Below are 72089 nucleotides of genomic sequence, written 5' to 3' on the forward strand. Positions count from 1 at the left end.
TTAAACGGTTCCTAACCACAGACAATATTCATAGACAAGATAACCATAGATAAAGCGTTTACCTCTTTCGTGAGTCGGAGCTCACGACATATGTGACCAAAGATGTAGCTCATTGGTAACGATTTGACGACATATTGCTGGATAATTATGTCTGAATTCTCTAGATATACTTAAAATTGGCATGACGCCAGTTCCCGCTCTTTCATAATTATAAGTCAGGAACTTCCTACGAGTAGTCAAGTACTTATATATATACCACGTAACAGATTTGAAATCTTTTTTTTTATTCTTTACGTTTGTTTTACACAGTTTGAAGGAATAATTTTCAAGATATTTCTTATCAAACAAAGTGTACATAATGAGGGCTATCGCGAATGAATTCGCCGCTAGAGGCGCTAGTGTAGCGTGAGGTCTCCGAAATGTCAAATTTCATAGTTTTTGTAGCTACGCGGGTTTATTTATAATTAGAATAATTTTGTGAATATTTTGCAATATCTGAAATTAATTATGGCAAATATGCGTTCCGGGGCAATGAATGTCTGTGTTTTGAGACAGTTTTGTCTTTCGGAAACCTTTGTCCTCCCTTTTTTCCGAACAAAACGGGGACTTTGCAACACTGTGGCATGCTCGATATTTTTATGCTTTTTTAAGGTGTATTAAATATGATTTTAATCTAAACTTTGTGTTCACGCCCGTAATAACAGACTTTGAAAGCCATACTTAAAAACCTCACGCAACAGTGCGCCATCTAGTGAGACAAAAAACGATAGCCCTCATTATGATCATTTCATCAATTATGTCATTGATTGGTACCTATTTTTTTAACTTTTTTTTTCATGCATAAACAAATAATATTTGATTAATATCTTCGTTTCCAGTCCAGAGTCAACAGTGACACTGTCAGAGTCATTGTATTCCAAATAATAACATGTTGACAAGCTAGCTCATCGTACTTTTAAAATTTCCAGTTCAATGGCCGTCTTTGCAACCTTTTTATGACGCGAAGGTCGTTAAAAATCTCCTACCTACTCGTAAATACAAACAAGAAGCCTTTTCAGAAGATGAAATTATTGAAGCTTATACTTACACATTCAAATTACCTATGTGTACGTGATTCTCATGATTTATAAAATGTTTTTTTTTTAAGTTAAGTATTCTATTCTTAGATCGTATAAATAACTGATTTAATTATGATTACGTATCTTATCAAGTGGGTGGTTTCCTACAATGATCACACAGTACAGAGAACTAAAGTCCTGAAATCAAAACACCTCGTAGCTATAATGTGGCTTAATCCTTTTGTTTTTTTTTTTCAAATTAGTGGCGTACTTTTTGCTCTTGGTCTTTGTCTTAAGAAAATAGGCGGAAATCGACTATCATCCACTCCAATCACTAATATCTGAAACTACGGGGCATAAAACATGGTAAAAAAGACAAAAAATAATTCTGTACTTATAGATAACAAGAAAATCTATAAAAGTCTGTGGTATTTTGAAATATTGTTACGTCTATCTACGTTAGAAGGAAATAATGTAAAATGACTGGGCACATTTTGTTTGGTTTTGGACCAGGGCTCTGCTAATACTGGATAATCATAGATACCTACCTACAACGGAACCCTCGGTGTAGTACGATTCCTTGCTATTAACTGATTTTTCAAAATTGACCCTGTTTTTCATACTTCAATAATATGGTAATTTTGCGGCATCTTTTCCTTTCTTAAGAAGGTTTTATACATTGAAAAACAAAGCATTGTATTTGAGAAACAAACAGACTGCAGCCTCCATTTTTGCTCGTAACGTATTCGTAACAAAAAAATACAAGAAGAACCCTAGGTGTTATCTATCTGAAAATATAGACGATGAGAACCAATTTTGATTACTTTAGCAGTTCGCATTTCTAGTAAATTTCCGTATACCGTGTTGTACTTTGTTTATATGTAATCACTCACTATTAGTTGGTTTCCAAAGTAATTTAAAAAAAAAATACTTTAGTCCCTAGAGACTAATAAGGAGCTTTAGTCCCGATATGCACAGACTTAAGTAATTTAAGCGCATGAGAAGTGAAAATGTTTTTTATGCTTTAGTGTTTAAACTGTAATCCGGATAACATAAACGCTTCTGAAATTATGTAGTTGTCTAATGTTTTGTCCCATTTGATAAACATTTTAAAATAATCAATATGGTATAAATAATCATCCTATATGTATGAGACAAATCACTAAGCCACGTCACTAAATAAATATTTAACTAGTTTAATTTCAGTGGAAATAAAGATAAGCTAAAATCCAGACCTTCGTATCTTTATTAACTACTAGCCTGTTACCCACGACTCCGTCCGCGTAGAATTCGGTTTTCACTATCCAGCTGGACCTATGAAAATTTTCGGGATAAAAACTATTCTATGACCTTCCCCGGGACCCAAACTATCTGTAAACCGAATTTCATCTAAATCGGTTCAGCAGTTTAGACGTGATGAAGTAACAAACAAACAAATAAACACACTAACAAACAGACTTACAAACTTCCGCATTTATTATATTAGTGGGATTAGTGGGATTGGTGGGACGTTTTAGCTACTGAAATGGTTTCTGTTGTAAGTGTAAGTGTGTGTATTTGTGGCCTCTGTGACCCTAAACCAGTGTTCTGCAAACTGCGTATTGTGTACTGTGGTCAATAGTTGGTGTGCCTCGGAAAAAGAAGGTTACTCCATAAAGCTAAATAGCTAAATAGATGAACGGAAGAAAAATACTTAGACAGATGTACCTAAATCATTTATGGTGTACCTCCAAAAAAGTTTGCAAAACACTGCCCTAAGCTACGACAGGCAGGTACATGCCTAGTTAGTTAATTAACTAATTGGTCTTAACTCTGTGGTCTTAACGCCAAACTAACCTTTCGATATTAACGCCATCTAGCGATATATCGTTTGTCAAGAAACCCTCTTTTATTTATTTTTAAATTATTTTTAATATAATAATGTTAGAATGTCACATTAACGCCCATTAAGGGCCAAATTAACTAAATTATAATTTTCTTGCTATATTAGTTACATCTTTGTCACATCATCCAACCTGAACAGTATCAATTTATTTTGAAGAAAAATAAGGTGATATAAATTCTAACAACCATAATTATTATCGACCGTTATTGAGCAAACTTTAAAATTTACGATTGCAACACATCACTACGCCGCGCTTGAAACTGACGTGACAGTTATTCAAACCACAGACTAAACGGTTACAATTCCATTGACGCTGTCAAACAAAGTTTGAAAAAGTGGTATTGTGAACGGCAATAAAATGTTTTTACTATTTTACATTGTGAAAATAGCTAACGTTTAGTGATAAATATTTAATGTTTGTGCTGATAATAGTAATTCGTTTTGCTTTTGAAGCCTAGTAGTGTAGTGACTGTTATGATTTGTAGTTGAATAACGACACCGCTGTGCGATGGTTATGTTAAATCGTTTTGTTTGCCAGAAATGCAGTTTTCATTCTTAAATATAATTAGACATATTAAATCTTCTTAATCATCTGCTCTTAACACAGTAAGTGAAGTGATGTTTGTTTCTATATCTTAGTTATAAACGTTTACATTTATGCTTTAGTGTCGCTCATATTCCTTTTAAATCTAAAGAGTTGTGTCAGTGTGATGAACTTTTCTAGTAATCAATGATTAAGACCCCCGCCACATACCTGCCCACCAAATCTGTTCTGTTCTACCTAGAATAGAACAGAAAATGATTGTAATCGGAAGGCTAGAATGCAACACAAAATCTACCACTCACATCACATCTACTGACCTGGGTCAGAAAGAATACCCAGTCATCAAGCAATCTACAGCATCACAAATCAGAATGTTCTGGCTGGCCGCTTGTGTGTGATAATGAATCCAGTTTGTATTCTGTTCTTACAGAACAGGAAAGAATTTGGCAGAATCAGTAGGTCTGTGGCTGGCTTCAATCACACTTACTTAGTGTAATTTATACAACTTAAGGGCTGTTTCACCATCCATTGATTAATTTTAATTGACAGATAAATTTGTTTGTTATTAGACAGAGATGGCATCACATTTATCCGTCAGTTAAAATTAATCAATGGGTGGTGAAACAGCCCCTTAGTGTTAACAACCATACAGTTTGAAACTTGGAGTCCCCAAGCTTAAGTTCTAGTAGAACTGGGGTTGGAGATCATTGGAATAAACATATTACTTACTGCTAAAATCAGTATCAAATATATGTGCTACACTTATTATTTCAACAAATCGAAATCTTGCAGTTATCAAAATATTTTGTTTATTTACAGACAAAAAACAATGTCGCAGTCCAAATCTAAGATACCATCACCATCAAGGTCCCAGGATGGTCCCATTACTCCCCGTCGACATAGAACACGTCGCACCTTAAGTGTGGCCTCTCCAGCAAGATCTGATGCCTCTGGCAGGCTGACTGCTGTTGTGGAGCAATATCTCAAGGATGACAAATTTACTATGTCTCCAATGAGGAGGATGTCGGTGCTGCCTGATGATACAGATATTGAGATGCCAAGACGTAAGTATACACTGTGCTATATTATTATTTTCATCGATAATTGGACAAGTTCGACTGGACATCTACAACCCTCTCAATATTTTTCTGGATTTTTTAACTGGGTTTTACAAATACATTGCTTGATGGTTGAAGTGTACCCAGTCAAAGGTCAAAGTTAATAATCTTGAAAAATTTAACTGATATCTAATGCAGCAAAGCATACATTAATATTAGTATCTGATACACCATATTTTGCATGCTCTGCTGTGACAGATATTAAATAAGTGATATACTTGACACCAATTGACCTAGTTCCAAACTAAGCAAAGCTTAACTAGGGAACAGATAAACATACTTATATAGATACATAATTAGATACATATTAAACATCCAAGACCCGAGAACAAACATTCATATTATTCATACAAATATCTGCCCCAGCCGGGAATCGAATCCAGGACCTCAAGCTTCATAGTCAGGTTCTCTAACCAGTTGGCCATCCGGTTGTCAATAATTAATATAGGTAACTGTACTGTATCTAATCTAATCTAAATCTAATCTAGAAACACCAAGGCTGTGCTGGTGCACTGCCTTATGTAGTGGTCTACAACAGAAAGGGCTGTGTCACAAAATTAAAAACTGAAAGGACTGGCCATCATTCAAATAATATTTATTTGTTTGCTTAAATTTTTTGTACTTATTGTATTGTATTGTATTGTAAAACTCTTTATTGTATATAAAAACACATTATCATCATCATCATCATCAGCAATTCCAGTCATCCAATTTTCGAATTTATTGACAGAATGCATATTTGTTACTAAATTTTGAATTGAATGACTGTCGAAATTGATTTAGGAGAAATATTACCAGCAAACAATGTAAGAATTATTTTTTCTTAACTATTAAAGAATCACTTATACAATCAACGAAAATCTAATAAACACTAACTATTATTTTGAATTAACAGAGTTAGTGTACTTTAAAAACTATGCTATCCATAACCAACTTGATATTATTAATGACAGTGTGTGTATAAATAAGTTATATAATTCAGGTGCAAGTTGGTGGAAAAGGCTGGAAGGTAGCTCTAGGGATGTCCTGGAAGCCCTAGATACCAACCAGATGCAGGGGGATTTGCTTGAGGAATATGAGTTTGAAGTACCTCAGTAAGTTATTCTAAAGTTTTTTAGTAGTATTTATAAATTACAACATTTTGTTTTTGTTGATGACCACTTCAGATGCAGATATTTTCGCCTAATAGCAGTGCTGTGTCATAAAAGAAATTAAAAACATATTTTTAATTATTTCAGAGAAAAACAGACAATTCAAACATTACCAGAAAATAGTGACAATGATTCCGTCGCCAGTATAGTAGTACCCCATCGAAGGCTTTTTAACCAAAATAAGCAACCTCAAGAAAAGTTTGCTGAAATTGCTGGATCAAGAAAATCACTAGGGAGGACTCTCTTAGATGATCAAGATCAAACTATCAAAGAATTACCAAAAAACCTTTTTAGTAAAGGGCAAACTAGGAATCGGCCAGTTTTTCCTGCTGCCCTACTTAATTCTACAAACAAAACAATCAACAAAACTGTAGAACCTGAACCTACTAAACAAAGTCGCAATCTCTTTAGTCAAGCGGGAACAAAACGAAAAAATATGTTTACTGATTTTGTTCTATCAGATAGTGAGGATGATTCTTTAGTTCAGCATAAAGTATTTGCTTTTAAAAAGGATAAAAAAAGAATTAGTTTAGTTTCTCGTAATAGGCGAATGCCTTCCTTGACGCCTAGTGTGACTACAGATATAGACATTGATGACTGGAACCTTTTACCGTCATCTACTATGATCGGCAATGGTTCTGGCGCTATGGAAGAATCTAGAATTATAGCTGATGAAGACATAGAACAAGCTCAGGCTGAGAATCAAGATGTGACACTCACAGAAGCCAATGATTCGTTAGAACCAGAACCAAGCAGACTTAATACTAGTAATAAGAGCAGGAAAAATAAATCGCTTAATAGAACAAGAATCAGCAAAAGCAGGAAGCTAGATGATGATTTTGATAGAACACTCACTAATGCAAATATTGAAGCACAACCAACTGAAAATAAGCAAATTGAAAATAATGCAGAGTTTAAAAAGATATACAAAAGTGGTCATCATAACAAGACCGTGGTATCAGAAACTCCTAATAATAACACAATGGAGATAGAAACTTCAAAACAAGAGAGTGGTTGTAAAGGTGAAACCTTACAACAAGATGAAAATAACATTAATATCAATGAACAAACTACTGAGAATGAACCTTCAATTGAAGACAAAATGGCCGAGCTGCATAAAGAAAGTGAAGACAAAAGTGAACAAGAAATAGAACCCAGTATAGAGCAAGAAAGTGAGAAAGAAATTAGTCATGATAATCAGGACAAGGATATAGAAAAACCAGAAAGTAGTGGAGAGATTAGCAATAATCAAGAGGAGGATACGAATGAACCAGAAAGTAGTAAAGAGATTACCAATGAAAATCAAGATAACACAAAAGAGGAGGAGAGTAGTAAAGAAATTAATAATGATAATGAAGATGAAGAAATTGACCAAGATGGCACAAAGGAAGGGGAACGTAGTAAAGAGATCAGTAATGATAATCAAGATGAAGAGATGGAGCCGATGGTATGGAGTGATAATGATGCTGAAAAAGCTAGCGTAAGCAATGAAAATGATGCACCTGGTGAGGAAAAAACTTGTGAAAATGATAACAAGGAAGAGAATGATGAAAACGATAGTAATATAGATAAAATATCAAACCGTGCAACGCCGGTCAAGGAAATACCAAACAAAAGCCAGAAAACAGTAGAATCATCAGCAGAAGAAGATGAGGGCGAAGAACAAGAACAAATGGAGGAAGAAAATGATGTCGTAGACGAAACGCCTAACACATCTTACGATACAACCGGCCGTAATAGAAAAAAGCGCGAAACGGAAGTCAACTCCCCAGAAACCGTACTTAAGAATACAAGTAAAGACGATATGTCATTTAAACCAATAGGCCGGAGCACTAGTTTCAGAAAAAGTAAAAGTGCTATTGAAGACATCAATATTAGACCTACATTGATTCCTATTCAAGAGAGTACTATTGGCAGCGAGGGGTCGAGAAATTCAAGCACAGAGGGTTCTGGATGGGACTCTCATCGCACTACACGTCAAACCTTACGACAGACTTTCGGCAAAGATTTTACACCGCGTAAATCTTTGCGAGCTTTAGTTATGGAACAATCAGCTAAACGCAAAATGGGAGACATAAATACCTCAAAAGCTAGCAAAACCAAGAATAAGACAGTAGAAGATGTCGCCGATCATAACATACGCGATCGACGTGTGTCAACTCGTAATTTATCCAGCGATCAGTTGCCCGGTCCAAAGTCCCCAGTCCCTGACATCTCAACCCATCATGAGTCAGATCCACTAATTTCTAAACCACAAGTATCTTACCATAAGTCGCTTCACGATATTAATGAGCCTCACATTTCTCGCCAAACATTATCTAATGAAAAATCAGTTAATAGTAATCAAGCTACAATTGATTCAGGTCCAGAAATATCTATTGACGCGTCTTACGGTCAAGGAATGTCTAGAGAAGCATATGAACATGAAAACGAACAAACAATGGATAAAACAAAACACATTGAAAAATCTCGTCACAACATCACTGCCATAAAAGATACTGTACCAATAGAAACCGACCAAGATATGCAAGAAGAATTAGACTATGACCCATCCATTCAGGATTCAATGCATGATGCCTCTGTGGCTGAATTGTCGGAGCATAAGAAATCTGAAGCACTTTCAGAAAAAGAAGATTCTGATCAAGATGAACATTCTATTAAAGAATTATCAGACCACGATAAAGAAGAGTCAAGCCACGATGAAGATGAGACAGAAGAAAAGGAGGATTCCGAGCAAGAAGTAGAAGCAGAAGAAGAAGATGAAGAATCTCAACAGGATATAGAACCAGAATCTGAAGAGGAATTGGAACACGAAGAATCCCAACAAATCGAAGTCGAATCTGAGCAAGACGAAGAGCTTGAAATGTCTCAACAAGAACTTCAATCTGAAGACGAAGAACGACAAGAAACTGAACATGAAGTAGAACTCGACTCTGAAAGGGAATCGGAAAATGACCAGTCTAAACGAAATGAGTCCCAAGAATCAGTCAATGGAATTTCGCATCAGGAATCAGACCAGGAAAGTGATCGTAATATTTCCGATGTACCCGAAATCGAACTGGATTCTGACAACGAACAAAATGATCAATCATCCGAAAAGCTCACTGAACGCGTTGTATTTGACAATGAAATGTCCGACCAAGAAATCGATTACGAATTATCCGATAGGATTTCCAGACAAATCACAGAAGATGATGTTACTGAGCATGTTTCCGACATGGAAACTGATGGGGAAATGTCCGCGTCTAGATTTTCGGAACCAGCTAAAGAACTCGACGAGTCTGTAGGCACCAAAAAATCTTTGCTGCTAATGCAAATGCAGAGAATTGCGCAGCAGAATATGGAGATTAAAATGAAAATTGTAAGTATAATATTTTTTTATTTAAATTTTCATTTTTATGCGAGCTTTTGTTTTTGATTACTTGCATTGTCATCCAAATTACATTATGTAGGTAAACCAAATTTCAAATCAATCCAACCGCTGGAAGTGAATCAAAATTAACTGGATTCAAGCAAAATAAAAATACCAACTACAAGAAACAGGCAAGTTAAATAAAAGCTTGCTAAATTACTTGAGAAAAACTGTGTAAGATTTTGGTATTAATGCTTTTGTGCAATCAAAATACACGAATTTCGATCTATGAATAAAACTGTTTTTAAAGTAACCAAACGGTGAAACTACAAGCTTATATTTAACTATTTTTTATTTATTGCGGTATTAAAAATATAAATAGTAATTAATAATAATAGAAAATATAATAAATAGGTGTTATGAAAGCCCTTTATAATGTGCCATCGCAAACTATTTCAGAGAGAACAAGTGAAGAACTCACTGAAGCCGACAAGCAACGCCAACAAATTCATGCCACTGCAATCCAAGTTCCCAGTCAGACGCGTATCTAAGCCGGAACCCAAAAAACTGAAAAACCAGCCTAGGCAAACGACTTTAGCATTTGGAGCCTTGCCTAAAGAGTTTGTAGAAGATTTGAAGTACAAACCGCCTAAGAGATATCAGCCTGCCACAGCTCCTTGGATAACTAAAAGGCTGTACAAGTTTTTGGAAACGAAGTTGGAACCTAAGTAAGTATTTTTAAGTCTTCCAAAATATCAAACATTTAAAGCTCAGTTCAGATAAAAACTCATCAAGATCAAGGTAGAGCGAGATTGTCTACACCGCTTCCACGCCTCTGAAAAGGCGCATCATAATTTTATGGACGACCGGATGGCCAAGTGGTTAGAGAACCTGACTACGCAGCTAGAGGTCCTGGGTTCGATTCCCGGCCTGGACAGACATTTGTATGTATAATACGAATGTTTGTTCTCGGGTCTTGGATGTTTAATATGTATTTACTCGTATCCATATAAGTATGTTTATCCATTGCCATAGCACAAGCACAAGCTACATATAACAAGCCTTGCTTAGTTTGGGACTAGGTCAATTGGTGTCAAGTGTTCCATAATATTTATTTATTTACTAGCTTTTACCCGCGGCTTTGCCCGTGTGGAATTCAGTTATCGCGCGCTGTTCTCTCGGGAACTGTTCATTTTTCCGGGATAAGAAGTAGCCTATGTCACTCTGGCCCATAAACTATCTGTATGCCAAAAAATCACGTCGATCCGTCTCTCCGTTTCGACGTGAAAGACGGACAAATACAAACATAGAAACATACAAACACACACTTTTGCATTTATAATATTAGTATGGATTTTACACTGGAAGCTGGAATATGACGCACCTTGCCATCTGGCGCTTGCGACCGCTCCCTTTGCTCTATTCCAGGGCTGGCGCTGGTTACGTTGCATGAATTTTATGTATCTCAATTACCCTTATTTATATTTCATCATTTAAAAAGATCATTCAATTTGATACCAACCCATTAATAGTAGATTATTGTCGTGGCCTGGAAGTAGGCAATTGCTGGCTGAGTATGAGTATTAAACGGACGAGCTTGCGAGTCCGTTTAACTAATACGAAGCCAGCAATTGCTATAGCCGAGACTAATATAAAGCTTTTCTCAAAAATGGTGAATAATTCTGAAATAGAATAAACTTTTTCTCAAAATATATTGTAAAATTTAATTTTATTCCAATATTTTTCTTATGCTAATGTGCTCGCAATCAGAATCGTTTTACAGTAGCTCCTACCTACAGTACCTCCTGAACAAATCTACCTAATTAGCGCAGTAAATTTCGATCTTACAAAGTAGAATTGTAGGCGCGCTAAAATTTGACACTATTATTAGCCATTGTACTGTTTCACTGGGAAGTGGTGATTGTGACTGCATTACTAAAACTATGGACCTATATTCTCATCGGTACATTTTTCTCATACATGTAGGTATACACAATGGCGTAGCTACCAAGGGGCTAGGCGGGGCAGTGCCCCGGGGCTCTCAAGCTCAGGGGGCCCTCGAAATTCTGCTTTATAGCCGATGATAAAGTTGCTTAGCATTTTTAAAGTATTTGTATATATAATGATTTTACTTCAAAAAACCTTACCAGTTTTGATAGCAGTGGGCCCCATTTTTTTATTTGCCCCAGGGCCCTAGGTTACCTAGCTACGCCACTGGGTATACATTCGGTCGGCCGTCTCTGTATTACAAGTACTCAGGTTAACAATTGTCACCACTATCGCTTTATGTTGCCAAACATACGACAGACTGCTTAAGGCTAACTCAACTACAAAATAACTAAATTAACGTATTATGTGTTTGACTACAATAATACATTGTGTCTTAAGGGCGGTAAATAAGGAATTGCGAACGAGAGTCTATTAGATGCCCGAAGTCGAAGACTGAGGGCTTTAATGAGTCGATGTTCGTAATTCTAGTACCGCCCGTGCGACATACAATGTTTTTCATCACATTTGCGAGTAAAATTGTATATTTGTAAAAGAAAAACGATTATTTTTTCAAAAATTGCTGATACTGCTGACTGCGCTCTTGGCAGTGCCAGCTCAGCATGTGATTGGCGTGCGTGTGCAGCGCGCGCACGGAGCAGCAGCACACCATGCAGTAACAAACTCATTTACCGATCTTGGGCTTCATGACATGAAAATTTGTACGGGCAATGACTCATTTACCGACCACGGGTTTCATGACACGCACATTAAGGTCGAGGGTTTTATTTTGGGGGTTGCAACCAAGGTAGCCCGCATGTTACGACACTGTTTACGAGCAAGTGTGATGAAAAATAACTAAATTAATATCTACGTGTTTATGACAGCGACTGGCGTCGAAAGAATACCTTTGTATTGTCTTAACACCCTTGGAATCATAACCGTTTTCACCACTTCTTTCTGTCACACGGTGTTAGACGATGGTAGAAAGAGATGGGGAATGCGATCGCGAGCAGCCAGCCGTTAGACAAGACCAGAGGGCCTACTCCGAAATTCAAAGTTCGTATCGTACCGTCCCACTCTTGTATTTAAACAGTGTAAGCGTCACAGGGACGGAATGACACGAACTTCGAATTTCGTAGTAGCCCCGCTGTAATCGTACATGTCTAAAATAAATCGTAATTTCAGGTATGATTACCGAGCGCGGGTGCGAGCCGAGGAGTTAGTCCAGACGATCCACAGCTTCGCTAAGCTAGTGCGGCGCCGCGACCTCGCCCCGCAAAATGCGGTCGATGAGCTGAAGAAGGAGATGGCGCGGCTAAACGTCGTCAAAACACACTTCGAGTTCTACGAATTCTTCCACGATTTCATGCCGCGGGAGGTCAGAGTTAAGGTTTGTGGTACCTTTTTTTAAGGGGCAGATTATTTTTTGAATTAGAAAAAAAGAAAAATAAAACATACTAAGTGCGCGTCGGACTCGCACACTGAATGCTCTTTTCAAATAAGCGAGCGGAGTGCGGTGGTGGTGGTGGAGTACTTCGCAACACATGCCTCGCACACATCCTTCCCATGTTTTCATCATCATCATCATCCCAGCCTATATACGTCCCACTGCTGGGCCCAGTGCGGATTGGGAACTTCACACGCACCATTGAATTGCTTCGCAGGTTTGTGCAGGTTTCCTCACGATGTTTTCCTTCACCGCAAAGCTCGTGGTAAATTTCAAATGTAATTCCGCACATGAATTTCGAAAAACTCAGAGGTGCGAGCCGGGGTTTGAACCCACGACCCTCTGTTTGAGAGGCGATAGGTCAAAAATTACCATGTTTCGTTCCCATGTTTTGTATTACAATAATAGCTAAATTAAGGGTTTCTATTGGTTCATGATAAACACATTCTTCGCAAATCTCAGGTGGAAACCCAGCTTTAACTTCCTCCAATGTTTCCAGGTTAATCCAGACGTTGTGAACAGAATACCGATGCCAAGGAACGGTATCTTCGGAGACATTCTGCAATCACGCACAGACACCGTTTGAGCGTTAGAAGCATCGCTCACACTGTTATTAGATATATGAAATCTTGTTTGTATTTTGTTAAGACTGTTTCATTGCTATTTAGTTATTTAGCTGTCTAATATTATGGCACTTGTGCCACCGCCGACGATGAGCGAGAAGCGAGTAACTAGAAACGAGTGTCGTTCGGCTGTAAGCGAGTGTTCGAGTGCGACGGGCGATTACTCGCTACACTCGCTCGTGCGGTTCGGCCGCCATGCTAACATCGCTGAGCGGAGCGAGTATCGCTGAGCTAGTTTTATAGCTATAATCGCTGCGACGAAACATGTAAGAGCGAGTTCTCGCCGGCAGTGTAAATACCCAGCGATCAACTATTAATATATCTCTTTTACTCACACAGGATCTTATATCTTTTGTTCGTTTCTTGAGCGAAAAAAAGTCGATAGCCAATCGTTTCTTCGCCGGCGGTGAGACAACTGCCTGACTGTTTTTGTTTGAGTGTAGATTTACGGAATCATGCGAAACCCAATGTACGCTTGCTTTATGTGTCTTGAAACTACACTGTGGCGCATGCAACATGATGCCATTTCCTACATTTTTTGTCTCTATTCCTGTCTAGGTATAGTTATATTGGAAACAGCACCTTTTTCCGTTGTTACTAACATACCTACCTACTACATCATCTATATACTAGATTGGCCAAAACATTCAAGCTCCCCACCGACAAACAATATTTTTAGTTTGTTATAAAGGTTTTTTCTCTTGTAGATTAACTGTTTAGGACTATACTTAAATGTTGATTTTGGCTTTGTTTATTTGCGCAAATTATCTAAAATTATATTTTTATAGCTTGCATGAACTTGGAAGTGTTAATTGGTTTTGTCCTTCGGTAATTAAACTATAAAATGAAAACATTTAAATCACGTATCAGTCAGTCAGTCACCGTAGTATTGTAACAGGTACCTTATTTTAAGCCTTTTGTATTTTTATAAGTTTGAATGTACAAGAACGTTTAAATAAAAAAAAACATCAAACTGTAGGACTTGTTTATTCCGAAAATCGTAGGATACAAATGTAAACCTATGTTACATACAATGGAGCACCATACACATAAAATAATATTGCAATACATATTAGGTACATTCGCCATCAGATATTTCAGAGCGGCCAAGGTGGTCAAAAATATCGAAAAATGAACTCAAATACTTTAATTTTTGACCACATTGGCCACTCAGTAATATCTGAGGCGACCGTACAATTATACGGAGAACATACACGCTACCAACTTAATACGAAAAATACATCTCACTTACAACTATTTGTATAGAAGGATTATAAAGGCAAAGCTTAGTCTTCGGGTTTTAACGTAATTGGGGCATATTCAGATTGAATACTAAAATAATACTAAGTGACTAAATGTAAAAAAAGAACAGCTAATTCAAAGATCACGTAACACATCGGAAATAGATGTGTATAAGAACTTTCCGATGTGCAACGACCGCTTCAAATTAACCCTAAAACTAAATAGCTAGTAAAACGTGTATTATGATTCTTAGTTTTAGAGAAAATAATACAAATGTGGCAGTGCTTTCGTGGTTGTATCAGGATATATTAAATGCTGTACAATGTCTAGTTCTATTCATAAATGTTAGAAAAATAATCTCATATTTTCGTGCTATATTGTGACCTATTGTGAGATGAGATAGAAACTCAATCGTAAGCTTAATCGCTCTTGTAACACCAAATTACAGCAATTTATTATCGTGTCCAATAATTGGGCAATAAGAACAAATTAGTTTTGTCTACTGTTCTTAATCTTCGGCGTTACCATCTCTTCGGCATCTCGATTAAGATGTAAAATTAATATCAGTTATCTATCAGATTAAGGTGAAGCTGCTTTTGGCACTATTAATTTACCAGAAGAGTACGAAAGTACAAGGTAATTTCATAACTAATATTGTACGGAGTATGTTGCTATATATCTGGTATTTTGACCGAAGATAAGTTGATTAAGATTTTATTTATCGATTTGTGTAATTGTAATTTTGTAATCTATAATTATGAGAAAGAGAGGTATATATTATATTAAATCAATTCAGATATGCGTACTAGATTTACAAAAATAAATTTCTCTAACTCCATCCATGCGTTATTTGGAATTGTGTACAAACAAATAATGGATATTTGCAGAGTATTTGGCACTACGTTAAGACACGATTCTGAGGCTACTCCGATATACTAAAGGCAAAATTCTATGTTTTTGTGTATTTACAAAGACTGAAAAATTGTGTAGTTTCTTTGTGACAAGATGAGAAAAAATGTCAACCCATAAATAAAATATTCCTGGATGTCTGATAATAATTAAAGATATAAACATAGGGTCTAATAATTAATAAAATATTCTAAATATTAATTCTAAAAACAGTCGAAATAAAGTTAAAATACAACCATTATGGCCGCGTATGCGGTAGATATAATATGCACTGATTTTCCAATACAAGTCTCAAAACACCTCATAGATAGATTAGAAAATTATGCCTGGAAATTGTAAGCAACACTTATTTTCTTCGTATGAATAGTCGTCTAATCATAAAAATATTAGTAAGGAATATGCATGAAGGACAAATTATTTTCTCCGAAATAATTTAATGTGATAGAAAAGTGGAAAATAAATTGAATGACGTAATAAAAACCATCAATATCGGTTCATATCATCAATAGCTGTTTTAAAGTTGTCCTCTTATATGACATGTCGGACCTGTTTTGTCTATACATTATGCCTATCTCATTTATTAAAAGTGTAAACAAACCGATTTCATCAAAATTCTTGTATAAACACTGACTGGATTAAATAAAATAAATAAATAAATATCACGGGACAATTCACACCAATTGACCTAGTCCCAAAGTAAGTTTAGCAAAAGCTTGTGTTATGGGTACTAAGCAACGGATAAATATAATTATATAGATAGATACATAAACAAACACGCACAACAACGCGGATTGAAACAATAACGCATTTATCTATAATTCGTGTCTTTTAACTAGATGTCTAATCACATTTTTCATCAAAATTCACTTGATTTCAATATTTATTTTTCATTTGAAAAATCTTCGTCAAAATCTGACGTTATTTCTTGATTGAAACGTGTATAATCTGTAGTAGCATTGACTAGCGTAGAGATGGTGGAAAATTTCACATTTTAAAAATCGATTAATGCGCGTATGAATAAGTGATTTTTATTTACTTTCCTTAAAATTAAAAAATAGTTAGTGCTTTTATAATAAAATAAACAGTCTTTGGAATGAAATCAAGTATTGTAAATAATAAAATAGACAAAAATACTTTGATCTATTCAAATCAATTGATTTACTGAACAGATTAATCATCATTGAATGTCTGTGTTCGGATAAATGACGTCTTTGTTTACACTTTTCATAAATTGGATTGAAATACAATATAATTCACATTTCATTTAAAAAAAAACATCCACAACTCGTTTTGTCAAACACTAAGTTTGTTAAAAAAGTCAGGACTCAGGAGGTTAAACAAATTAAAAAAAAATGCTTGCATATTCCCTATTGTTACATTCAATATTTTTATGCATAAAATTGTAACTGGTACGTACTAAAATTATCGAAAATAAAAAGGTTATGCCGATTAATACAATATATATTTTATGACTTAGTTTAGCAAAATCGTTAAATAAATATCTTAATAAATTAACAAATTCTATACCACTAACTAACACGTATTTAACCAAAAACATTAAAAATTTCAGTCAACTTATAGCAGTAAGATTGTTATTATTACTTCTGTATTATTCTCAAATACATGATTATAATGATTATTATGGCGATTGTTCGGTTTGATTAAAATTGGGCCCCGTTACCGAACTGAAGTAATTCAGCAACATAACATTTCTTTTCTCAGCCAACAATATGTATCTAAATTTTTAATTTCAAAGTCCATTTACACTGTCTTCGCCATATTTTAGGTATGTTATACTTATAAATCGGCTTGACATCTCAATATAACTAAACTGAGATCACATTTCGAGCAGTCAGAGTCAGTTATACTATCAATGTAAATATCAATGTTATCTTGGAAGAATATGTCATCAATTTCGCGATTTATATGTAAAATAATAATAAACTAAATAAATAACGTCTTTATGTTTGATAGATAATAGAAGCGGATTTTACAAAATTCATTATTGATTGTATTATTTGAACAATTATTTTCTTTGCACATTAAAAAAAAAAGTACGTTAAATTGGGTTAAAAAATAAAAACGGGCATGGAAAATATTACTAAAAACAGTGTATATACTTAAATTTAACTTAATCCAGCCCATAAAATGTCCTACTTGATGGGCACAAGCCTTCTCTCATACTTAATTCATTGAATTAAGGTCAACCCTTAACAAGGAAGAACGGATATTTTAACCACTTTTTCTCATCTTGGACCTCCACTTTAACTTTTAAACATTTCACTTTTTTCTGTGGAAGTAGATCCACTAAGAATATAAATTAGGAAGTAAAATATCCTATCTCCCTTATTAAGGGTTAAATTACGAATTATAATCGAACCACGCCACGTTATTAACTATCCCACCCAGCCCTGACGGCATAGTTCTTTAGAAGGAACTTCTATTTGGAGTTCCTCAATGTTCGAATTTACATTAAATATACACCGGTGTTCGCTGTTTAATGCTGATGACCTTTCGAGCGAACGTTTAAGCAGACACAGTATCTCGACGCATAAACCCGGTAAGGAAAATGCCTTCATTTAGATACAAATAACGCGTCAAATTTTCATTTTCACAAGCGGAATTTCTTTACTGAGTTGCAACATAAATTATGGGTGAGTGTTACCCAGCGCTAGCAAAGCATTTTTACATTATCCGATCCGATATCGGTGTTTCACGCTGTTATAAGTGAAATTTATGAATCCGATACGTTTCGCATTAGTTGCACCGATATCGGATCGGATAGTGTGAAAACTCTGTAAGAGCAGGTGGTCACGCTTGGCAGAGTGCAAAAGATATCACACGAAATATTTTAAAAAAATATGAATGCATAAAAGTACTCGATAAAATAAAATCGGTATTATTCTTAAATACGCAAACGCAATTTCACCGTTGTCTTTCCATACATTCCGTGCAGCGTCCAATAAGCTCGCAGATTGCTTATGTTTAACAACCGTTTGTTACCGGTGTCTAGCGCGGATGGTCCGGGTGGCAAGGCAGCAGTTCGACGTAGTTGGCAGGGAACAGGCCGAAGGAGCCCCGCGGCCCCACGCCCTGCCACCAGCCCGCGTCGATCTGCTCGATGTGAGTTATTATGTCGCCGGGGTCGAACGTTATCTCTGACTCGTCCGCTGTGGAACATAAATTTAAGGTACACCTTTTTTTTTAATTACATAAATAGCTTAATGTGACCCCGGTTCACAGGCGACGAGCGGCTGACGCCTCTTAGCCGTCGGACGATGAACCTGGGGGCTACTACAAAATTCGAAAATCAAAGTTCGTATCGCACCATTCCTCACTCGTATTATATAATACTAGTGTTTACCCGCGGATTTGCACACGTAAATCATTAGATCCAGCAGCTGAATTGAAATTTAGGGAATATTTTAAATTCCCGTGGGAGTGCCCGAAGATTAAATCGTGGTTTTGATTGTTTTTAATGTAACGAAAAACAATCACGTCAAATTTCATGACCAAGCCCAACGGTTGTTATTTCGAGATTTTATCCCTATCCCGTGGGAATATCGAAATAAAAAGTAGCCTATGTTTTATTCCAGATGTGCAGCTATCTACATACCAAATTTCATCCAAATCCGTCCAGCCGTTTCAGTGTGAAGGAGTAACAAACATACTCGCTCACTAAGTTCGAAGTTTGCACTTCGTATATAGCCACTCGAAACGCGAAACGATATTTGCGTTTACCAATAAAGGTTCGCCATCTCTGCGATAAAATATAGTACTTTTAAGCAACACTGACCTGCTTGGTAATCGTACAACGCTCGTGCAGTAAGTCCCGGGTCGTCGTCCAAGTCTTCGTATATCGTGCCCTCATCCATACCCTCTGGCGACACGTCTGTGGACGTATTAATAAATATCGAGCACTAGTCGTTACCCGCGACTACGTCTGCGCGGAATTCGGCTATCGCTATCCCGCAGGAAATATGATAATTCCGGAATAAAAACTATCCCATGTCCTTCTCTGGGACTTAAACTATGTGTATACGAATTCCATCTAAATCGGTTCAGTGGTTTATTTAGACCTGATGAAGTAACAAACAAATAAATGAACTAAAATAATTTCCTTGCTCACCCGCGACCTTATGATAGCTAAGCTTATGCAAAATATGCGTGTTCATGCAGTTCCTCCACCTCCACACTGTAAGAACACACACAAATCACACAAACCCATCCATCACCACCACCACACTACACTGACGCGTTTCGAACTCAACCAGAGCTCATCTTCAGAGTGACACAACCGTACACCATGCTACCAGTTGTTAGACAACCGACAAACAGACTTACAAACTTTCGCAACGCTTCGCCCGCGTGGAATTCGGTTAGCGCGCGCTGTTACCTCGTTAACTGTGCATTTTTCCGGGATAAAAAGTAGCCTAAGTCACTCTCGGGCCCTTAAACTATCCCTATGCCAAAAATCACGTCGATCCGTCGCTCCGTTTCGACGTGAAAGACGGACAAACACTCGCATTTATAATATTAGTATGGATAGTAGGATTATTTAAAGAAAAGCAAGCGAAATTATTATTATTATTAACACGCAACGATCCACTAAGCTCTTACGCTATGCTTACGCATATCCCACAGCAGTCACCTCTATACCGGTGACACGTATACGTGTCACAGACGTAATACATTCCGGTGCCAGTGACACGTCCGTGACTTTATAGTTCTTAATCCTATGCCAGTGACACGTAGCATGTCGTGTCAAAATAATTCGTACCTCCTAAAGGCTGGCATAGCGTAAGGGCTTAGCGGAACGTTACCGGAGCCGAATTCGATCCACTAAGCTCTTACGCTAGGCATAGCGCATATTCCACAGCAGTCACAAATACGTGTCACTGGCATAGGAGTAAGAACTAAAAAGTCACAGACGTTGTGGTGTCACTGGGGCCGAAAGTGTTAATGACCTAGTTTAACTTACATCGACCAACTACATAGAGGTCCGGCGTAAGTACTTTCATGCAGCCGAGCGTTGTATGTTAAGAGCGTTTATACCTGCTGAGCTGGCAACGTTCCATTTTTGTTAGTTTTTGTCGATTAACTTATATATTAAAAAAAGTTCAATCAGACCACATTTTTAATTTTCATTAAATTCTTATGGAATAATCGACGAAAACTAACAAAAATGCAACGTTGCCAGCTCAGCAGGTATAAACGCTCTTGAACTAAGTCATTAAGGAGTCGGCTCCAGTCGCAGTGGAAACCGGGCTTAACAGTATTGATGAATAAGCTATAAACAAGTACTTTGCTCACCCGAGCCCTACTATAGCTACCTCTATGCAACAAAAATGTAAAACACGCCTCAGTAAATCAATAAAAATTCAAGGTAGTTTTATATGACGATTAAAAATTAATATGTTGTGGGTAGTTTTGTTTGAGAAAAAAGTGGATACTTAGGGAAAATAAAAAGATTGGTTTTTGGAGTCTTTTTGTATTTTTTTATTCCAACTACAAGTTTTGTTACTTTTACGGTCATCCCGTAAACCCCATATCGAAAATACAAACTGAAACTTAGATGCACAGTAAAACCAGAAAAGTAGACCAGTGCTGGGAATCTAACCCAGGTCCTCGGCATTCCGTGCCACGTGCTATACCGCTACACCAGCACTGGACAAGGATACAGACACGAAAATACAAAAATACAAAAAGACTCAAAAAACCAATCTTAATTTGATTGCTTAATAACGACATCTCTTGTCTTGAATGGAATGCTGAAAGTTTCTCGATGAGGGCTACAGCATAGATGTCGCTAGTGTCGTAGTGTCCCTGCTTAAGTGACGAGGTGCATAGGAGAAATTCATGTATGTACCCCTATTCATGTATTTTCGATATGGGTACTTAGGGAGTTACAGTGACAAATTAAAACGTTTGTTGTGGTTAGTTAGGCCCAGCACACACGGTCAAACGCAACTGCAACGAACTGCAGCTTCCTGTTACTTTGAGTTTCATTTGAGTTTATGCCATGACTCCTTATGAGAGACCGCACATGACGCAACCATTTTGAAACCGGTTTGAAACTAGAAGTTGCAGTTTCGTTGCAGTTGCGTTTCAACGTGTGTTTTGGGCCTTAGTCTAGTAGCATAGTGTACGGTTATGTTGCTCTGAAAATGAGCTCTGGTTGACTTCGAAACGCGTCAGTGTAGTGTGGTGGGGTGGTGGTAGATGGGTTTGTGTGATTTATTTGTGTTCTTACAGTGGAGGTGGAGGAACTGCTGAACACGCATATCTTGCATAAGCGTAGCTATCATAAGGTCGCGGGTGAGCAATGTAATTGTTTTAGTTCATTGATATGGACCTCCGCAATGTAACGCCTGATTCAACAACGATAAAGTATTAATAAAAACTTACCATCACTGGTATTAGTACCGTTAGGCTCCTTCTTGTAGTTAACATTCTCTATAACAGTGTTCTGTCTACTCAACTCAGCCTTCCCATTCTCCTCGGCAATATTGTTCTTGCTATACGGCGATCGCTTGATCGTGCTAAACTTGTTGTCACTATCGTCGTCGTCATTCTCATTCGAACTAGAATAAGAAGCATCAAACATGTCATTCTCTAGAATGTTCTGTTTGATCATCGGCTCGCTCTGCTTGAGAGAGTCAACCGCTATGTCTCGGTAGACCTCGTTTTCTTTAATTTCTGAGTAGTTAATGGCACTGAAGGATGTAGGATCGTTTTCTGTACTAGGACTTAAATCCACTGTGGGATCTATGATCGGTTCGTATTGGATCTGCGATGGGCTTTCTAAGCTCATTTTGATTTTGTCTATGTTCTTCAACGGGCTTGTTTTTGGTTCCTGGGGTTCTTCGGGGAGGGTAATCTTTTTGGGGGATCGGTTGGAGGGGGAGAGAGGGGGGAGCGAGGTCGGCTGTTGCGTGAACGTGTTGATCCGCTGCGCTATCACTGAACTGCGGACTGGCTTCTCTGGTATTGAGTTTGATCTGCGGCAAAATATAAAAAAAATGTTGAAAAAATTGTGTTCATTGTTGATAAAAGACCAGCCAGGGGTTCCCAATCTTTTTAATGCTGCTGTGACTCCCTTTACAGGTTGCAATTGTTTTGCAACACCATCATAAAAAAATATTTGTTAAAAAAAATAGTAGATTGTACAACAGCATAAAAGGAGCCATTTTACCCGAGGCGTTCATACAGCCACCCGAGCCGGTACGGCGAGGGTGGATAGACACGTCGAGGGGAAAATGGGTTTAATGCTCGACTTTTACACTCTGCTTTTCACTTCGATAGCGAGAAAATGAAATAGCAACAGTGGAAACAATTAGTCACTTACTAATAAGTACCTTTTATTTTTCATGCATTGCTTGCTACATAATTATAAAATTATTGATTTGATTGATTTTTATTTTTACATAGAATAAAAATTCATAAAAAATATATACACTTTTTTGTTTGTGGCTTTTGACACCTGATTAGCTGGGTCATACATGAAGATTTTACTTTATGCACTAGAGCATAAAAAGTAATTTTATGTCGCCTAGATCCAGCATAAACACTAACTTTACGAGCATGAGCGAGCAGTGAAAAAACATTTTTAACACAAGCTTTTTTTCCTTTTTTTTTTTTAGTTGACTTCTTGTTACTTTGTTTAACAGTGGACGTCTCCGGATAAGATTGGAGATGATGATGGAGTCGGCCAGTGTTGCCAGACATCCCGATTTTGAAATCAAAAATTAAATGTCCCGCGCGAGACAGGCTCATTCCTGCTTTACAGGTATCAATCATTCACACAGTTATTGTATAAATAAAGTAACGTATTTTCATTGAAAATATTTTTCTATGCCTATTTCGCTATCTATTGTCATTGTCATGTAAATATAATTTAAAGTGAAATAAAAATATCAGTATTTAAAAACTACAGATTACTCTTATATACGTTTTTTTTATTTTTTTAATTTTTTTTTTATTTATTAAGGCAACAACAGTCACATATTTAAACATTGCATTTAAGACATGATAAGGTATAGACCTGGAGTGCCATAACAGTAATAAAGCATACATCGGTAAACAGGAATGGTAGATGCGATAAAATGGCAATTGCAATTGAAGTAAAACAGGTACGATAATAATCCTTATATACTGAAAAACAAAAACAGTTAACCATTCTTATGGAGTTAAACAAGAAAATTGGAAAATTGGAACTACGTGCGATTACTTAACATTTAGATGGCAATAACACGGTTCTTGAAGTTATACAGTTTCTTTGGGCAAGAATATCAATGTGAGACAAATCTTTGTTATAATAACTGAGACAACGGTTGAAGTAAGAGTTAGTACAATATTTAGTGCGGGAGAACGGAATTGAGAACAATTTTTCATGTCGTGCATTGCATCGAGGAACTTTGAATGAAATATTACCAAGCAGTGAGGGGAGTCCACATAACTATGAATTATTTTAAAGAGGAACATCAAATCGAATTGAGTGCGCCGCTTTTCTAAGGACAACAAATTATGGTGAGCTAAAGCATTGAGGTACGAATTGTAACCCCTGCCCATTCTGTAGTCCAGAGCATTTAGGAATTTTCTTTGAACTCGTTCAATTCTACTAATGTGACATTTAAAGAAAGGACTCCAGATTATACATCCAAAGTCCAAAATTGACCGAACTAGGCTAAAGTATAAAATTTTATAGGTAATCTCTTGCCGAAAAGGCCTACAGACCCGTAGGATAAACCAAGCTGTCTGTAGGCCCTTTGGACAATACCATCAATGTGGACATTAAAAGTAAGTTTGCTATCTATAACCACTCCCAGATCCCGAACTTTCTCAACCCTATTTAATTTTGCACCGTTTAATGTATAATCATGAATTATATGATTAATTTTACGGGAGTAAGTGATAACGAAACATTATCAGGGTTTAGAAATAGCTGATTAGCGTTGCAAAAATCAAAAAGCGAATTATATCGGCTTGTAACTTAAGGCAATCGTCAGAATTAGTAATAATTTTATAAATTTTCTACTATGTCCCATTTTCGATGAAAGAATTCCGCTTTTTTCACTCAAATTCAAAATCCACCTTTGCCAAAAAAAAGTCTGGCAACACTGTGTTGGACTTACTTGGGGCTGGCGATCTGTCCCTGCGCCAGATTTTGCTGGAACAGCGCGCGCGCCGCCGCCGTGGAGGCTCCGATCAGCTGGCGCGCCTCCGCCGAGCGTTGGCGGCGCACCGCCTCGCTCGCCGACACGCCGGTAGGGCTGAGGGGCTCCGGGCTAGGCGCCCTGCCGGAAATAAACCAACATAAGTCTATTGCACATCATTATTGTGTTATTGTAAATCAATTATGGCCGTGTAATAACGCTTATTAGTGCGCATTTCCGTTTGTATTTGGCAGTTCCGCTTCGGGTTGTATTGACGTGCACTGTACTTGTTCGTAGAATTAAAAAACATTTTGCTAAAATTATCATTTTGTGACACTTTTGACTCAAAAGTCGTCGTGGACGTCGATTACACGTAATTTACCCAATACAATGCTGGTATTAACCTAATCTAACCTTGTATAAAGTGCAAATGTAAGATCATTGATATGAAGGTATAGGTATATTAACTAACGATGTAGCCATATTTTTCAATGAAAATAATATAAATAAAGTACAAACTTTTGCTGTTCCGCCTTTGCTCTCTTTTGCGCCGCGAGCTCGTCTTTCCTTCTGGCATCTTCTTCCGCCTTCTTTTTTTCCTAAAAACGAAAACTAAAAGTCAATAAAACTGATTTACACATAGTACTAACTTATAACGTCACAGCACTTTATCAATGACATACAAAAGGTGAAGGATATTTTTCGTAAGCCAACTTTTTGAGGGGAAAAAGTTATTTAGTTAGTTAATTTGAAACATACCTCTTCTCTCCTTTTCCTTTCGGCTTCGACTCTCTTTTTCTCTTCCTGTTCTTCTTTCAGCCAGAATTGATCGCGTTCTTTTGAGTTAATCTCTTGTACTAAAACAATTAGACATCAATCAATCTGTATTTATCGATAAATACAACCTAGGGCTCTTCAAGGCTAGAGTGAATAGGATGTTACTGAACCAGTGAAATACTCCTTTGGCCTCAGCTGCACTTTTCATCAGTTAAGATAGGGATTTTTGGGGGAGGCATGTGTCCAGATGTAATAATACTGCGTACATATACTGCTGCGCTTCAGATGAATAAATATTCCAGTTTGAACCGCTAACTACGATTATTAGCACACCTGAACCGGCTTTAATAATTTTTGCTGAGACCACGAAAAAAAGGTCTCAAAAACGCTCTGAATTGACTCAGGCGGCCAGGCAGAGATATTTAATTATTTAATGAAATTGCGATAAAGACACCCTTCCCCAGCAGCGGGACACAAATATTACTTTATTACGGTATTACTAGCACGATACATCAATGCACCAGTAAACTGAGGTATGGTAATGTAAATGGACCATGGAACTGTAGAGAGAGGTCGAAGGGGCCCTCATATTCGAGTTTTACAAGAACACGTGAAGAGAAAAAAAACTTGAGTTGCCGTTGCCGCCCGATTATACCATTACATTTACATATGTTAACAAACTGCTAAAAATTCAAACTAGGTCTTCAGGGTTCTCAAGTCAACGCATCACGGCATAACGTACCTATTTGTCCCACACCGAATTAACCTTTTGAGCACCACGGTCGGCAAAACGCGACAGCTGAAAATCGTGCCATAGGCGCCATGTCGGCATTACGTTTTTGTCGTCTGTGGCCGACCGTGGCGTTCAATGGGTCAAACTTTAAGTAAGAGTTATTTCCGAGCGTGGGTACTTAGTTTTCGGTTAAGTAAGAGCAATCGCTCACATTTATGGAGCGTGTGGTACCTACGCGTACTGGGCCTTTCCCATTTTCTTCCAAATATTTCGCATAACTAATTCCAATTTAAGGTGGAAATCTCGATTTAAAGCAAAGACAGACATTTAATATAATTGATTAGGTATTTACTATTCTATTATGAAAGCCAAGCCAATAAACATGACGACACCGCAGTGGTCCCGTGGAAGCAAGGTACTCTTCGGTCTTCCGTTGGCAACGCCTGGTTCAATTATAAAACAGTAACAAAATCAAGGTGACAAACCTCTACGCAAAGTTTTTCTCCTTTTAAGAATTTCTTCCGTATCTTTGGGCGGGATGAACCCCGAACCTTTGTTAGCCAAGATGGGTGCTAAGACCGACATTTCTCACTAATTCAAACACGATACCATTCCCTATGAAGACACGGACCACTGTGCCGCCATCCGACGCACCGAGAATGTTTACAATTCAACAAAAAGGACAATGTTGACAAATATTGTTATTAATAAATATAAACTATACAGCACCGTATCATATTTTCGTTGGTGGACGCATTGTTACAGACAGTTTACGTTATTGTTTGAAGATTTGATTTTCTCAGTGTTATTTTGGTAGTGACGGTATTGAACCGTTTTAAGAAATTCGATATGGCTTCTGTTATATCTTGATGTTGTAAGTTTTCAACAATCAACTATTAAATATCGTCATAACATGTTATTTCAATCAGGCATTGGTAGTCGTGTTATTTAATGTTTTTGTTTAATTTTGCTTGTTCTATCATCGTTATTGCACAGGTGGCCGTGTGGAATAGCAACGGCGGCGATAAATGTGGACGTCAGCATTCGAATGAATTGCAGTAAACTGGAGTTACACTCATCAGTTTACATGTGTTCGTTTTTAGTTATGGTCCATGTGAATAAAAACAAGCATAAGCTGTTTTGTCGAGGAAATTAAATATCATAATATGTATGAATGTCTTTAGAATTTTTATTTATATTGTAAATTTATGATATTTTGAAAATAAAACAATACCAGCTCCTTTATCTTGTGGAAATTTCGAAACATGCCATCATAGTGCACCCCTATGGAAACACTAAATTCAAATGTTATCTGTCTAATGCTGTCAAAGTTTAACGTTGTTTGCGCGTGGTATTTGGACAGCCTTTAATTGTATTTTTATTTCCTTTGCCTGTCTACTAACACAATGAGTCATATGTTACTTGAAATAAAGATTATTATTATTATTCAATTAGGGACAGACAAAAAATTCTTGTCTCTGGGAAAACGCAAGTATTCGGGTACCAGTGTGAGCGAAGTTCAATCGCTTGGGGATTAATTCTTTATCCATACAACCTAATGACTATTAAAACGCTGTTATCTATTATATAGTCAACACTGCTTAATTTCATAATACCTAACAGTAAATAAGTGATAAGATTTATCGTTTGTATCAGCCTCGCAGTAGTTCCTTTAGTTCCTGTCTTTTCATACTCAATTCTCCTTCTCTGTATTGCCAAAGGAACTACTGTGAATAATCCGCCATTTTGGTTATGGAACCCTAAAAAGGATTACTAGTCTTTCCAACAGTCTTAACTCTTTTTTTAAACTCTGAACCTTGCAGCCCTAACCTAACATGTGTCCAGCCTACCTGGATTGACCTTCTGGTATGCTGTCCCCACTGGCCCACTCGGCGGTAGCTCCTCAGTCCTGGCTTTAAAGTTGAAAGCGGAGCCAGCTTTAGCCAGTTTATCCAGGATGACTGTTTCGTCAAGGTCGTCTTCCGTTCTCGCGTGCATGGTGAGATGGAAGCCGGGGAACATTTGGGCGACATACTTGATGTGGTTCGCGCAGGTGCCTTTCCGAACAGTGGGTGCTCCTTCGCCCTGGTTAAATAAAGACAACTTGGTGAAGGGATAACAATAACAATACAATACAATGAATCTTTATTGTACACCAGAAATAGTAAGCGATACAGAAAACATGTATACAGAGAGAAAATTACAAGGTAAGCAATACGTGTGACAAGGAGGGGGAGAGCGCTAAAAGTTGTCAAAGTTGGTGTGACATACTATTTTGACGACCAAATGGCCTAGCCTAGTGGTTAGAGAACCTAATTACGAAGCTTGAGGTCCCGGGTTCGATTCCCGTGTCGGGGCAGATATTTGTATGAAAAATACGAATGTTTGTTCTCGGGTCTTGGGTGTTTAATATGTATTTAAGTATGTATCTATCTATATAATTATATTTATCCGTTGCTTAGTACCCATAGCACAAGCTTTGCTAAGCTTACTTTGGGACTAGGTCAATTGGTGTGAAATACTTAGCCATTAACCCATTCCAAAACCACCCGCGAACCCAATTTGGGTCGCGACGCGAGTTTAAGAAACGCTACTGTATAGGTTGTAACGCAGGCTTTCTTAGCAGAGGCGGATGCGGAGGTGAAGTGCCGGAGCCCGGAATCGCAAAAATTTAACGAAGGCGGGTACGAAGCGGTTCTTAAGCCGAGTTTAGACTTGCAAGAAAAATCGTGCAAGCTGCATTACATTGCGGCGCTCGATTGACCACTACAAACTCGTTGGCTTTACGGCCTCGCAATGTAATGCAACTTGCACGATTTTTTTTGCAAGTCTAAACTCAGCTTTACGTAAGTTAAAATTTTCGTTAAAACCCTAATATGGACTCTTTAATATATCCTATGTATATTGAGGACAGGCAAGCTTAAGGCTATTTGCAGCAGGGATGTAACGGATGTGGTTTTATCGGAACCGAAAGCGGAACCAGAAACGGAATCGGAACCGGAACCAGAATCGGAGCCTGAGTGACAGATGGACGAGATGTTAAGGGTAGGTCTAGTAAATCTGAGGGCCTATTGGGAAACGTTCCTGACACTCGCAATCACAATCAAATGGCAGTTTTCGCTTACAAAAACTGTAACTTGATTGTGATAGCGAATGTCAGTAACGTTACATGTTTAGCCCTCTGTTTGTTTTTGATGTACGCCGCTCATGTCCAGTTGCCGCGCTAAGCATTGACATCCGATTAAGTTCCGTTTCAAAACTAACGGAACCGGAACCGAAACTGATGTTCAATATCAAACGGAAGTTCCGACGTAACGGAAACGGAATCGGAACTCCGTAACATCCCTGTGCAGATGTATTGAATAATGTTTTGCCATCGTATGTTCGTGTTTATCTTGCTATCTCAACTAGCTTACTGAAGCTTATTCGACATAATACGATGGCAAAACATTATTCAACAAATCTGTACGCACTGCGCCGCTAATCGCGCGGTTTCAGCACGCCGTCTCTTTCTCGAGCGATACTTTGAAGAGGAACGGCAGGCTAAAACCAAGCGGCTAACCACATTGTATGTAGAGGTACCATCAGCCAAATATATGGTCTACCACCCTAAAGTTTATAATCGTTTGCATGTCATAAAACAAATGCCAATAGACGTGTCTGTCGACTTGAATGTTCGACTTTAGCCACATATTAGATAGACCACTTACTTGGCTGATGGTACCACTTACCTTCAAATGGTGGATGGACATGCCTACACATAATTATTAACCATAACTGTATTTTAAGATCTTTCAAGGGAAGTTGCGAAAAATTGTTATGAATAGGAAATTAAATAAAAAGACTAGATAAGGAGGAGAGGGGGAGGGGGAGGTTTTATTGCAATGGAAACTGTCCATAATAGCTTTGGATTTATTTTACGGATAGTAATGTATGAATATTGCAATAACTAGTAACTCGGAAAGCAATACTTAAAATGCAAACAATTGTAGGGCCACAGATAATCTACGTAACCCATCAATTTATTTACATTTCTAGAATAATATATTTTATTGACTCAATATAAAATAAAATAATGTTTTCCTTATCTACAAAACAGGATATGTTAAGCTAATAGTTATAGGGAAAATAAAATAAAGGCATGTGTTGGTTTTCCATAATTTCATGCATACTCTAAGGCTGGAGCGTGAATTCTAGATGAAATTAGCAGTTGAAAGGCTAATTGATCTAAACAAAATTTTTTGAGATACTGAGTTATTATACATGTGCAGCAAATTTTTCTCTATTGTTTGAGCTATCTTTCAAATTTTTCCCAAAAAAGGCGTGTAGATCAATCAGCCTTTCAACTGTCAAAATACAAATTGGTATTTTTACCTTCCCCTTTCCAAAAAAAAAAAACAGCCAAGTATATGAGTCAAACTCGAACTCCCATAGAAAGATTTCATACTATTATACCTTTGCCCTTACAATCCACCCCAACCCCACTTAGTTTTTAATTTAGGTTATTTTAATTATTTGTTGTTATAGCAACCTTTACACACACTGTGAAAAATACTAGTGCCTCCCTTTGCTATTATGATTCAATATAACACTAGTTTTCGAGAAATATGGTGACATGCAACATACAAACTAGGGTTGTAACGGAGGCCTTCTTAGCGGAGGCGGAGGCGGATGCGGAGGTGAAAGTGGATGTGGAAAAATAGTAGTTTATGCTTTATTCATCTCAAAAATCTCTAAAATTTAAAAAAAACTGCCAAATCTCACTTGTTTTCAGTGTCATCGTGCTTGTGACTAAATAATGAATTACTTTGTAGAAAATCACTTAACGGCGGAGGCGAAGTTCCGTTACAACACTAATACAAACATTCTATTAAACCAAACACATTATATACCACTCTTTTTTCTGTCATGGGTATAAATATAACCATACAGATGAACATTGGAGTCCTTATGTAAAAGGTGCTACTTTGGGTACAGAAACTAATAATGAAAAGATAAAACAACAGAAATGTTTATCACCAAGCCCCCATTCAAAAATACTGTTGCTCATTAAGAAAACATTCACTACAAAACAATTTTATCAGATATCTTACCTGCCAGTTGATAAGAACATACTTAGATATGCTGTTCTCTGGTACATCTAGTTTTAGGAATGCATATTGTATTTTACCACTGTTAAATTCGTCAATTAGCTCTGTTAGGCCTCCGTCTCCTTTGCTTACAAATTTTAGGTCATTTGTCAAACCGTCATAGCCGAAGAGCGCCCTGTGAAAAATATATTTTTTATACAATTTACGTAAGAAATAAAGCGAGCCTGTCTAAAGTTGGACAATTTGTTCTTGATCCACTATACATCATTTAATCAGTCAATGTAATTGTTATATTTTCTTATAAAAGTTTCCTAGTGGAGTCACAAATTTAATGAGCTGCTATTACTTCTATTTTATGCAATTATATATCTTTGAAATGTATTTTTGTGGTTATTTGTGTATTGTATTGTATATGTAAAGTAATACTAAACTGTTCAACTGTAATATTATATTATACTATACATTCAATTAAAATTTAAGAGAAAGTGGATACATTTAAATTAAGAGAGACAGAGTATGAAGTTGCTCATAATACTAAACTGATTTCAGTAATTTTTCATCAGCAAAGTAAGTTCATGTAACTAGCTTAATGAACTTGGATATGCATCTGAAGCAGCAAAATTTTTACATAAATGTTTCCTCACTAACATTATCAAGCGATCGCCGTTTTGTCTTACAAGTTTTCGAGTTGGTACGAGTAGTGAAAGGATTCAAGTCGGCGTTAGAACTCTTTCTAATTAGAATTAATTATCCTTGCAGGCATTGTCTATTCAAACATGGGTGTGTTGTGGACACGACTCTAATTGATTCAGCAGAACACTGTAATCAGCTTCGTGTTTATTAAATTCATTACCAAGTAGGTCGCTATTGTGTAAAACTACTTGTTATTACTCACCAATCAGTATCAGTTTTCTCGTCTAATACGTCCTTCCAAGCAGCCACTAGGGAGTCTCTATGTTTATTCAAATTTATAGCCATTTTACATTCTTCGAATAAACTAATTTAGTGTCGTAAACAGATTAATCTCAGGCAAATCGTTATAAAAGCCGACGGGCGGCCTAACACAACAATTTCGACCGACAACAGCCAGAGACTAGATAGATTTGGTGATGACGGCGCGGTCGACAGTTAGGCAGATGTTGCTATATGAATAAATAAATAGCCATAGTCTATGATTGTTAAGCAATTTCGCACGATTCTTACGGAAGCTGTTTTGTATGGATTTAAGCTCTTTACCTTTTTACTCGAAGGTAAAAATGTCTTATATACTATAATTGGGGACCAGTAATGCTCGACCCTATACTGCTCAGCCATCACTGTACGACCTGATAATAAGAACTCATTTTGGATTAGAGATATAACATCGTACAATATTAGGTCGTGCATTATTAGGGTGTCCAAATTTTTGCTGGGCCTGTTAATGCTCAACCTGTTATTGTAAGTCGTTATAATCGGAATCTAATCGAATCGAACGACCAGGTCGTACAAAATCGGTCGAGCATTGTCCAGGTCGTACAATAACTATGACCCTATAATTGTCTTTGAACTACTTTTGATTGAAGGGCATTGTATACTACTAAATATAATTACTATAAAAGGCTCTTTATAAATGTAGATACTTGTATCATATTAATATAATCATTAGAAGTTAACATACTACATCCAGCATGTCTGACAAAATGGGATTCGAAGCTCTCCGGGCGAAATATAAAGCAAGTATTTTGGTAACCTCTTCAATGTTTATCCTACTGTTTATCTACCATTATAATACTAAAATTCACATCTTTTTCAGGATTTACTCTCAAAAGCTTTCAGTACCAATAACATTGATTTGCTGGACTCATTCTCAAAGAACATTAACGATTCAGATAGAAAAGCCGCCATGGATCAAGCATTTCGGGACAAATTATTAGAACTGCTTACAGAGGAGGCAGAAACTCTGGAGAACTACGTATGTTTCTGTATAGAGTCATGCAGACGGCAAATGGTGACTCCTACGATGCCGGTAGTGCTTCTCGGAGACATATTTGACGCACTCACACTGAACAAGTGTGAGAAATTGTTCACGTACGTAGAAAACGGGGTAAACATTTGGAAGGAGGAGTTGTTTTTTGTCGCCTGCAAAAACAACTTACTGAGAATGTGCAACGACTTGCTACGTCGTTTATCTCGTTCACAAAATACTGTGTTTTGTGGGAGAATCTTATTATTCTTGGCCAAATTCTTCCCATTCTCTGAACGCTCTGGATTGAACATTGTATCAGAATTCAATCTAGAAAATGTCACAGAATTTGGAGGCGACAACTCAAATAATCTTAAAGACTCTCTGGATGAGGAAATGATGGTGGAGGAAGAGAAAACCAAGTTGAATATAGACTACAACCTGTATTGTAGATTTTGGAGCTTGCAGGACTTCTTCAGGAACCCAAACACTTGTTATAATAAAATACAGTGGAAAACTTTTGTTGCGGTAAGTATTTTAAAGTATTAACACATTGATAACCATATATCACTACACTCATAATCAGAAGCAAAGTTTTTCTGCTTTCTTATAAAAAATGCCTGTGAGTGAACACAGTACCCACACAGTACAGTATGTCAGGTTCTGTTAAGCTGTAGGACTAAATACTTGTGAATTGCCAATTGTTGTCAGTAGTTTTGATTGCCTTATCTTAATCCAATGCTACCCAAAAGTAGGTATACAAGGTATACCGAACTTTGACGCGCTTCATCTTGATTGACAAAATCAAAAATATGTGTCAAAAATATTTTCTGATAACCTAACTGATGGATAGAATATTTTTTTTGCCAGGAAACAGTCCGGAACAGGTCCGGATTTAGAGGTGTGTGAGGGCAACAGGGGAGTGGGGACCCCCCGAAAACTATTTTCCAAATAAAATTAACATTATAATTATGTTTGTGCAAATTACTATCAATCAGTAAAGGTAAAAACAGCAAAAAAAATAATCAAAGAAACAGTTGTTTCAGTGTACTCGGAATTTGAAAAAAAAATCTTAAGGTTCTATTGTGGGGGCCCCTCTTTTGTGTAGACCTCATCCTCCCCTAAATCCGGCCCTGAGGAAACTACCCAGTACTTATTCAAAAGTATTTATTTAAATAATCATTTGTTGTGTTTGTTTGTGTCCAATAAAGACTTATTGTATTGTATTGTTATTTCAGCATTCCGGTAGTGTTCTATCTGCTTTTTCATCATACAAGCTGGAAGCTATTGAGCTCCAAAAATCCAAACTAAATCGCCTGAAGGTCGTGCATGGGGATGACAACATGCAAGGTCTGAACAAGGAACAGCACTATTTCGCCAAGTTCTTGACCAATCAGAAACTTCTAGAATTACAACTCTCAGATTCTAACTTTAGGAGATGTGTACTCATACAGTTCTTGATACTATTCCAATATTTATCATCTACTGTTAAGTTTAAGATGTAAGTATTGTTTTTATCTTTATCCTTCACTAATATTATAAATCAAAATTAAAAATTAAATATCATGGGACACTTGACACCATTGACCTCCCAAACTAAGCAAAGCTTGTACTGTGGATACTAGGCAACGAATAAACATACTTATATATACATGTTTAACATCCAATACCCGCGAAATGCGAAAGTAACTCTGTCTGCCTGTCGCACATTCACAATTAAACTGCTGAAGTGATGCTTATAGTTTCAGACTTTGGGAAGGATATGGTATAGTTTTAATCCTTGAAATTGCATAGTTTCTGCAGTTATATCAACTGTTCAGTGCAATTATGTAATTGGTTATAAAATGAAAATGTGAAACATTGTCTCTGAAATGATTTGATTAAACATTTGATAGTGAACCAAAAGAATACCCATCAGCCCACCTATTAGGAAGCCTGGCAATGCCTTGAGAACTGTTAGTCAAAATACCACCCACAGGACTTATCACGCTAACACACGAGTAATATTTACCTCGACGTTTCGGCAACATTACAGTGGTTGAGAACTGTTCTTCCCCAATTAGCTCTGGCCCTGCTGGGCTACGACGAAACTCGAAAATCGAAGTTCGTATCGTACCGTCCCACTGACGCTTATATTATTTAATATGAGAGTGAGAGAGACGGTGCAAAATAAAAATTTGATGGCGCCTTTTCGCTTTACTTTGATCAAGAGCTAGAGCCCACACTGCTCCCAATGGTTATCTGTTCATTGTGCGAAGTGACCTACCCATTGCCACTTCAACATCCATATTCTTTGAGCTATGTATGTCTATATTATGTACTCTCACTATTACACCTGCTTTTCCAGGGAAACTCAGGAGCTGAAATCTGATCAGACAGAATGGGTAAAGGAAACCACTTCACTGATATACCGGCTGCTTGGAGAGACTCCACCCAGTGGGAAACAGTTTGCAGAGTGTGTGAAGCATATCCTGAAGCGGGAAGAGCACTGGAACACATGGAAAAATGATGGCTGCCCTGGTATGTTTATCTTTAAGAAAAAAAACAAGTCTTCAAGTAAAATGTTTAATAAATACTATACAGATGTGCAAGTTGCAGATTTTTTCCAAAAAGTTCGAAAAGTTCTCGGAAGTTTCTGGAAATTTTCACAAGAAATATAGGAAATTTAAGAAACGGAGTTTCAATCCCCATACAAAATTGTGAGAAGTTTCCGAAATTATCCTATATGAAAAATTCCGCAATTTTGGAAAGTTTCCTTTGGCACATTAGTACCTTCGAATATTCATAATTATTCTCACCAAGGTTGTTCTCTTATAATGTAATGATTCCTATTCCAACTTTAAAATCAGTCAGTGAATACCGATTATAGCCATTTTTTTTTTTTATGTTATATTTTTGACGAGGCTTAAGTACACTCAGGTGACTATGTCAGCCTCATAGGGAATCTCTGAAACAAAACCATCAAACACGCCTCGGCTTAGAACCAGATTCTCTGGCTAGAAAAGCGAATGCTGATGACTTGATGAGATATAACAATATTTTAGTACATTTACTGTGATGGTCAATCTTTAATTATATTTTTTATTATATTCTTGTGCAGAATTCCAAAAACCCAAGCCACCTGTGCAGACGGAGTCTTCGGACGATTTACGCAAGCTGAAAGTCCGTCGCAGACCTGTTGGAGACATCATTAAGGAATATGAGGGACAACAGAAGTGCTATATGGGGAAGTGAGTACCTAGTAATAACCTCCTAACCCATAAATTGTCAAAATTGAAATACATTCATGATCATGATTCAAACCTCAAACTCAAAACAAAAAAATAAGTCTTGAATCATGTGCATTTTGGTGCCCAATGCCAATTTAAAGGTTCAATAGGCGGTATCTGAAAAAAAAAAAAAGAACACTGGTTTATTTATATTACCTACCCATCATATAGCTTAAGACATTCTGCATGGCATAGAATGGATAATGGAAACAATATTTCTTTTTCATCTCTCCTGTTCGTAAAGTTTAATTTTCATGGGTAGACAGTCGGGTGGAAAATTGCGTTTTCATCTCTAGGGTGGAAAGTAATTTTTTTTTTAATTTTTCGATTAGCCATGGTGTCGAAGATAGTTGAGTTATACGTCAATGACACTTTTTTTTCACGTTTCGGCATGGCCATCTAGATGCACGTCGTCGTGACCAAGAACTTATATACAAAACAAGAAATTTGATCTTTATTACGTCACGAACATATTCCATCTCTTTCTTTAGTTAGGTTAAGAAAGAGATGGATGTCATTCGTGAAATGTAAAAGAAAAAGATATAATATATAAATAAGTAGTAAAGGTCAACCTTCTTCGTTTGGTGTTCAACCTCCAGTTTTGTAGGTATATAAACTCCTTGGTCGTGACCAATTCGATTTTTTTTTATACTCGGCCGAGGCAAGTGGCCAGGTCGAAAAGGTACCGTTGGAGGTTGGGTATAAGTAAATTCAATTTACTGAATACTGAAATTCAATTTAATGATATTCTCATTTTTTTGTACTATTTTACTTTCCTCACAGTCGAAATGAAAAGTAGTGTGTCTAACTCGGGTGAAATTACCCATTTCCCCTCGAACTATTGGCGCTCTCACTTCGTTCGAGCGCCAGAAATATCTCAGGTGAAATGGGTCACTTTCCACCCTTGGTTATCAATCTACTATTTTTAGATACCGCCTATTGCCTTAACAGTGCAGTATTATGCTCTGAACTAGAATTAGGTAGATGTTATTTGGTTTTGCCTAGATAAAAAAAAAACAATTGGATGCAAATATTACGAACAGCTAACATAACAAAACATAACACATATCATAACAACAAAACATACTTTTTTAACATTTCAACAAAAGTTATGTTTTTTTAATGCATGCAAACTTTATTTTCAGTAACGATTTAACAAAGCTATGGAATTTGTGCCCCGACAACCTCACAGCCTGTCGCACTAAAGAAAGAGACTTCATGCCGTCTTTGCGTAAGTAAAATAGATCAATTTATTTATAACAAGTAGCAAGCATCACATTCACAGAAGCACACAGGTTTATAAAACAGAAATAAAATTGAAGATTGAAAAGCGCAAAGCGAACAGTTGTGAAGTTGTCTATATTTCTGTAGCTGATTCTATTGCCGCCAGAAACTTATATGCTGACGGCGAACGATGGGCGCGAGGGCGCCGCGCGGCGCACAGCCTCGGGCAGTTGGGGGTGGCGCGCGTTGCGTCTGCTTGCGCGACGCTCGCCGCACTTCTTCATACACACCAACACGCCCATCGGCCGGCTGCCCGATTATCTTGACGACATGGTATGTCACTGACAACAGCTATACTTTCTGTAGGTTGAACCAGCGGCGCGAAACCGTCGGGTAGTTGGGGAAAGCGCGCGTTGCGTCTACTCGCGCGGCGCTTCTCACACTTCTTGATACACACCAACACGCCCATCCGCCGTCTATGTTGACGACATGGTAGGATACTAACATACAGCCACGATCTCTGTAGAGTTCCATGTTAAGGGTGAACGAGTGATGTGAAGACGCTGAGTATTTCGGATTGACGTGTGCTGTGCCTTGTTACAGTTCCACATACCACCTTTCTTAAAAAAAAAGGAAAATATAAAAACCCTTTGTGAAGCCACTTACTGAGTACTGTTTTGATTTTTCACGATGTGTGTAAAATCTCGCTAATGGACCGTCCGTCTGTCCTACTACTTCGACGACATGATAAAAATCTAAAATTACCATCATCATAATAAATTTATCCAGCGATATAAATATGAAGAACACAATTTATTGGTATATGTCACTGTTTTTACCTACATTTCTTACTTATTTTAGGTGAAACGCGTCACGCGTGAAGTGGCGTCACTTGCGGAAGCTCACAACACCAACGGAGATTCTACCGCTACCAACACCGATAAAAATATTAAACAGGTATAGAAAGATATTGTGATTAGATATTCATGTCTGCTTGCTGCAAAGTGACCAACTTTATAACAAAGATTTGCTTATTATTTAAATAAATAAATAAATATCATGGGACACTTGACACCAATTGACCTAGTCCCAAACTAAGCAAAGCTTGTACTATGGATACTAGGCAACGGATAAACATACTTATATAGATAAATACATACTTAAATACATATTAAACATCCAAGACCCGAGAATAAACATTCGTATTATTCATACAAATGGGACCTCAAGCTTCATAGTCAGGTTCTCTAACCACTTGGCCACCAGTTTATTTTGATGTAAGAAAACCTGATTTCAAATAAAAAAAAACCGCATTCAAATCGGTCTCCCCGTTTAAGAGCTACGGTGCCACAGAGAGACACACAGACAGACAGACACACATAGCGGTTATACTTATAACATCCCTCTTTTTGCGTCAGGGGTTAAAAATCGGTTTAAGCTGATGACCGTGTTACCAATGCTTTTAATAAATTAAAAAAATAACAAATATTCTGTCGCTATACAGGAGGCTGCCGAAGAAGAGATAACTGAGGAGCAAATGGAAGCTGACCTTATCAAGGAAGAGGACCATAATGATATGGAGCAGGTTTGTAACACGTTATAATAGTATTGTGTAGTAGTCAATTTGGGCTTTTATTCAACAATCTAAGGTGATATGGCAGCGGCACTCAAGCAACACTATCTTTTTTTTACACCCCTTTTATTATTCCGGATAACAAGGATCTTTGGCAAGGAAGAATGTTATTAATCCTTTCCCTGTTTAACATGCTTTTATCTATACATATAATAAAGCTGAAGAGGGTCGAAAGTCTGTACATGGAAGATATTCGAAAAAAAGTTGTCTGGGGATACTTAGAATCGATAACAGAACACGTTCCAACAGTTTTTAGAATTTTTGTCTGTTTGTCTGTTTATCTGTTTGTCGTTTATTTGACCGCGCATCACGTGAGAACGGCTGAACGGATTTTTATGCAAGCTTTACTAATCTGACGAGAAAATCCCCGGCCAGGTTATAGGCTACAAAAATTCGACCCTTAGGGTATAAAAATTCAACCCTTAAAAGTGGAGGTAGCTACTACATTCGATTCGATTGAGTTAAGTTTCCACCTTCAAGTTTTCAAATACGTGCTATGACTATCAAGTACCCTGATGAACTAACAGATGGCGCTGAAATTAATAACGTTGTGACTCGAGTAAGCCACTGAGGAAGGATTTTGCCAAATTAACTCTAAGTTTAAAAGAGGGAGTACGGATATCAACAAATTTAATTGAATAATTTAATTGATTTACTAATACGACTAAAATTAAACGACAATAAAGTAATTGCCCACACATTGCAATGCCATCTTTTGGAGAACTGGGTAAACAGTAAATAATGGAGTAAACTAATAAAAAAGAGTTTACTTACATAGTACTTAGTTTTTTAGCATTAGAAAAAGGGTAAACAATCTTGACGATTCTTTTTATTGAAAAACGTTTTGAAAAACAGTTGCTATTACTTTTATGATACCAAAAGCATGTAAATGATCATTATATCCTTGCTAATTGTTACTATTTGTTGTGACTTATTTGCAAAAGTTTTTTTTCAATATAAAGACACATCAAGATCGCTTGCCTTCTTTCTAATGCTAAAAAAAGAAGTATAAGTAATGGTAAAATCAACACACATATCAACACGCGTACGAGTATAAGTATCGCTATCGAGTACCCTGTTACACTAACAGATGGCGCTGATTTAGCCAAATTGACTAAGTTTAAAAGAGGGTGTACGGATATCAAGAAATTTAACTGAATAGGTAATTGATACAACAAAAAAATGAATTGCAACACATTTCACAGTGCCATCTTATGGAGAACTATGAAACAAACGAGTTAACATAGTTACGTAGTGGTTACATCAACACTCATATTCAACACGCGTATAATTAATTAATAGAAAAATGACATAAATTATTCCTAATTAATTTATATCCGGAATACGAAAATTCGGCGAAGAACTAGGGTCACTGACATAGCTCGAAAAATGATATGCAAGTTGAAGTGGCAATTGGCAGGCCACATCGCTCGAAGAACAGATATTCATTATTATTCATTGGGGGAGAAGTCCTCGAGGAGCGGCGACCGGAAGACGAAGCGTTGGCAGGCCTCCCTCCAGGTAGAATGACGACATTGTGAGACTTGCGGGAAACCGGTGGATGCAAGTGGCGAGTTGTCGTTCATTGTAATTTATAATTTATTTGTATTGTAATATTATTGATTATATGTAGGTACGTTAGTCTGTAAGGTATTTATTGTATGGGCCAAGTTGCCCGAAATAAATGGATTTATTACGAGTATTATTATTGTGGCGTTGTAAGGGGTAGGCCTTTTTCGATCAGTGGACCTCTTCCGGCTGATGATGACGAATTATATCGCATCAATATTCATACGTATTTCCTCTTTTAAGCACTTAATAATGGTCACGAAGGTGAGTACTTAAAAAAAAATCATTTTTCTCTTTCTTTTGCGGAGTAAATTTACAACGATTTCGGATTTGGGACTCGCATTTTACAGGCGTTACCATGCCTTCCCGAAAAAAACGAATCGACTACCAGGGGCACGGCACGGTCTCAGGAGTCTGAGGAAGACCGCGATGGGAGACTCAGTGCCGCTCTAGCCGGGCAGGCCGCTTCGCTTTCGGCTGAAACGGCAAGCCAGCGCGAGGCTGGGTTGCGATCCAAAGACATGTACGCAATCTTTGAGATCACTCGATGTAGGAAAAAAGTAAGCAAAGAATAAAAATCTTAATACTTGAGCAATTTAGATGTGAAACTTGGTGATCATGATCAGATTTTTCAGTTGATTGTTTAGCTGTAGTTTGAAGGGATTTTTCGAAAATTCCAAGAAACGGCCAATGCGGGACATTAACTTCATTCCTATCGAGTATTGTGTAAATATAAAATCTACGCAGACGAAGTCGCGGGCAAAAGCTAGTTATCTTTAAGTGTGTAATTAAATATGAATGTGATAAAATTTTCGAAATTCCAAATTGACCAATTTCCAACTTCCAAGCTGAAATAATTCTAGATTGCTATTGTATCGTATAAATTTTTTTGCATGGCATCAACGATTGAGGTCCAGTCACCAACACCAATATTTATCTAACACAATAAACCGTGCATAAATATCTGATACTCAATTTTTATGGCCGGTAGGATGTGTCAGATATTTTTGCACGCTCCTGCTGTGGTAGATTAATCCTGGTGACTACAGTCTATTATGAACATTGGAGCTGATGAGGTGCTCAAAAGTATCTGAATGACCACGGGATGGACAATACGGTCATGTTCAGATATTTTGAACACCTAGCCCCAGCCCTTGCTGTCCGGTCTCAAATTTACACCCTGTTTGTCGATCAAGTTATACCTACAGGATAAAAAACACCGTGTTAGTAGTAATGAAATGTTAGACAAAGACTTACATCAAACTATATTGTCCAGGTGCCTGACTCTACGAACCTCGACGAAGACTACGACAAAGCAGCCCGCTCCCGCGTCACTATGATATCCCCCGCTCAGCTCGACGCTGTCTCAGCAAAACTGACAGACTGGAAGAAACTGGCCGCCAAACTCGGCTACAAACCTGACGAAATACAGTACTTCGAAACAGAGAACGCAACAGATGTGCTGAGAGCTAAGAACATGCTGCAACTCTGGTTTGACGATGACGAAGATGCTTCGGTGGAGAACTTGCTTTATATTATGGAAGGGCTGGAAATGGCGGAGGCCTGCGAAGCTCTGAAGAAATAGGTGTAAGTTTTTTCAATAATAAAGTTGATAAAATGATTTTGGGATTTTGATTTGCGATGATTGAAAATAAAATGATTGGTTGGATGATTACCTACAGATCCCCAGTGCGATAGTAATGTATAGATTATTATTACGTGCTAGGTCTGATCGGAAATTCTTATCTGCCAAGCTGCTTAAATATATATTACTACATGGTCGGGGGTAATTTTTGAGCACAGCGCTCTTTTATGGTGACAGACTATAAAAAACCGTCGATAAAAATGCTGTCTACAAAATTCTAACATTCCATTGTGCACAGTAACTAACCCACTTAAATTCTAGTCAGAATCTCCAAATCTATTTTGACTACCCGAAGATTCTCAAAATTATTTCGCGAATTGATGCAATGATAAATAGCAGCAAGACGCAATAAATCCTCCCGGGCTCAGATAGAAAATTCTTCCCGCCCATAAAGATTTTTACCAGATTTATAAACCCATTCAACAATGTCGGCCGCTTCCAAATTATAACTTGCACGCATTTCCTCATCTCTGACTCACGGCGTCCCAAAACAGAACTTATGGCGTACCAATTTCAAACAAAACGCCGTCAGACCAATGTAAGATCTAGCACGAACCGCGTAAAGTTCTACGAGTGGGAGAGTTTAGCGCGGTGGGATGGTTTATAACCGCCAGTTTCGGTTGACCCATCACACCTCCCACGTTCAGTGATATTCGAGACGATAACAGTTTGGGCTCCACGCGTCCCGGAGGTCAGCGTTTATTGGGTGGTGCTGCCGCCGTGTTTACAGTACCGTGGAATATCGCTGCAACGAAATTAGTACGAATGCGTCAATGAGTAGACGCGCAGCTCGCGCGCCAGCGTCCGCTCCGGAATTATCGATACACATTTTTATGATTCGATGCGATATTTTTGTATTTAAATTAATAGCGTCTGAGTTCGTGACGTGAACGCGTGTGAAGGATTTTGCGCGGGACTTTTGTAAGTTTTTTTTTTATTTGTTAGAATTAAGGAGACTATGAATTTTTGATTAAACCGGCTAAGTATTGTTTTTAGTTGTAGAATAGAGTAATTTTTAAAGGATGCAGAGAATAAATAAAATTAATTATACCGATTTATATTAAGAGTACTTAACAAATTAAACTAGATAAGATGATAAAGCAAGGATTTTTTTTTAACTGAAAAATCTAGAAAATTCGGACTTAAAAGCCATCAATTAGAGGTAAACGTACCGATTCGTCCGAAGTAACTGGCGGTTATTTTTAAAATATATAAGCATCAGAACTTGGTATGCCAGGCCGTAAACTTTTATGACGAATTATATGATCTTTAAATATAGTATGTAGGTAGGCACAAAATTAGATCTAGTACTGTATGGCTCATATTTTTGATGAACGGATGTGATATACCAACGAAAGCAGTTAGCAACTATGTTGCGTTTTCGTTTAATGTCTAAGTGCTACCAAATGGTAGATATATGAAGTGTGGACGTAAATATAGTGGTTAAAGTTCTGATATCTTTATTTGTCTGGGAAATAATAGATAAATAATAGATTATCTATTACTATGATCCTAAGGCAACAGCAAGGAAGCTTTCAGAAGCGCTTACAGATCAAAGAAAAACCAAACTAACTATGTAGATACTATGAAAAAGAATAATTTAACCGAGTTCAATCTGCGCTTACCTACAAGTATTCTAGTTACCTGATGTAAAAAATGTAACAGGAGTACAGTCGAGTTCTTATACTTCTGAGCACAAATTCAGTCAAAAATATCTGAACACACTTCTATGTCGTTAACAATAGTCGTGACACATATTCTTGATAAAAAAAATACTCAGAAGTGTAAAGACCTTAAAGAACTCGACTTTACATGCATCAGTTAAGTTAGATATGCCGACAAGGCCGGATCTGAAGGTGGGGGAAAAACGAGTAGAATTTTCAGGGAGCGCCGAAATCATATTGGAAGACAAAAAGATTTTTAAATACTTTGTCTCAGCCACTGGAAAGGCTGAACCATCGAGCCTGCCTGAAAAAAATCGAAAGGAAGCCTGTGTTTGTTACTCAAACGCTAAAACGGATGGAAGGATTTGAATATTTGTATGTAAGCAGAGGCTACTTTTTATCTCGATTTTCCCACTGGATCGGAATAAAAACTCGAAAACAATCGCTGGGCCTACAATCATGAAATTTGACACAGTTGTTTTTAATGCAATGTCAATTAAATATCACGATGTAATTTATGGGAATTTCCATTGCAATTTGGTCAAATCCCGAATCGAAGCCACGGCAAAGTATCAGAAGCTTTGTGTATTCTAGCTAAATACAAAGATTAGTGACCAACTACGATATAGAGTAAAATTATTATGTAGTTACCCAAATTAATTCTGATTAATTGAAACGAGAGCAAGTTAGTCTTTTTTTTTTATTCGACTGGATGGCAAACGAGCAGGTGGGTCTCCTGATGGTAAGAGATCACCACTGCCCATAGACACTCGCAACACCAGGGGGATTGCAGATGCGTTGCCAACCTAGAGGCCTAAGATGGGATACCTCAAGTGCCAGTAATTTCACCGGCTGTCTTACTCTCCACGCCGAAACACAACAGTGCAAGCACTGCTGCTTCACGGCAGGATTAGCGAGCGAGATGGTGGTAGCAATCCGGGCGGACCTTGCACAAGGTCCTACCACCTGCTCTAATGTTATTTAAATAAATAAATAAATATCACGGGACAATTCACAACAATTGACCTAGTCCCAAAGTAAGCTTAGCAAAGCTTGTGTTATGGGTACTAAGCAACGGATAAATACACTATAATTATATAGATAGATGCATACTTAAATACATGTTAAAAACCCAAGAGTCGAGAACCAACATTCGTATTTTTCATACAAATATCTGCCCCGGGACTCGAACCCGGGACACGGGAATCGAACCCGGGACCTCAAGCTTCGTAGTCAGGTTCTCTAACCACTAGGTCTCTGGTCGTCAAAAGTCGTTTAGCAGCGATTCCAATTTTTTATTTACTCCCTAAAATAGGAAAATTGTCATTTGCTGCTTTACTGCGCGCTTGTACCTACCCTTAGTCCGATGGCATCAAATTCATTACCCACACAAAATACGGTTTCACCTTTTTGGGGGTATTCACCCTAGGTTTGGCAATAATGCTCTAATCTAAACGCTAGTACACATAGAGCAAATACGAGACAGTGGATGGGCACCTCTAGGCGCCAAAATCTAGTGTTGTCGCCGGTTTTTGAGAGGCACGCTGCACTGAATGAAGAACGGATAGAAATTGATCAAAGGGCGCCAAAAGACAACCTAGCTCTACCCCGATCAAAGACGGGTTGGCTGGTTCAATCTTTAAACGAGTTAAACAGTTAAGAGCATAATCTAACTAAACCTATACTGACGTAACTACTCTGGTGCTGTTTAACTACGAATAAAGACTTGTTTTTGATTCGTAGTGTTAAACATGGTATCCATGATTGTTTTTGATAGGAGGATGCATTCTTTTCTCACTCTCTTTGAGTACTACAGGTGGCAAAGCGGGGAGTACGTGCATACCCGAACTGACTAACAACTCAGCAGGGCTACTACCAAACTAGAAGTTCGTATCGTACCGTCCCTCTCGCTCTCGTATTAAATTGTATAAGTGTCAGAGGGACCGCACGACACGAACTTCGAGTTTCGTAGTAGCCCTGCAGAGGGAGGAATTACAGCGAGCTTTGTCGCTAAGTGCATCCCCAGCAAAGACCCTTAGCCATGGTCACGGTAGAGAAACCAAGTCACGCGTTCTGTATGTATTACATGTAGAGTCTTAATGGTTTGCGTAATTATGATACATACATAGTGTCTATGTATCGGAATCTTTCAACTTGATTTTCACCCAGTTCTTACTGTTTTATTTATAGGTACGAAATTAGGCAATTAAGCATAGTTCTGATGACAATACAGTAATATGGTAGTACCATAGAGCTTATCTGATGATGGGGTCGGAAGTTAGACATTGGAACTCCAAAACAGCTTAGATCTATGGAAGGAACCTAGCCATGTTTGGGATTGTAGAATATTCGTAGGGTGTATTTTGACCTAGGATGGTGTCCAGGGTCTGATGATGGGGCATTCAGGCAGACACTATGGAACTCCAAGACGGAACGCCGTAACCTAGAAATGTTAGGTCTCGTTAGATGGTTCTAGGGCGTTTTTTTACCCAAAGGTAGTTTCTTTGGTCTGACGATGAAACTGTTAGAAAGTTATCATTAAACCGTGTTTTTTAATTATAATTTAAGTATATATAATTCGAGGAAACCTTCGCGTATTTTATTTATTATCTCAGCTTTTTTGCTTTGTAGTCATAAAAGCTAAATACTTATTATCAACGGAAACAAAATAACCACTTTTTCGTGACGATAGGTACTTGAAAGTGTAATCTTTTTTATTGCAGTATCGTGACTGCAGTATGGTCTAGTTTTCTGGGTTTTTTTTTTACACACCTGAGTAGTTTCATAGTACGTATTGAGTATTATTTTATCCTATGCTTATTATTTCTCTTGTAGGTCCCGGTATGGTTTCGCTTTTCTTTATCTACACTGCTTTTATGAGACTACAAAATTACAACTTTCTAGCACTAATAGTCTCTAAGCTAAACTACGGACGGACGGACACAGACAGATTCGGCGAAAGGGTTTTATTTGTTGCCATCATGGCTACGGAATCCTAAAAGTGTGTATATCCAGATGAAAAAGAGAGGACGTGCCACCACCAATCTGGATAAAGACCATAAAACGACATAAGTAGCACCAACATAAACGAAGAGACAACCCACAACCGTATGTGTCGCAAAACTGGGAAAAAAGCAGAAGAAATTAAAAGTAGACTAATGAGTAATACCTAGTCCAAATTTTTACAAAACGGGAAAAATATTAATGGCATTTTAGTTACCGGGATTAGAAATAAACTTAAGTTGGTACCTACCTATATGGGTACCTCACTTATCTACCTAACCACCTAACCTAGTTTATATTGACGACAGTGACTACGTGAGACTGCCTGAGTGGCTGAGTCGGGCGTAGCCACAGCCAATACCGCTATGATAAATATATTCAACGTAGAGGTCGAAGAAGCACACGAGATGCTAATCTTTGCATGCTGCATTGCAATGACAGAAAAATTTAAACTTTAGCGGTCGATTCACCTTGCGATTTTTATGTATTTATTTCAGCAAACATCTGAATTAGGTGCTAACGTTCTAGATTCGAGCTGTCGACTGGAAAAAAATCATAGGTATTAGTATGTATGAATAGGTAGGTATGAATCTTTCAGTATGTCAGTCACAGCCCTGCGTGATACATTTTGGCCAGATAATAATAGGTAACGATTCTGTAGACTGTTCTTGGGCGGGGCCAAATTTTCCGTAAAAAAATCGATGCGATGATATGACGAATAATATTTGAATAGGAGAAAGTTTTTAGCTTCATGTTCATTTTTCAGTAGCTACTAATTATACCTAATCTTCGATACCGCTACACTCTTGACAGAGAGGTCGTGATCATCAGTTGTGGAAAGATTACGAACCGTCATGATGACTTTTATGGGAAAATTGTGGTGAATTTCCCTTGCCTTCCACTCTAAAATGCTATAGTCCGGTGTTCAATGTTGGTAGTAGAGAGCGCTGCTGTTCATTACACTCTCGCATCAGGTTCCTTAGTCGCCCTTTACGGCGCCCATGGGAAGCGATCGATCCGTCCTATTCTAAAACCTGTCGCGGCGTTTAGGCTGCAGCGTGGACCAAAGAAATGGACATACCTATTATTATGTGGCGGCCTGCTCGACCGCCACTACCTAAGTCCGCGCGCCTGCGCGATGCAGCAGACGGTTGTGCGGCAACCGAAAATCAACAGAGCTGTCCGATCGCCTAGCAAGAGAAAAACCTCATACAAATTTGTGTTAAATATTTTATTGCTTGTACATATATCTAATTGTAAATAAATTGTAAATAGTGCATTGCATCTTTTCTACCGACACGACAACCTTTTACCACAGTGGTGACCGCCGACTGAAAAAGAACTAAAATGTCGCGAGAAAATTTACACGAAGACTTCGCTGATGCCTCCACAGCCGATGGGCAGGTATGTCGTGTTGGTGTCCGCGTGCCGCCGTTCAACGCGGACGAGCCGGCGCTTTGGTTCGCGCAGATAGAGGCGCAATTTCAACTATCGAAAATAACGGTTGACGAAACGAAATTCTATTACGTCGCCGGCCAGCTAGAGGCGCGTTATGCACTCGAAGTAAAGGATATTATAACTAACCCTCCCGCTGCCGATAAGTACATAAAAATTAAAACTGAATTAATTAAACGCCTCTCGGCGTCTCAGGAAAAACGTACCCGGCAACTTCTCGTTCATGAAGAGCTTGGCGACCGCAGCCCGTCGCAATTTCTACGGCATTTACAAAACTTAGCCGGTACCGCTGCGACGTCCGATCTGCTCAAGACAATATGGATCGACCGTTTGCCGCATAATGTCCAAACTATACTTGCGTCGCAGTCGGACCAACCTCTAGAGAAACTTGCGGATTTAGCCGATAGGGTGTTTGAGCTTGCTCCCCAGACTCCCCATGTGGCAACTACCTCAGGCTCCGCTGTCAACTACGCACCAGTACCACAAGTTTCCTTCGCGTCTGCCTCGCCTTCTGATGCCTTGATGCAGCAAGTCAGTGAACTTACCAGGCAAGTTGCTTTGTTGACGAGTAACTACCGAAGAGGACGCACACACTCTCGCTCACGCTCGGCATCGTCGTCAAGAAGGTACAGCAGCCGCTCCCGTTCGAGGATGCCCCAGCCGCCGCCTAATCACCCGCACTGCTTCTACCACTATAACTTTAATGAAAAAGCGCGCAAATGCAGACAGCCGTGCAACTACAACGCGGAAAACTTCCCGGGCGGTCGGAAATAGCGGCCAACGACTGCCCTTCACCGTCTGGCCGTCTTTTTATAACCGATCTTCACAGCAAAATAAGATACCTCGTAGACACAGGTTCGGATTTATGCGTTTTCCCACGATCAGCTATCAAGACGCCATGCCACCGATCCAAGTTTGACCTTGTTGCTGCTAATAATACCGTCATCCATACTTACGGACAGACAACTATAACAGTCAACTTAGGATTACGTAGAGCATTTACGTGGAGATTCACCATTGCCGACGTGTCAAAACCCATAATAGGAGTCGATTTTCTAGCTTTTTACGACCTACTTGTTGACTGCAAGAACCATCGTCTACTTGATAATCTTACCAAATCGTCAGTAGACGCGGTACGCTATATGTCGTCGGAAAATATAGATTCTGTCAAAATCGTCACAGGTGAAACTGAATTCGATGACATCTTACGTGAGTACCCTGCGCTTACCAGACCACCTGGTAGACACTCTCCATCGAAGCACAATACTCTGCACTTCATCAAGACCACACCTGGACCACCAGTATCCTGCAAGCCTCGCCGCCTTGACCCTATGCGTATGCAAGCCGCTAGGAAAGAGTTTGAGGATATGCTAGCATCTGGTATAGCTCGACGATCAGAGAGTCCATGGGCTAGTGCTCTCCACCTGGTGAAGAAGAAGGACGACTCCTGGAGACCTTGCGGTGATTACAGAGCCCTCAACGCCAGAACCATTCCTGATCGCTACCCCATTCGTCATATTCACGACTTCTCCTACCAACTCTCAGGTTGCACCATCTTTTCAACCATTGACCTGGTCAAGGCATACAACCAGATAGCTGTTAACCCTGAAGACATCCCCAAGACTGCGATAATTACACCGTTCGGATTGTTCGAGTTCCCGTTTATGACGTTCGGATTAAGGAACGCAGCGCAGACCTTTCAGAGGTTCATTGATGAGGTTTTGCTCGGCCTGGATTTCTGCTACGGCTACCTGGATGATATCTTGGTTTTTTCCTCGTCCCTGGAACAGCATAAAGCCCACCTTCGCCAGCTGTTTGAGCGTTTGACGCAGTACGGCGTATGGATCAACACCTCCAAGTGTTTGTTTGGTCAACCGGAAGTCACCTTTCTGGGCTACCGTGTGACAGCTTCAGGAACCAAGCCTTTGGAATCTAAAGTGCAAGCCATCAAGGACTACGCCGTTCCGAAAACCGTCAAGGAGCTCAGAAGATTCCTTGGTATGATCAATTTCTACCGTCGGTTCATACCAAACGCTGCCCAAGTACAGGCACCGCTTCACTCTTGTTTGTCAGGACCGAAGATCAAAGGATCTCACCCAGTCAGCATGACTTCAGAACTGCTTCAAGCCTTTGAAGACTGCAAATCATCACTGTCTAAAGCAACACTCTTGGCTCACCCGGATCCTTCTGCTCAGCTCGCCATCTTCACCGACGCATCTGACACTTCTCTCGGCGCCGTTCTTCAGCAATCCGTTGACAACACCTGGCAACCTTTGGCATTCTACTCACACAAACTTACCAAGCCACAGAAGAAGTACAGCCCGTACGACCGAGAACTCCTAGCAGTGTACGAGGCCATCAGGTACTTCAGGCATATGGTCGAAGCCAGAGACTTTACAGTTTATACTGACCACAAACCACTTACCTTCGCTTTCTCCACCAACCGAGATAAATGTTCACCAAGGCAATTCAGATACCTTGACTTTATCTCGCAATTTACTACGGACCTAAGGTACTTACCTGGAACTCTCAACGTTGTCGCTGACGCCTTGTCTCGCATCGAGGAAATCGCCGTTCCTTTTGACTACCAGGCCCTTGCACAATCTCAGGAAGCTGATCCAGAGCTGCAAGACCTGAACCTCCACGGCTCATCACTCAAGCTAAATAAGATGCCTATGCTTGACTCTACCATATCCATCTTTTGCGACACTTCTACTGGACAACCTCGTCCTTATGTCACTCCAGAATTCCGGAAGCAAGTTTTCGACCAGCTTCATGAACTTCATCATCCAGGATGCACAGCTACTGCGCGACTGGTCTCAGAAAGATTTGTTTGGCCAGGGATTCGCCGAGACTGTAGAGAGTGGGCTAAACACTGTTTGAAATGTCAACAGAGCAAAATCACTCGTCATACCATTTCACCACTTTCCACTTTCACCACTCCATCCTCGAGGTTCGCTCATATCCATCTCGACCTCGTAGGACCCTTAACCCCATCTTCTGATTACAGATATTGCCTCACCGTCATCGATAGATTCACACGATGGCCTGAGGTGTTTCCACTCAGAGATATCACTGCTGAAACCTGCGCTTCTGCTCTTGTGTCTGGCTGGTTTGCCAGATTCGGATGTCCTCTACGCGTGACTACAGACCGTGGCCGCCAGTTCGAGAGTCAGCTTTTCAAGGCTCTGACCACGATGGTCGGTGCACACCACCTCTGCACCACTGCTTATCATCCTGCCGCCAACGGCATCATAGAGAGACTCCATCGCCAGCTCAAATCTGCCATCATGTGCCATTCCTCATCATCCACGTGGACTGAAGCTCTCCCCCTCATCCTGCTTGGTATTCGGAGCGCCGTTAAGGAAGACTTACAAGCTACCCCGGCAGAGCTCGTCTATGGCGAGACGCTTCGTTTACCCGGCCAGTTCCTCTCACCTTTACCTGACTACAAAGTGGCAGATATTACAGAATACGCCACACGCCTACGCTCGCACATGGCGAAACTTACTCCAAGACCTGCATCGTGGCATACCTCATCTTCACCATTCTACATCCCACGAGGATTAGAGACCTGTTCCCATGTTTTTCTCCGAGTCGATCGCGTCCGCAGATCACTAGAACCACCTTACGAAGGCCCGTACAGAGTCGTCAAACGACAGCCTAAGTACTACTCTATCGACATCAAGGGCAAGATCAACAACGTGACCGTCGATAGACTCAAGCCTGCTTACATTATGCGTGAAGTGTCGCCGAAACTGCCTGACACTATAGATAGTAATAGTAACGCAGGTTCAGAGACGCGGACAAGAAGCGGAAGGCTCGTGAGGTTCCCCAGCAGACTTCGACCGTAGTTACGGTCTGGCCAGGGGAACATGTGGCGGCCTGCTCGACCGCCACTACCTAAGTCCGCGCGCCTGCGCGATGCAGCAGACGGTTGTGCGGCAACCGAAAATCAACAGAGCTGTCCGATCGCCTAGCAAGAGAAAAACCTCATACAAATTTGTGTTAAATATTTTATTTGTTGTACATATATCTAATTGTAAATAAATTGTAAATAGTGCATTGCATCTTTTCTACCGACACGACAACCTTTTACCACAATTACATACCCCCATACATACATACGCTCGTAAAACATAACCCCCTTCAGGTAGTCGGGTAAACATCGCCGTCATCAATTAAGGACTTATCTACTCGTACGAAGAGCGCCGTCGTGCGCGCCCATAACACACTATAGATAGTTTGTCGACATCACACGGAAGCTAAGTAAAACCAACAACCCCAACTTTACAGCCGCGCCAGTTGGCTATATTCGCGCTAAGCGGTATAATAATATATTAAAATCAAATTAACTAAACAGACAAACTGCCATTACCGAGTCAGGAATGCCAACTTCAAAGACCTGAACTAATCCTGTAGGTAGAGCTAGAAATCGTTAAAACGAATGCTAAAGGGGTTAATGATGCGTATCTGCATAAGGAAATGGGGCTTTGGTAAGTATTTGTTAGAAGGATTCCAAACATCGGAATTCCAAAATTATTGTTAGTATTAAATAAATAATTAGGTTTTCTTTCGATGTTGTAGAAAAAAATGCGCTTGTACACGTGAACGCAGGTTTAAACTTTATACATGTGACTGACTGCTAGAACTTCATGTGTAGGTATTGATAAGTATTTAAAACTTTTGCTGAAATCATACTAAAAACCTATTTAAAAGTCCTTTCTAAAACAAGGCCTAGATTTCAAATGAAATACTTATATAACCTACCCGCTTGAGAAAAGTTTACTTTTCATCGATCTCACTTTAAATCCTTCAGTCGTTTAAAAATGGGTTAATTCGTCTTGTAAAATAAACCCTCCGAAATGTTTCCAGAGTTTCCAGACGAACGCTTTCCAAACAAACAGAAAAAGTCCATCACGCGCCAAAATAGAAACGAAGTGAGATTTTGAAATCTAGGGCGTATTTACTGATGCTGTAATAAGATGTACGGAACTGCTAACACATACATAAGTATTTTTCTAACAAACATCCGATGGTTGCAGACCGAATTTCAGCAGCCCATTTTTCAGGCGATTTTCATGACGTGTATTTTGGTAAAGTGGGGCGGGCGCGGTTGGTTATAAACATTGTCCGTAGCCGACTATATGTCTACATTTGTACATAAATCCGTAAACACAATGCCGAAACGGCTGCGTGTGATGCTTCATGCGCCCAACTGGAGTTTTGATTTAAAATTAGCAGCCGGAGCGATTACCTCTCAACGCAAAAGCATACTTACTTAATGTGGAATTCAGTGGAGGAGATCAAAGTACGAGCTCGAAATTTTAGTGCCGAAGTAATTCCTAACTTCACGCTACAATACAACTTTTTTCATAGACAATAATTTTGACAACTCGAAATTTCCCGCTTTTTACTTTTTTTTAATTCTAGAAAAACAAATGTGAATAGCGAACGGTTTTATTCCTGGAATCTATAATATAAAAGTGAACCGCCAGAACGGGACAAAAACAACGAGACAGAGAAGGATGGCGCTCTACAACACCATTTTGACACGTTTATCCCAAACAACGCATTATTTCTCTGGAATTTTAAAGAAATTCGCTTCTTTGACCTTGGGAATCGAGAAAAACTTGAGGAAATATGATATTGGGTGTGTACCTTTTGTATTAAGGTCCGACCGAGATCTCGGTCTCGGTCTCGGTTTCGGCAATTCTCGGCCAAAAATTAGGCCGATAATCTCGGTCTCGGTCTCGGCCCAAAACAGCCGAGATTCTCGGCCGCGGCCGAGACTCAACGGCGGCACTCAATTTAAATTTTGGCGCGCGGTTTACCGCAGTGGCACGAGCTTTCCTTGAAATCACAAGTTCGAATTTCGAGTCAAAAACGAGCGATCAATGCTAGTGTTGCCATTCAGGGAAAAAGAAATCCATTCATTATCATGCATTGCAGTTTGTAAAGCTCTTTACCCATTCATTGCCGCGCGCCACAGATTACGCTGGGCTTAGAGTCATGAAATTTGGTATGTAGATAGCTGGATGTCTGAAATAACATAGGCTACTTTTATTCCAATATTCCCACGGGATAGTTGTTTTTAACACAACACCTCAATGAAGATTACGAACGATATATATTTTGGGATTTCCCACAGGAATTTTGTAACTAATTCAATTGTAACTACCAGATCGAATAGTTTACGCGTGCGAAGCCGCGGGTAAACTCTAGTCTATTAATATCGAGCGTTAAGGGCACCATGATATAATACGGTACATATCTCACCCGAAACTGACACGGGTTATTTATAGTCAGAATTAATTTAGTGGCGCCCAACTAATTTCGAGCAGGAACTGTAAGTGTTGTCAGCACAGCAACTACCGGCAAGCAATTCACGTCAGCCCACATCTCTAATTAGAGGTCCCTGAGATTTGTTACATGGGAATGTAGATTAGGATTATTAGCTTACTTTAGACGGCTATATTATTAGTTGCAATGTACGTAGTACATGCTTTAGCCGCCACGCAGCGATGCTGTAATCATGGGCGTCGCCAGGGGGGGAGCAGTGAGGGGCAGCTGCCCCCCCCCCTAAAGATTCTAAAAAAGTTTCCTAATGTAAAGCAACCAAACCAGTCCTAGTCTTTGACTTGACTTGCTTGATCAATCATTCCTGTACGTCGAAACCGAAACTCGAATGAATTCACCAATTCCAATAAATACCTATAATTCAAACTTTTCTCATCCTCCATTTTTCTCATCCATCGACTGGCGACGCCCTTGGCTGTAACTTTATATTTTATGCACATTTGTTATTTTTAATGTAAAAGAGATTGAAAGGGTTGCCCCTTAAAATCAATCAATAGGTACCAATGTAGATCAGAAAGAGGCGCTAGGGGTAGGCGACATGTGGCACAGCCTACACCTCGCGAGTCGCGACATATTCAAATAAGTAGGTACCTAGATAATTTTCTCAATGTTAATCTGAATGCCGGGTACCCCTTGAAATTTCGACAAACTAATTATCGAATTTCATTTCATCGAAAACGACGTTTATCGAACATTCAATACTAATATTTTCTCTTGGAGTAATTTAAATTCACTTCATCGAATAGTCATTACATTTTTTTTTATTCGACTGGATGGCAAACGAGCAAGTGGGTCTCCTGGTGGTAAGAGATCACCACCGTCCAGTCCGCCCATATATTAAAATAATTATTAGAACAACAGTACAACGATTATTATTTGTTTAAAAACACATTTCATCAACTATTCATGAGACAGAACAACTAAATATCGCTGTTTATTTCATCGACGTATTATTATAAAACACTTTTATTTTACAGTTGTTTACATATTATAACAATATATTCTACTAGTTAAGTGATTCAAGATTGAATTCTGCATCTTTTATATATTTTTTAGCAAATTTGAAGGCTTATATTCTTCTGAAAAATAAAATGAATATATATATATTATTATAAAAACAGTTTTGGTTAGGTTAAAACTGCGACCCCAACAAAAATAAATCGCTACCAGGACAGTAGGTTAGGTTAGGTTAGAACTGCGACCCCAACAATAAAACCGCTGCCAGAAAAGTAGGTTAGATTAGAACTGCGACCCCAACAAAAATACATCGCTACCAGGCAAGTAGGTTAGGTTAGGTTAGAACTGCAACCCCAACAAAAATAAATCGCTACTAGAAAAGTACATATATTTTTCTAAGGATTTCGTATTTTATACGGAATATTCCAAAGTTTAGGTATATTTTATACCTTAAGCTGCTATTTACTCTTAAACTACTAATAATTCTCAAGCAAACTTAGCCGTTATAGTTTTCCTTGAAAGTTATACCATCCTGAATTATTTCCAATTTTTCCACTCACCGGTTTAGATTTTAGATGGGGGGACGCTCGAATTTAATGAAAATTTGCACTTTAAAGTTGAATATTTCGCAAACAAATCACTGAATCAAAAATCGTTTTAGCAGACCCCTAATGGTTTTAAAATACCTATCCAAAGATACTCCACACTATAGGGTTGGATGAGAAAAAAAAATCACCCCCACTGTACGTCTATGGGAGGTACGCAGAAAAAAGTTTTTTAGATTTTTTTATTGTACCATTTTATCGGCATAGTTTACATATATAACCGTGCAAAATAACAGCTTTCTAGCATTGATAGTCCCTGAGCAAAGCCGCGGATGGACGGACAGACAGACAGACATGGCGAAACTATAAGGGTTCCGTTTTTTCCATTTTGGCTCCGGAACCCTAAAAAGTATGAAATAATAAAATATTAAATGAATATCTACCAAATAAACAATCTCTTAAATAATATTTCCAGAAATTAAAAATCGATGATTTAAAAATACTCATTCTAATCATTCCATGTAATGAATATTCGACGAAATGGAAAAATATGAAACGTTGACTTTTAAATAATATTCGATTAAAAGTATGTCGACATTTCAAGGGTAAACCCTGAATGCCAAAATATGTTATAAGTAGGTAGGTACCTACCTAAGTCTTAAAATTTTAAGAGGGTTGTATTTATTTCCATCTAGGTACCATCAGCCAAATATGTGGTCTACCACCCTAAGGTTGATAATCGTTTGCATGTCATAAAACAATACTGCCAATAGACGTGTCTGTAACTGGAAAATTCGACTTAGCGACATATTTATTTGATAGGAACTTGTTGAAGCCGTGGTGGCCGAGTGGTTTGACCTATGGCCTCTCAAGCAGAGGATCATGGGTTCAAACCCCGGCTCGCACCTCTGAGTTTTTCGTAAATCATGTGCGGAATTACATTTGAAATTTACCACGAGCTTTACGGTGAAGGAAAACATCGTGAAGAAACCTGCACAAGCCTGCGAAGCAATTCAATGGTGTGTGTGAAGTTCCCAATCCGCACTGGGCCCGCGTGGGAACTACTGCCCAAGCCCTCACATTCTGAGGGGAGGCCGTGCCCTGCAGTGGGACGTATATAGGCTGGGATGATGAGGAACTTGTTTAAAAATTGATAGACCACTTATTTGGCTGATGGTACATTTTTCACTTCATTCGTTTCGTAGGTACACATGTGAGTCATTTGCCCTTGGAGAGAAAACAAAGTGTTTACTCGTAAAATAACAAAATGTGACAATGTCATTAAGCCCGCAAGCATCATACGAAAGTTGGGTGTCCACTATAGATGTCTGCCTAACCTCACTGTCCACAATAAACGACGATATCAGTTCGTAATAGTCCATTAATGTCAACAAGAATGAAACAGTGAAAAAACTTTTCTCCAATAAAATTCACATATTGTGGAACTTCGTTTTCATGTCCGTGCTTTCTGGATAGTTGAGTTAAATTTTTTTTTGATGATAGCGTATTTTAAAAAAATATGGATAATTCCAACAACTTTCCCTTACCTGAAAAAAAATAGATAAGTATAACATATTAATAGCGATTATACCTGCTGAGCTGGCAACGTTGCATTTTTGTTAGTTTTTCTCGATTAAGTATTCCATTAAAATTGAATGAAAATTAAAAATGTGGTCTGATAGAACTCTTCTTAATATATAAGTTAATGTGTCTACTCCAATAATTATTCGTGATAGACTTTTATATTCTTTAAAAATGAAAAAATGTTTATTAACGGTTTTTAAAGAAAATAAAAATCTATCACGAATAATTATTGGAGTAGACACATTAACTTATTAAGAAGAGTTATCTCACCACATTTTTAATTTTCATTCAATTTTTATAGAATAATCGAGAAAAACTAACAAAAATGCAACGTTGCCAGCTCAGCAGGTATAAACGCTCTTTAGAAGGATCTCTAACATCCAATAGCGAACGTCCTTCCAATATTAAATTATTATTATCTAGCCTGGATTGATGTCTCACTGCTGGGCAAACGCCTCTCCCCATGTTCTTCATTCTTCTCGATCCAAAGCAGCCTGAGGCCAGTCATCGAGAAATACGAGTACATCCTGTATTATTGTTAAATAAATATTCTTGTTAAGGTCTTCAGTGGTTTATTTATATAGTATTTAGTTACAATCTTAATTAGTTTATAATGTTAATATTAATACGACCGGCTAGGTCAGAGGTCGGAGGCCAAGGGGCGCAGTGTTGCCAACACACATAAAAAGAGAATTACTTTTTTTTTAAATTACGTTCCAATACACATCCACCATGTTGTCTAACACACTTGAAATCACGATAGTTTTCACCACTTCTTTCTGTCACAATGGTGCATGTAGGATGAGGATAGAAAGAGATGACGAATGCGAAAGCGAAGCTTATTTCCTAACGTTACTGACGCTCGAGATCGCAAGGATCGGCCACGTCAGCCGAATGCATCCACTGCGATGGGCTAAAAATGCCACAGAGTGGGTGCCACAGGAGTAGGTACAGGATAGAACGGATGGCGATGGCGGGAAGACCTATTATTAAATAAATAGATAAAAAAACCGGCCAAGTCTAGTGTCAAGGCCAGTGTAGGGTATATATTATGCATCTAATATTCAATACTTATTAAGTTTTTAACGACTATTACTTGTTAGCTTACAAAGCTTACTAAGCAGTGGTAGTTTTCCTTTTAAGCGTTGTATATGTATACTATTATATATTATACTATTATTAGATTTACTCACATTTTTCAAACTAATTTAGCCTGTGTCAGGTGTCTAGTCAAGACAGTAAAAAAACACTTTGTTGACGTATTTAATACACCTATTCATGCACAATTACAGCTTCCTAGCACAAATAGTCTCTACGCTAAGCCGCGGACATACCGACAGCGAACATGGCGAAACTATACCTAAGGGTTCCTTGTATTACGACTGGGGAACCTTGAAAATTGACTGTACTTACCTGAATACCTGAAAAACCGCTCTAGCAAAGAGCGGTTGACTATCTGATGAAAACGTGACACTTTTGGCTAAAGTTCATTAAACCCATATTATGAAAAAGCAGTCGAATTTTCGGTGACTCTTCCCAATGAGTTTACAAACTCACTCAACATCTTCTAAATCCGTAGGTATGTGGCACTTTCATCTGTTGACACAGTGATAAACACGCCATCCGATCTCATTCTGGGAATGAATTTGGAAGGGCGATACCCGACATCTTCAGAAATAAACCAATGTTTAATACACTGTACGTTATTTAGGCGTTTCCTCTTCCGCTTGCGTTTTTGATGGTATTTTTCGATAACTTTTATCACGGACTTCAATATAAACTTAACCAAAAACTAATAAGTCTAGTTACGTACAGTGACACTGTGGAATCCTCTGTTGTTGGAGCCTCATGGCAAGAAATCCGTAGCTACAATACAATACAATAACTCTTTATTGCACACCAACACATAGTAAGCAGTACAGAACACACAGGTATACTCGTATACAGATTTTCTGAGGTAAGCAATAGGCTGCCTTATCGCTTCAGAGCTTTGTCTTCCAGGCAGCCTTTACAATGAAATGGATAGAGAAGTAAGGAATAAATTTTAGCAGGTGGTGAATTGGCATATTATTTAAAAGTTTAAAAAGTTAACATTCCTGCACTAAGCCAACCAGCTTTGCAGTATTTGACTTATATAGGCTTATGTTGCACTCAGTTTTTAGTATCTATTATATAGCCCTGTCAAACCAGCCGTCGAATCAAGAGGGATAGGTACCTACGGCAGCAACATTGGGTAACTTTATAGTACCTAACTTGGTGAATCTCACACCGATTCGAACAAAGATAGTGCTTTAGGTAATTATTAAGACGTGCAACCAGAAGGCTTCCGTAGTAATAATTAACTAGTACTTCCCTAATATCAATGAAGCAAAATGAGCTCATGGCACCCACCCACTTACTATTAGCTGACGATTTACAGAGCCGTTCAACTCATTAGATGTATTTCTAGATTGCACATGCGTTCATTCATAATTTTCTCGGACAGGGCACAACTGGGAACGGGGCTGCTTCTCGGACTACATTTATACTTCATGTTTTTCTAATTGGTCTGTCAGATGAAGATAGAATGTCATAAAATAACTACTTGATTATAGAGAAGCATCCATGACATGATTCGCCTACTCCAAAAATAGGATAGTAACGGTACACATTTATTTATTTCCTTTAATAGTGGTTAGTTTAAAGTTTCGTTCAGTGCTATATTTTTAAAACTGAGAAAGCGCTGAATGGCAAACTGGCAGAACAAACATAAGAACTAAGCCAAATTAAAATAAAAAAAGTTGTTTATAGAAAATGTGCAAAAAACATTGACTGTTGCCTACACATGCGACGAAGAATGACCTCTCAACAACACATGCCCCCTCAGACAGGTTAACAAAGTCCCAAACACCCAACAATTTGCACGTGTGCCGTTCAAATACACTATTTATAAATTGCATGGCCTCAAGTTTGCGTCACGTCTACCTACTTCCGTTGCAGTGCTGCCAAAATAGAAGGCGGAAGCCCGCGTAATTAGGTGATTCGTTTCAAATAATTAATAAGACATCATATGTCATTCTAATTGTCAACCATAAACTTTGCGCTGTTCCATCACTTGACACTGGAGGTGAGAAATTGCCACATCAGTTTAGATTTCGGTAAAAAGTGTAGAGCAATTTTTTGTCGGTTTCTTTTTTATTTGCGACTGTTCACGGCAGGATGTACCTAGTATAAATTGTAAGACAGCTTTTTTTGCATTATAGGAAGAAGATAAAGTAGGTAAAAGCTTTGATCGTCTGATGTAGAAAAGAAGGAAATAATTATTTAAGATTAAAAAAAATCCTAGACTTTAAACCGGAACCACTGATTTCTTTAAACTTACATACAACTGAACCAGTCAAATACACCTTTGGCCTCATCTGCACTGCACATCAGGTGAGATGGGGGTCAACCACGGTCAGTTTTATGTAAAAAAAAAACAAATAGTTACCCAGGTACTTATTTATAGTACCTATTCCTTCCTACGTATATAATACAATGGTTTTTAGGTCTTTAGTCCTTAAATTTCTTTTGTTTTTGTTGTATTTTGCAATTTCATACCTACACATAAAGAAATGTCTCATAAATTGGACCAAAATACCGAAGTTGCTCTTTTCCGTAAACAAAGCTACACCTTTTTATGCGTCTGCCAGCGTCACCAAGAGTGCCACAAACTATGGCATGAACACATTTATTAGCCACTGTTACACAGTTTACGGGCGGATGTCACTAACAGCCGCAGTGACAGATAGGTACATGTAAAAAGTGGTAAAAACATTGGATAAACTGTAAAAAATATTATTATTTTCTTATAATTATTTTTAGTTTAACACATACGGCTGCCTCTTCCGTGTGCGAATGTTTGAAATTTAAACCGCACGAAATTAAAAAACTACATTTGTGCAACGTGATATTTTTGTGCAAATAATGTAAGTACTTATTTAAATTTAATTCTGGGCCAGTAGGTTACCTAGTCGGAATCAAATATAGGTATATCGGAGTAACTGCAGTCTTTCTTTATCGCCCGTTCTTTCAAATACAAGAAAGTTTAATCACCTCACCCAAATTGTGCGGCCTAGGTACCCACCGAGTCTAGATTTAATTCAAGCAGATACAAAAATATAAGTCTTATGACGCTCGCAATGACGCAAAGCAATTCGCGTCAAGCGGAATCGTTGAGAGATTTTAAAAATCTGTTGAAACAAATTGGTTGTTCGACAACAACCCACATTAAATAGGCGTTAATTCAGTGTTACTTAACGCTATAAAGAAAAGTATTGTTACTGGCCACACTCCTGTTCCGAAAAAAAAATTAACCAATTTCCTTAACTTATTAACGCGTCTGCTTCTATTCAAAGTCAAAGTCAAAGTCAAAATATCTTTATTCAATGTAGGCTATAACAAGCACTCATGAATGTCAAAAAAAATCTATTACCGGTACTATTCTGAAGGAAGTAGGTTATTCTTGTGGTTTAAGAATGTTGAGGGTGTGCTGGTAATTACTCGTATTTATCACTAAACAAACCATTGAAAGTTGTCCAATAAAGATCATTATTTATTAGTGCTATTTGTCCTATGATAGTAGACGACCACGATAGTTATCATAATGTTATCTCGAAATTTACAGCGATATTAATTTTGCACGCCATCAATGTAAATTTTGCACCCTAATGTTGAACAACGTGTTAATCAAATAAATCTAGAACAATTTAATTTCAACGCGCATTAAATGTATAACAAATGTTAGGTACAAATTAAAAGTAGGTAACATAAATGGATTTGTTTTCCGCTACATAAATCTAACATCTAATAAATTTCTCTATCTTTCGCGTTTTGTTTAGATTAATCGAGCATTTATAGTAATTTATGTTTAAGCATAGAATAGAGGTAAATAAAAATAAGTACATATATTTCGTCTGTAAGGTTTAATCCTACGCTTTCCTTCGAAACGTTGATTATTTAGAGATCGACCTTGTGCTATTTTGGCTCGATCCGACCGGCAAAAATACTTTTTACTTTGATTTCAACGTATGCAAACGTTTTCGCCATTTTTAAATCAAATAAACATTTTTTTTCTTGTTGATCAAGATTATCAACACAACTAGGAAGTTGTTATTTTAAGATTGAGAACTCGCGATGAAAGAGATTGGCCAACGTTGGGCGCCATTTAATTTGATTTTTATTCGGGTTTGAGACTATCAATAGGTAAACCAATTTTTCAAAAGTTTTAGCTAAAACCGGCAAATATTCCATAGAAGTATTATTTGACTTTTACTTTTTAATACTTTGAAACCGGTCCCTAAATCGAGAAATAATCCAAACAAACCTACTCGTACCGTACCTACAATGTATAATAGCGTTGACCTCCACGCTATGGAATTAGACAAGAAAAATGAACTTTATTCGTAGGGGATACCCTAAATTTCATTAAATCAGGAACATAAACAAGTCCTGTGACTGCAGGGCTACTACGAAACTCGAAACTCGAAGTTCGTATCGTACCATCCCTCTTGCTGCACGACACGAACTTCGAGTTTCGAGATTCGTAGTAGCATAACCCTGCAGAACGTGTATTCTAATAATCGTTTTTGTCTTTATTTGTCACTCTAGTATTTTATTTAGGCGTGTATAGCATATGAGTTATTGAAGGCCCTATTATGAACTAAAATCGACGGTTAAGAACCAATACCGTCTAGGTATCTACCATCTTTTAGCATGATAAGTAGTTAGGTGTTATTGATTCTTAACCGTCGAAATACGCCTTAAATAAACCAGTCACTATTAATTGTTCCTGTTAAAATATTTTTATAAGTATATATATAACGTCCTTGAAACATGCAATACGATACGACGGACTGCAAAAAAAGGGAAATGACATGATTTAAAAGAAGTCTCTTTGATCCATTCTCCATACAAACGTAGTCCCGGTCTCATTTGAAAACTAGGCAACAGAAATAGATGAAATTTTGTAAGTATGGACTAGATGTAATTATCTATGCCTGTGGTTTCTCAGATTTTCATATAAATATGTAATATCAGAATTACAGGAGCTCAAAAGTCGACAAAAAAAAGATGTCAACTTTGCACGAGAATTACAGATTGATAAAATATTTTTTAAAAAATCTAAAAAACCACAGGCATAGAAAATATAATGACTATCTTGATTGTAAAATATCATTGATTTCTGTGCTATACTTTTCGTATAATATGAGGACAACGAAACCCAAAATTCAACCGCCCAAATCTTGAAAAGCCTATAGCTATCTCGATATAAATTACGGACGTCGTTGCGGAAGGCATGGGGGGGGGGACGGCTGCGAGCGCTTATGTCACGAGCGATAAAGACAGCAATATCCAAAACCAAAGTCCGAAACGAATACCTAATGCGGCCGCGCGGCCGGCAGGGAAACTTCCATAAAATTAATTTACCTCCAACTCTATACACCTAATCAAGAATAGACGAATACCTACTAAAAAAAGAACTATAAAAAACCAGTAAGAGTAAGTATGTAAGGAGTTTGCTACACATCTGATTCTTCTACTTAGGTGCTTTTGCAAAGAGTCCAACTCAACATACTTACCCTTCTTCTTCTTCTTCGTCTTGATGACGCGAGTGACACTGGGTACCTGAAATTCTTGAAAAATCAAAATGGCGGATTATTGTGAGTTTTCCAAATTTTTTTTTATTCAAACCTATCGAGTAGGGTATAAAATGAAAGCTAATAATTAGCCCATTCTAAATATAGGTTATAATAGTTCTAATCCACCATTTTCACAGAAATATCAAAAAAGTGTGAAATTAAACAATAAATTTAAAAAATCAAAAAACCCGACTGCCTAAAAAATACTAAAAAGAATTCGTGAACAAATCGTGACCTGCTCAAAAAATCGTAGTATCAGTATCTAATGGGCCCCGACTGTTGAACTTTAAGTTAGCTACTTAATAGAGTTCTAGCCCACTAGACTTGTTTTCTTCTTTTTAGTAGATTTTTAGGGCAGTCGGGCTTTTTTGTTTTTTAAATTTAAGTATTGTTTCATTCTTCTTCAAAACATTAGTCAATAGTATCTTCTATAACCAGCCAGACATTTCTCCTTGTGCTCAAGATAACAGGTCAGTCCAGACCCCACCTGTAGAAGCATTTGGCGGCACGCCAACATGATAACGGCGAAACTCGACGCAATTCTAGCAGGAATCCACTAAAACAACAGCTACTAGTGAATTATCGCACTGATGTACCTACGAGTACCTACTATGAAGTGCTTAAAACAAAGAAGAAATAAAGCCCGCAAGTTATGAGTCTTGCGTTCGTGGACTCCTCGTTAGGAGGAAAAGAAAGTTTTCAAAACCAACGAAAAACAGCGAGATCATAGAGCCGCTTAGGAAAGAAACTGAAGACAAAAATATTATACTTAGGTCCTCAGTTTACGTTTATAATTTACTACGAGCTTTTCGGTGAAGGAAAACAAGAGTCCACCTGCGAAGCAATTCAATAGTGCGTGAAGTTCTCAGTCCCCAGTTAGACCCGCGTGGGAACTGGTGGTTCAGCTATGGGACATTTATAGCCATTTTATTATGTCATCACATCACATTCTCGTTACGGATTCACCTTACCCCATACCAAAACGAAGAAGATTATAACTTTCAAAGCAGCGAATACATTGAACGGTTTCTTTATCCGAAAGTCATCCCTTAATAGGCCACGATAGGCGTAATTTATTAACTGACATCACTTGATAATCTTAACACCGAAATGGAAGGAACCGCAGGGACACGACTAGAGACTTCAAAGCTGAGCTGAACGCGCCCGACCGAACAGATTTATAATTTGTGGTGTTGTAAAAAAAGTTAACCATTTCTCAAAAAAACTCTACAAGTCAACGTAAGGCGTTTCAGCCACCTGTTTGCTATAATTCTACTTCCCGCTTCCCGAATTAATAATTTTAAAATCAACTGAAGTCGTTTTGCGGCTAAAATAATTCATATTTATTGATGTCGGGCATGTTACGTCATGAAAGTTTGTTAGCTCAGCCAAAGGCTCAAAAATGAAAAATCCGACGAGATACGTTAGATCATTAAAAATATATTTAAATTGTATTTATTGTGATGATTATGACATCTCATGGAATAAATAACAGATTTCCAAGGATAAAACAGCTATTATCATTCAAAATTCGTTCCAATGTTTACGATAATGTTTAATAATGCGGTAAAAAGGTTGCAGTCGAAACAAGTCAATAAAAATCCATCTTTTCCTCAAGATCTATAGTTACATAAATTGGGTGAAATAGGTCGTGAAAGTCGGCGTTATTCTTTTGTAATGTTGTAGGATTTCCGTCGCACTCCAAGTATCTCGAGAATTAATTCAGACACACTCGTAAAGCTGTCTTTCAGATTAATCCAGAAGACGAATCATTTATTTCTTCAACGCGTCGAAATCTAAACATACTGCAATGTGGAAATATATTTCGGTTAGGTAACGGATATTCTTGAAGGCTTGCTCTACTTTTGGCTTGCAGGCCATCTGATGGAAACGGAACCTACTTATCTTCACCTGTGCCGATTTTATTAGTTTATTTTAATTTTGTACACATCTTTATTTTTAAAATAGAGAATAAACTAAAGAATATACCGGCCGAATCGTCCCTTGCGTGGGTCAAACTGTTAAGTACCGTAGGTTGTAATCAGACGTCAGGCAATTTACTTACCAAGTGTTAAAGAAAAATGCGGAATCATACAAATTTGTGGACATTTTCTTCCATCTATGTCGATAGCATAATGCTATACATATTTTGCGTCGCTCAAAAATGTATCAGGTGAGATGCAAATCTACCTACTTATATTATCCCAATCAAGTCTGAACGCGGTATTTCACTATTTTTTATTTATTTTACCTACATATCAAAGCTTGACAATGCGTGTTATCGAACCGAAAAACAATTTATAAGCTGTAAAGGTAGGTATATTATAGCTTAAAAATTGTTTGACAGAATTATAAATTTCTAAATTAGACTGATAAATATACATGCAAGTAGCGTTATACATATTTATATATACATTTTCTCTTTATTATTTAGCGTTATATAAATTATATATATTTTTGAAAAAAACACTAGAAGTAAATACAATTTTCAACCGTAAAATGTGAATTATAACGCTTAGCTTACCATGCAGTTTCTTATTTCTGTTATAAATAAGCTCCGATGCCTCCGTTACATAGATAACAAATACATCCAATCATTGGATCAGTTGCCAAACTGTACGAATTGAGTTTACAAGATTTAAAAACTTTTCGATCAATAAATGTGGCTTCGAAACACGCGTGGGCGGGAAATGTTCACGAGTTCGTTCACTTGTTTTAACTCGCTCGTTTACTGGAATTTGGTGGAGTTATTTATTGCTTAGCTATCTCTTATTTAGTGGATAGTTTTAGAATTACATGGGTGTGAGAAATTAATAAATGTAGAGTTTCTGTACGTGAAAAACGCTGTTCTGCCGCAGCACCACTCCGTAGCGTAAGAATTGGGCAGACTTTAGCAACTAGGGAAAGTTCAATTTCGAATATTTAAAAAGAAAACAACCTTTTACCCGTCGACCTTTTACCCGGAATGAATGATCATAGAAATAAAGAAAGAAAATATTATTTGCCGACAGTACACAATAAAAGATAATACGTTTTTGGTAAATACTTGTTTCATTTTTAATACAAGCTTTTTTTGCTAATTGTAGGTACATTTTGTTGACTGTACCTGTATTGTCACCCAAACTACATTTGCATACCAAATTTCAAGTCGATGCCATTAACCGTTGAAGAGTTACGTCCTGCAGAGACGATCCTGGCCGGACTACCAGGATGTCACTACCAGCTTATTGTATTGTCACGCAATTTACATAAGTATACCAAATTTCAAGTAAAGCCAACTCTACAGGAAGTGGGTCGAATTTAACTTGCAATATTTGATTACAGACTGAGACAAACAGACAACGGGACAGGTGAAACTAAATAAAAGCTTGTTTACCTACACTACACGTATTCGACACAGAATAATACATTAGAAGAAAAAAACACCATGGAACTGTATTAAATTGGGCCCCACTAAGTATTTACTCAGTGTTTATGATAGTTGGGTCAAGCGGTCTGTATGAGTTTTGATTTTTGTGGAACTGATGTGACCCGGGTTTTCTAAATGCACATGTTTCGTACAGACGTAGTAATTTTGCACGTGGTGTAACAGAGGAGCAAGATAAATGATTTATTTGAGCAATGGGTCGTCAAATGCTCAATCGGAATGGCTATATGTGTGCGTGCGCTTGTAAATATACAACTTTCACGTGACGCGGCAGTCGTCGTCCGAGCAAGACGTGTTCTTATCGCTTTACCCACACATAGGGCCGCGCGCACAACTGAGTTGAACTCTGTATCACCATATCATCATACCAGCCGTAGGACATCCACTGTTGGACATATGCCTCCTCCATAGACCTCCAGTGGCTCCAGTTACACCCGCGGCTTTAACTGGGACGTCAGTCCATCTCGTTGGTGGAAAATAACTATATGATGAATTTATATTATCACTAGCAGCAGTGTTAACAAGGACCCTCTATGTGAATTAAATAACCGTCATGTTACTTAATGGTTTGCTAAATTACTCAGAAAATAGCTTTTGGCAGTGTTAGTCGTTCTATTTAAACGGTGTGCCGTGTGCGTGTGCATCACGCTTAGAGACGGAGACGTGTAAACAATCATGTTAATGTGCGGAGTGCCTTAAACTGTGAGAGGAGGGCATGGAGAAATGTAATTTTGGGTGATGATTGAGATTAAATGTAAATAATATTTGTACTTACATATTAATACCGTACCGACTTTAAAACGGATAGGGCCTAAAAATAATTTTGATGCATATGAAAATGTCCGTTGCCCATTTAAAATCATATTTTTAACTGACTTAAAAATAAACTGGTCAAGTGGGAGTTCTGTACAAATTTGTACGTAAATATAAATTTCCAGCGTTAGTAGAGCCCTTCTCCAAAACAAAATCATCAGCACAGAATATTCACCAGACATTAAAACCTAAAACTATCCCCGGTCCAATGCAACCCTGGAATATGAGGAAAAATGTATGTTTGTAAGTAAACACTTTATTGTACAAAAATTTATAACAAAAAATTGAACTGACTACAAAAAACCATGAAAATAATTTTCTACCAGTCTGAAGTCGGTCGGTGCCTCAGCACGAGCCAGCAGGAGTGGCCCTTTAGTCATCTATCTCACCTATATACTATAATTGGGCTTCAAGCAGGATTGGACCTATAGTCGTCTACCTCACCTACTTGGGCTTCAATCACTCCTGCTGGCTCGTGCAGAGGCACCGACCGACTTCAGACTGGTAGAAAATTATTTTCATGGTTTTTGTAGTCGGTTCATTTTTTTTTCTCTCTTTCTAGTGTAAATAATTTAAGTTACAATAGTTTAGTATCAACCGTTCGTCACCTTTTACGAAAGATTGCTTTTTCCGATGCAGAGACGTTCGTTATTGAGGGTCCTGGTGCTTCACCACCCGTTCCATTTTACCATATGCATTACGAGGAGCATAAATTGCTTAGCAACTGTCTGTGTTAAACTAATTGAAATTCAACCCGTGAAATACTTATTATTGAGTACTACCTAACTCCGATGGTCAACTGTAGCTTTCATCATCAGTTCCACTTCACCAAATGATGATTTTCAAGAGCAAATGCACGAGTTAAGACTAAATATATCCAATTTACCATAGGTGACCCTACAACATTTGAAGAGTTCCCTCGATTTCATCCACTCATCATATCCTGATTTGGTGTTTATGGGACCTAATTGAAGACATTCCTAGACAAACGCAAAAAAAATTCAAATCGGTTCAGAAATGACGGAGTTCTGAGGTAACAAACAAAAAAAAACATACAGCCGAATTAATAACCTCCTCGTTTTTTGAAGTCGGTTAAAAAGAAAATAAACAGAACCATGCAATGAGTCAGTCACACACACTGAGTCAGTTGAACTGACAAACTTTGAACTAAGTAATAAAAAGTAATATAGAGTTCAAGCCCACGAATTCTGTACCTACCTATGCTTTGAACTACTGTGCCCTTAGTGTAAGTTTTCGGTTACAAAATATGTCTCGATCGCGTTCGCGTTAAAATCTCAATTTATATGGAAACACGAACAGCGCCTCTAGCGGAACGTTTGCAATGTTCGTGTTTCCATACGAATTGAGATTTTAACGCGAATGCGATCGAGACAAATTTTGTAACCGAAAACTTACACTAGAGGCACTGATGTGCCAATTGAAACTTTCCTAAATTACGGAATTTTTTATACAGGAAAATTTCGGAAACTTGTCACAATTTTGTGTGGGGATTGAAACTTTCCGTTTAAATTTCCTATATTTCTTGTGAAATTTTCTACAAATTTCCGGAAACTTTTCCAACTTTTTGGAAACTTTCTGCAACATGCACAAATGAGAATTAAGCTGTCTGTTTGTTTACTTATTTTTATTCCTTGAAGTTACAGTGCAAAAATAACCATAAAATCGTATGTTTCAGGAACGCTGAAAAGCAAAAGTACTACGTGATCGTTTTTGAAGAATGCAAGTTTCAACAAGTTGAAGATAAAGAAGCGAAGGTTCTGCATAGAATTGTCTTTTTCCGCTTTGCTGCTGATTGTTTGACAAATGTCAACAGCAAAGTGAAAAGGTCTCCTTTATGAGAACTTGCACCGTGAAGTCACTGGGTGAAAAACTTCAGAAGATGACCCCGTGGAATGGGACTCTTACTGTCAAATAGTCTAGCTAGATAATACTGTATCCTGCTTTTTCCCAACCTACGATTCCCAAATGTTTCCTTCACCAAAACCAAAAAAAAAACTCAGTGTATTTTCTTGTGGTTTTACAGAACACAGTAGGTTCGGTTAGGTTTGTTTTGTGAAGGTTTCGAAAAAAAGATGTTTTACATAGAAAATCGTGAGTTGGAAAATGAAACAGTTTGGCAAATGACAAATTTGGGAATCGGGAGTTGGGAAAGGCAGAGAACCCTATAGTACCTACATGTATCTTGAAATGGATTTATTATTGTGCTTTATATGTGACTAGTTGCCCGCGACCCTGTCTGCTTCTAACTCTGCTACTTTCCGGGAGAAAAGCTATCGTATCCTTCCCTCTGGGTCTCAAGCTATCTTCATACCAAATGTCATCTAAATCAGTTCAGCGGTTTAAGCGGAAAGAGGTAACAGACAGACAGATAGTTACTAATATCGCGTTTATAATATCAGCTGTTGCCTGCGACTCTATCTGCGTAGAATTCGTTATGCAATTTCCGGGATGTGTTCTTTCTAAGGTTTCAAACTATGAATTAAAACAATAATTTTGCTCACCCGCGACCTTATGATGGCTACGTTAATTTAAACAAGAAGTGTGTGTCCATGCAGTTCATCCACCTCCAACTGTAAGAACATCACATAAACCCATCTATCACCACCACAACACTACACTGGCGCATTTAGAACTTAACCAGAGCTCATCTTCAGAGCAACACACCCGTTCACCATGATACCATGCAGATGTTAGTGTGGAGGTGAAAGAACTGCATGAACCCATTTTTCTTGCATAAGCTATCATAAGGTCGCGTGAGCAAAATAATTGTTTTAGTTCATTTATATGGACCTCCGCAAAGTAGTAGGTAACGCCTGATTAAAAAAAATATCTTAAACTAACTCTATTTAAACTTTCATGAAAAGGTAACAGACAAACAAGCAGGGCAACTCAGCTGTGCTCTTGGTAGGAAGCTTACCTATTAAATATAAATATCAAAAAAATATAAATACCATGGGACACTTGACAACAATTGACCTAGTTCCAAACTAAGCAAAACTACGGTAGTACCTACTATTGGTTATTCTGTGGCAAAACTAAGTAAATATTCGTCTATGACGTTTTTAAGTTTTTTGTGTTAATAATCACGCCTAGTAATGATACATTAAATGTCGCCATGTTTTTATGAGAAAACTCGTGCTCAGCTGTCGAGCCGTTTAGTTATGACTTATGAAATATGTATGAAGCACAACTCACAATTCAGAATGTCGTCTCCATATTTTGTTTCAGCAGTTAAATGTTCATCGT

General features: G+C 38.1%; 4 protein-coding genes across 5 annotated transcripts; 3 read left to right on the forward strand and 1 right to left on the reverse strand.

Annotated features, from left to right (window-relative positions):
- The first annotated feature begins 3044 nt into the window (after nucleotides 1-3044).
- LOC141430663 (uncharacterized) lies at nucleotides 3045-15247 on the forward strand. Of its 2 annotated transcripts, none has more exons than XM_074091474.1 (7): nucleotides 3045-3549; nucleotides 4307-4551; nucleotides 5588-5699; nucleotides 5844-9117; nucleotides 9568-9836; nucleotides 12283-12487; nucleotides 13044-15247. In XM_074091474.1, the coding sequence occupies exons 2-7, from the start codon at nucleotides 4317-4319 to the stop codon at nucleotides 13128-13130; spliced, it is 4182 nt and encodes a 1393-aa protein (XP_073947575.1). In that variant the 5' UTR covers nucleotides 3045-3549; nucleotides 4307-4316; the 3' UTR covers nucleotides 13131-15247. The 2 variants fall into 2 exon arrangements, with proteins under 2 accessions (XP_073947575.1, XP_073947574.1); XM_074091473.1 differs by lacking the exon at nucleotides 3045-3549 and adding an exon at nucleotides 3579-3946.
- Nucleotides 14139-32162, reverse strand: Abp1 (Actin binding protein 1). Its single transcript, XM_074091476.1, has 9 exons — nucleotides 31969-32162; nucleotides 31077-31248; nucleotides 27834-28068; nucleotides 25233-25330; nucleotides 24993-25072; nucleotides 24453-24614; nucleotides 21727-22319; nucleotides 19115-19210; nucleotides 14139-18488 (listed from the first exon to the last, which is right to left on the reverse strand). The coding sequence occupies exons 1-9, from the start codon at nucleotides 32049-32051 to the stop codon at nucleotides 18328-18330; spliced, it is 1680 nt and encodes a 559-aa protein (XP_073947577.1). The 5' UTR covers nucleotides 32052-32162; the 3' UTR covers nucleotides 14139-18327.
- A 387-nt stretch (nucleotides 32163-32549) lies between these two features.
- Nucleotides 32550-42332, forward strand: Hpr1 (THO complex 1-like protein Hpr1). The gene is made up of 10 exons (XM_074091477.1): nucleotides 32550-32785; nucleotides 32866-33543; nucleotides 34254-34516; nucleotides 35363-35535; nucleotides 36116-36245; nucleotides 37430-37515; nucleotides 37675-37841; nucleotides 38370-38465; nucleotides 39013-39093; nucleotides 41987-42332. Exons 1-10 carry the CDS (start codon nucleotides 32741-32743, stop codon nucleotides 42293-42295), a joined length of 2028 nt encoding a protein of 675 aa, XP_073947578.1. The 5' UTR covers nucleotides 32550-32740; the 3' UTR covers nucleotides 42296-42332.
- Nucleotides 42333-48113: 5781 nt separating this feature from the next.
- On the forward strand, nucleotides 48114-49265 carry LOC141430062 (uncharacterized). The gene has a single exon (XM_074090606.1). It carries the CDS (start codon nucleotides 48370-48372, stop codon nucleotides 49249-49251), a length of 882 nt encoding a protein of 293 aa, XP_073946707.1. The 5' UTR covers nucleotides 48114-48369; the 3' UTR covers nucleotides 49252-49265.
- Nucleotides 49266-72089: the final 22824 nt, after the last annotated feature.

This window comes from Choristoneura fumiferana, chromosome 8 (genome assembly GCF_025370935.1).
Source record: "Choristoneura fumiferana chromosome 8, NRCan_CFum_1, whole genome shotgun sequence".
In the NCBI taxonomy this organism is placed as follows: domain Eukaryota; kingdom Metazoa; phylum Arthropoda; class Insecta; order Lepidoptera; family Tortricidae; genus Choristoneura; species Choristoneura fumiferana.

What these genes read in the sequence shown, in the direction of transcription:
- LOC141430663 (XM_074091473.1), top strand. Translation starts at nt 3,888, where the DNA reads ATGAATCCAGTTTGTATTCTGTTCTTACAGAACAGGAAAGAATTTGGC. An exon ending in TATGAGTTTGAAGTACCTCA is followed by an intron (nt 5,700 to 5,843) that starts GTAAGTTATTCT and finishes TAATTATTTCAG; the next exon opens with AGAAAAACAGACAATTCAAA. An exon ending in GAAACGAAGTTGGAACCTAA is followed by an intron (nt 9,837 to 12,282) that starts GTAAGTATTTTT and finishes TCGTAATTTCAG; the next exon opens with GTATGATTACCGAGCGCGGG.
- Abp1 (XM_074091476.1), bottom strand. Translation starts at nt 32,051, where the DNA reads ATGGCTATAAATTTGAATAAACATAGAGACTCCCTAGTGGCTGCTTGG. An exon ending in GAGAAAACTGATACTGATTG is followed by an intron (nt 31,249 to 31,968) that starts GTGAGTAATAAC and finishes TATTTTTCACAG; the next exon opens with GGCGCTCTTCGGCTATGACG. An exon ending in GCAAAGGCGGAACAGCAAAA is followed by an intron (nt 24,615 to 24,992) that starts GTTTGTACTTTA and finishes TATTTCCGGCAG; the next exon opens with GGCGCCTAGCCCGGAGCCCC.
- Hpr1 (XM_074091477.1), top strand. Translation starts at nt 32,741, where the DNA reads ATGTCTGACAAAATGGGATTCGAAGCTCTCCGGGCGAAATATAAA. An exon ending in GAAAAATGATGGCTGCCCTG is followed by an intron (nt 35,536 to 36,115) that starts GTATGTTTATCT and finishes ATTCTTGTGCAG; the next exon opens with AATTCCAAAAACCCAAGCCA. An exon ending in CCGATTATCTTGACGACATG is followed by an intron (nt 37,842 to 38,369) that starts GTATGTCACTGA and finishes TACTTATTTTAG; the next exon opens with GTGAAACGCGTCACGCGTGA.
- LOC141430062 (XM_074090606.1), top strand. Translation starts at nt 48,370, where the DNA reads ATGTCGCGAGAAAATTTACACGAAGACTTCGCTGATGCCTCCACAGCC.